Source organism: Trichomycterus rosablanca, chromosome 5, assembly GCF_030014385.1.
Source record: "Trichomycterus rosablanca isolate fTriRos1 chromosome 5, fTriRos1.hap1, whole genome shotgun sequence".
NCBI classification, from domain to species: domain Eukaryota; kingdom Metazoa; phylum Chordata; class Actinopteri; order Siluriformes; family Trichomycteridae; genus Trichomycterus; species Trichomycterus rosablanca.
Genome location: NC_085992.1, coordinates 14,597,721 through 14,669,809, shown reverse-complemented (window position 1 = coordinate 14,669,809; position 72,089 = coordinate 14,597,721). Strand labels below are relative to the sequence as shown.

Sequence of the window (72,089 nt, the reverse complement as noted above, 5' to 3'; positions counted from 1 at the left end):
GAAACGCTTGATTGGCTTTTTACTGAGTTAGTGTTTTACTTCACAACCGGGAAAAGTTTGACAACAAACTAATGGATTATATTCCTAATGAAGACACACGGTTCTAAATATAATAGCATTTGGAAGAACATAAGCTAAGGTAAGCAGTGGTTATGATTTAATCTAAAGTCACTGGCCACCTCTAGGTCATGTTTTGCGATTTGTTAAGACAGCAGGGAGTGCTGTTGTAACAAGAACAAGAAGATTCACAACCTTTCCAACCTCGGACACAGCCAACTGTGTTTGAAAAGTGCCTGTCCAGGCTGGTAACTTGAAGTAGATTTTTTTTTTTTAGTGGTTTGAATAATACTGTATAATAGTAGCTATAGGTATTTTTTATTATGTTTATATTTGTACTATTAATAAAAAAGGAAACATAACTGTCAGTGAGAAGTGACAGCACATGTAAGCACAGAATACTGAAACACGATTTCATCAGACTGAGATGGATTTTTAAGTGAAAGCAGTGAATGTTTTTTGGTGTAAAGAATAAGCACATTCACATCCAGACTCGTACTTATGTTTCGAAGTCATCATCACCCTCGTTCAGCTGCGCCTAAAATAAAGAGCCGGTTTCATAGGCAATCTCTGCCTTGTTTGTGTAAGGTAATTACAACTCTTCCTGCCGTCCCAACAGTTCTGATGATGCATGAAAATAACCGTTGCCCTACTTCAATCAGCCGAGAAAAATAAAGAAAAGGGATGGGGGAGTTTGGAAAGGAAAAAAGAATGGCAGGGAGAATTTGGAGCAGACACACGGTGCTCCTCGCTCGTCTCTGTTTAATTAGGCTAAAGTTGCCGGTGAGAGGTCCCCTTCGGCCGGGCCTCGCTAAGCTGAGCACGTTCTTCTGTCGAGTAAACACACAGCGGCAGATTTACATAAACAGTTGCTTTTTCCCTTTCTTCTTCTTCTTTCTGTGTGTGTATTTGAGAGTCCCTGCTTTACCAAGCTGGCCTTAGTTGCTCACTACGAGGGGGCTCGACAAATTCATGAATTTTTCAGAGGATTTAAAGACTAATTAAATCCGGGAATGCATTAAGCCACATGACGTCAGGTCGAAGCAGCCAGTATCCCTTTAAGAGCTTTATACAAAAAAATAAGCAGACGCCTGACCTCATAATAAAAATAATAATCACAATAATAATAAAAATAATCACAACAATTATGACAATACTAATATTAATAATAATAATAATAATAATAATAATAATAATCTACTTCTACATTGGTAGTTTTATGCATAGCACATGTATTTATCAGTTAATGTTTTTAAATGCTGCATTTATTTATTTGTGTTTATTATTTGTTTACTTTCTTTATTTCATTTATTATTCACTTTTTGCATTATTTATTTATTTGTTTATAATTATTAATAGTTCTTATATAAACAATTATCTGCTAGTATTTTAACTTTTTTTTTAAACCAGTGTTAAAATGTTTCTAATGTGTATAGCAATAACATGAATTCAAAACTTTGACCAATTTTTATTTTTAAGCATAAACATAAAGTACATGCTAAAATATGTGGACACCTGACCATGAGCTTTGTTGGACCTAATTCTACCTTACCTTCCAAACACAAGCTTGTATGACTATAACAGCCTTTTCTGAGATGACTTTATACAAATTCTTGGAGTGTGTCCCATGGAATTTTAGCCCATTCACTTTAAGGATGTATTTATACACATATACACCTCGAGGCATAACATTATGACCACTGACAGGTGAAGTGAATAACACTGATTATCTCTTCATCACGGTACCTGTTAGTAGGTGGGATATATTAGGCAGCAAGTGAACATTTTATCCTCAGAGTTGATGTGTTAGAAGCAGGAAAGTAGTCTGAGCACTTCTCCAGTTGGGGAGTAAGGTTATAGTGGGGTCAGAAAACGTTTCAAACCTAACAAACAAAAAACAGACATATGCTAAAGGGCTAGCTTTACTTCTCACAATATTTTTTTGGAAAAACAGAAAAGTTCAGTTTGGTGTTCGATAAGGTTCTAACAGGAACGTTCATGATAGTGCGCTGTTACACCACAAAGTCAGTGATGAAGCGCAGGAATAATTTCAGCCGTGTTAAGTGGTCTATTGTCATTCAAATGCTAAATTATGCTTGGCAGAGGGTTTAGAATGAGTTTTATAAAAGCCGCGCCATTGTTTGCGCCGGGACAGGGTTTAAGGCGGCCCGAATTGAGGGAATTACTTTAGAGAGTTGTGCTCAAAGTTCCTCAGGGTTTTGGAGACAAATTGGTTTGGTGCTTACTGAGCGCGCTCAGAAAAAAAAAGAGCTCCACATGAAAGTGCGAGAACATACCTCCCACCCCCTGCAACATTCATTTCACTTCAGTGAGAAGAGTGATGCTGCTTTAGGGTGAATATATGTTACAAATCTTTCATTTTAACCTTTGGGTTAATGTTAATGAGATTAGACTGGAGGTGTGGATTGTAGAGGTGCCTGCTATTGCTAGTATAGATGCTTTTAAATAACTGAAAAGAGTGTTTAGTTACAATCTGGATCATTTTAATAAGACTAGTTCAGTGCTGTGAACCCTGGAACCTAGGACGATGCATGAGCTTAGCCATATTCGGTTCACAGACACATTTTTCCCCACACACAGGAAAATTGGAGAAAATAGTTGTGACTAATTAGCCCCATGTGATGGAAAGGTATTATGCTGCTCACTTTTTTTTGTATTAAATTAATACACTGTATGGCTAAAAATGTGCACACCTGACTATGAGCTCGGTGGCTAGCACTGTCACCTTACAGCAAGAAGGTCCTGGGTTCAAATTCCAGGTTGAGCGATCTGGGTCATTTCTGTGTGAAGGAGCTCTGGTTTCCTCCCACAGTCCAAAGACATGCAGTCAGGCCAACTGGACTGATTTGCCCGAGGTGTGTATGTGTGTTTGCCCTGTGATGGACTCCGGACGACCTGTCCAGGATGCATTTCGCCCAGTGAATTGTACCCACCTTGACCCTTAATTGAATAAAGCAGTCTGTCTGTCTGTCTGTCTGTCTGTCTGTCTGTCTGTCTGTCTGTCTGTCTGTCTGTCTGTCTGTCTGTCTGTCTGTCTGTCTATCTATCTATCTATCTATCTATCTATCTATCTATCTATCTATCTATCTATTTGTTCTGTCTGTTTGTATGTATGTATGTATCTGTCTGTCTGTTCTGCCTGTATGTACGTATGTATCTGTCTGTTTGTATGTATGTATGTATCTGTCTGTTCTGTCTGTATGTATCTGTCTGTTCTGTCTGTATGTATGTTCTGTCTGTTTGTATGTATGTATGTATCTGTCTGTCTGTCTGTCTGTATGTTCTGTCTGTTTGTATGTATGTATGTATGTATCTGTCTAGCTGTTCTGTCTGTATGTATGTATGTATCTGTCTGTCTGTTCTGCCTGTCTATGTATTTATCTGTCTGTATGTATGTATACATGTATCTATCTATCTATCTGTCTATCTATCTATCTATCTATCTATCTATCTATCTATCTATCTATCTATCTATCTATCTATCTATCTATCTATCTATCTATCTATCTATCTGTATGTTCGGTCTGTCTGTCTGTATCTGTCTGTATGTACTGTCTGTATGTATCTGTCTGTATGTGTGTATGTACTATTTGTCTGTATCTATCTATCTATCTATCTATCTGTCTGTCTGTCTGTCTGTCTGTCTGTCTCTCTCTCTCTCTCTCTCTCTCTCTCTCTCTCTCTCTATCTATCTATCTATCTATCTATCTATCTATCTATCTATCTATCTATCTGTCTATCTGTCTATCTATCTGTCTATCTGTCTATCTGTCTATCTTTTGTCTTGCATATGTGGGTGTTTTACCCATTTAGTCAAAAGAGCCATTGTAAGGTTGGGCACTGACGTTAAACAAAAAGGGGGTTGAGGTCAGGGCTCTGCAGAGACCCCAGGTCATGCTGGAACAGGGAGGAGTCTTTAATCAAATTGTTGTCCCAAAGTCGGATACATGGAATAGGGGTGTGTGCATACTTTTAGTCATATAGTGTATAGCAGAGTTCTTTAAACCCTGTGTTGTGACCCTTGTCAAAAAATGGGTCTCAGAAAAAAAAAGAAATAAATTAATTTTAAAAGGTACAATTTAAAAAAACAAAAAACAAAAAAAAAACTTGTACCTGAACGCGCCCCTTTACATTACATCTTGTAAACCACAGTGGGACCAGATTGCCATTGTTTTTAATAATTAGGTATTTTTCGTTTTGTGTTTCATATTGATGCATTGTTTGTTGTGTGGGTCGTGGTAAATATCATGAACAAAATGTGGGTTGCTTAAAAAGTTTGAAAAACCCTGGTTTATAGGGTTTACAAACCTTCCCTGCATTTGCTAAGACACAGATAATGGATTTACCTACCCATCAGGTTATTGTACTACATCCTACAGGAGTGGCCTTTGATTTTTGATGAGGTCACACCAGGTTCAATGCGTTTAACATTACTGTGTCTGATTGCTAATCAGGGTAGTTCATCGCTAGCTGAAAACGTCTGTTTTTTCACCAAAGACGTTCATAAGTACGGTAGAAAGGGAGGGTTTTGTGAAGCGTATTGCTCATCTGAGCGTACGCTCGCTATACAGTACGGCTAGGAAAAACAAATCAGGCTAATGCTAATTCCATCACTTAAGATCATTAAGTGATGCAAGTACCGCTGCAGGCTGTTTGGTGAGTGTTTGGTGTCCAATGAGATGAGGCCATATCCTTGATGGGGTCACGACCTCAAGGCTGGTGGTGAATCATCCGCCGCAGGTGTGTTTATACAGGCCGCTTCTCGGCCATTCGTTGTGATCAGCGAGCTGTGGCCACGCTCAGTTTCAAAGAAACGCCACGCTGGCCTTTCTGTGCATGCCGGTTTGTCTTGTAGGAGACTCCGCAATTAAAGCCCCGCCACTGAAGATGGATTTCAGCTCGAGAGGGATTGAAGAGAACAATACATTTTGGAAAGACAAAAAGAGCCCGGGACTTGATCTTTGACCCTACTGGTTTGAAGCTACACTTCAGTCACCAGTGCTAATTTAGACCTGTAGCTTGATTAATACTACATTTGTTTGTTTCATCTACTCATTCCTTCTTTTCTAGTTTCTCAAACGGCTTAATCCTGATCAGGGTCACAGTGGGGCTGAACACATCCTGAATAGGGCACCAGTTAGTTCAGGTTTACCAGCTGCATGTTGTTGGAAGATGCTCAGAATTCGACGTACCTGGAGGAAATCCATGAGAACACAGAGCAAAAAACAAACCATGTTGCTGTGCTGCACCAACTGTACCAGCTCCACCATCATGCCATGATTGATTCAAACACACACACACACAACATCTCTTTCTATATTTTTAATAGAAACTAGAGCTGAAAAGTGGTCTAAGAAAGAAACAGTGGTAAACCAGCGATAGGGTCATGGGCGGCCAAGGCTCATTGATGCACGTGGGGTGTGAAAACTGGCCCGTGTGGTCCAATCCAACAGATGAGCTACTGTAGCTCAAATTGCTGAAGAAGTTAATGCTGGTTCTGATAGAAAGGTGTCAGAATACACAGTGCATAGCAGTTTGTTGTGTATGGGGCAGCAAAAGGGCGACCAACACAATATTAGGGAAGGTGGTCATAATGTTATGTCTGATCGGTGTAAGTGCACTGAAAGTCCACCTAGAAAATCAACAAATTATGGCACTTGAGCAGACGATGGTCATATGAATTATATTTTTTCATCCATAATTAAAAAAAAAATGATAAAATGCAATACTAAAATAGCTGCTCGCTTAAACATATAAAAACGGCCATGTACAAAATAGCATTAATCAAAAATTGCCTTGCGGTTTTAATGTTATTGGAAAGAATCATCATCTGCACTGTTCTGGCTTTGGTCTCTCTGACATTTTTGTACGTCTTGCCATACTAAAATATCTATTCAAGAAGAAATGAAACATTTACTGGGTTAATTAATAATCTCTTCAGATAAAGTGTATTAGGTCTCTGTGAAGATGAGAAAGCAATATCTGCACACTTACCATAGTTGTTCTTGGAAACGTTCATTTAGTTAAAGATACCCTCGTTTTAATTAAAAGTTCCTTTTATTTCCATTTCTATAAATATTTTAGCTGAACTAGTTTTTAACTTAATGCTGAGAGTGCAAGAACAACTTTCTTTTTAGACTTTTTAATGTAACCTAATGTAACCAGATGAATCCTTTCTGAGAATTATGAGTATTTAGTATTAGTATTGAGAGTGGCTCGTTGGGTAGCACCGCCTGTTGGTGTATTTTATCCTATATGTGAATCAGAACTAGTAACTTTTCTGTAATGAAACCAGTTTGCCACATTTTAAGTTCTTCCATGTGGATTTGTTTTCCTTTTTGAGTGCTACAAACACTCCTATTACCACTTTTTCTTTTATTTATTTTTTTTATCCTGAGACCAATATTTAATAACTGCCTGGCATCTAAATCAGTAACAAGTCCAAAACAAGACTGAGTGGAAAGAAAGAAAGACAGAGAAAATAAAAAGAAAGGCAGACAGAAAAAAGAAAGAGAGAAAGACAGAAAGAATAAAAAGAAAGGCAGACAGAAAAAAGAAAGACAGAAATAATAAAAAGAAAGGCAGACAGGCAGAAAAAAAAAAGAAAGAGAAAGAATAAACAGAAATATATCCTGAGACCAATATTTAATAACTGCCTGGCATCTAAATCAGTAACAAGTCCAAAACAAGACTGAGTGGAAAGAAAGAAAGACAGAGAGAATAAAAAGACACAGACAGAAAGAAAGACAGACAGACAGAGAAAGAAAGAAGGACAGACAGACAGACAGACAGGAAAGAAAGAAAGAAAGAAAGAAAGAAAGAAAGAAAGAAAGAAAGAAAGAAAGAAAGAAAGAAAATAAGAAAGAAAGAAAGAAAGAAAGAAAGAAAGAAAGAAAAATAAAAAGAAAGAAAATAAGAAAGAAAGAAAGACACAGACAGACAGAAAGAACACAAGTACAGATAGATAGAAAGACAGACAGACAGATAAAGAAAGAAGGAAAGAAAGACAGACAGACAAAAAGAAAGAAAATAAGAAAGAAAGAAGGAAAAAGACAGACAGACAGAAAAAAGAAAGAAAGAAAGACAGAAAAAGGAAAGAAAGAGAAAAAAAAGAAATATAAAAAAGAAAGAAAATAAGAAAGATAGAGAGAAAGAAAAAAAAAAAAAAGAAAATAAGAAAGATAGAGAGAAAAAAAGAAAATAAGAAAGAAAGAAAGAAAGAAAGAAAGAAAGAAAGAAAGAAAGAAAGAAAGAGACAAAAGGAAGAAATATAAAAAATAAAGAAAATAAGAAAGAAAGAAAGAAAGAAAGAAAGAAAGAAAGAAAGAAAGAAAGAAAGAAAGAAAGAAAAAAAGAAAGAAAAAAAGGAAAGAGAGACAAAAGGAAGAAATATAAAAAGAAAGAAATAAAATAAAGAAAGACAGAAAGAAAAACAAACAGACAAAGAAAGAAAGAAAACAAGGACAGAAAGACAGACAGACAAATAAAGAAAGGACAGACAGAGAAAAAAAGTCAGATAGAAAGAAATATAAAAAGTAAGACAGAAAGAAAGACAAAAAAGACAGACAAAAGGAAGGAAGGAAGGAAGAAGGGAAGGAAATATAAAAAAGAAAGAAAGAAAGAAAAAAAGAAAGATAGAGAGAAAGAAAGAAAAAAAAGAAAATAAGGAAGAGAGAAAAAGAAAAAAGAAAGAAAATAAGTAAGATAGAAAGAAAGAAAAAAGAAAGATAGAGAGAAAGAAAAAAAGAAAATAAGAGAGAAAGAAAGAAAAAAGAAAGATAGAGAGAAAGAAAGAAAAAAGAAAAGAAAATAAGAAAGATAGAGAGAAAGAAAGAAAAAAGAAAGAAAATAAGAAAGATAGAGAGAAAGAAAGAAAGAAAAAAAGAAAGAAAATATGAAAGATAGAGAGAAAGAAAGAAAAAAAGGAAAGAGAGACAAAAGGAAGAAATATAAAAAGAAAGAAATAAAATAAATAAAGAAAGACGGAAAGAAAAACAAACAGAAAGAAAGAAAGAAAACAAGGACAGAAAGACAGACAGACAAATAAAGAAAGGACAGACAGAGAAAGAAAGTCAGATAGAAAGAAATATAAAAAGTGAGAAAGAAAGACAAAAAAGACAGACAAAAGGAGGGAAGGAAGGAAGGAAGGAGGGGAGGAATTATAAAAAAGAAAGGAAAGAAAGAAAAAAAGACAAAAAAAAGAATAAAAATGTAAAAAGAAGGAAAGAAAAAGAAAAAAAAGGGAAAAAAAGACAGAAAAAGAAAGAAAATATAAGAACCTCTTGAGTAATGATTTCTTTAGAAGAATTTTACAAATGGATGATATTGGTGGTATGGGTTGGAGGTATGGGTTGTAGAGGTGCCCATACCTCCAAACCATACCTCCAAAGACTACATTAACCTTTAATAGAGAGCTGTTGTTGTAAGGTATATCTTGATCAAAACAAATATCAGAAGACCTTATGTAAAAAAGTGGCAATCCACTCACGGGCAGAGAACCCAGAGAACAAAGACTGTGGGTTTGGGTTTAAAACTGGATCCCTGGTGCTCTGCAGTGCTAATGCTACCTGCTCCACCACTGTGCTACCATCAAGTCATTTGATTCACTTTAATGACCTGGTTCAGATCATTCATATATGTTAACTGAAATAGGAAACTCAGCATCGCTAACCAAGCCTCTTGATAAACAGACACATTGGGTAGTAAGAACAAACAGCCACGTGTTATGGCAGCATGTCAGAAATGCTTACAAAAGTTCTACCGAAGAACCTATTAATAAAGAACACTGAGCATGCCTAATGGACTCATTTACACCAGCTCATTGACAGCCTTTCTGAAGTGTTAACACATTCCCATATTAGTCTTGTTTCTACACTCACTGTCCATTTTATCAGCTGCACTTACCATATTGCAGAACTACAAAGTGCTTCTATATGGTAAGTGGAGCTGATAAAAAGGACAGTGAGTGTAGAAACAAGGAGGTGGTTTTAATGTTATGGCTGATCGGAAATAAAGATGCCAGTTCAGCAAAACACAAAACTGCAGCTGAAGATAGAAAGTTCATATGTTAAAGACCGGGTAACACAGAAGATGTTACTGCTGCAGAGGGAGTTCAATACAGGTACAGATCAATGGACTGGTGAAGTAAGAGGAACTACCATCAGCCCAACATTTAATAGATCCCTGATCATCACGGATAAGCACAAAATAAGCACATTTTTCATGGGTGGTCATAATGTTTTGGCTGATGGGTGGATTTCCAATTAAATATTGACCAGTGCTGCTTTCAACAGGACAAGTCAGCCCAGTGTGATGCCAATTATATGACACAATCTGAGGTGTTACAGATGGTCTTCCTGACAAGTGGGTGAAGCTTGAAATCGCACCACTTTAGCACCTTGTCTCTGGACCTGGCAGGAACCTGCAAGTGGCTAGTGTGCCATATTTATCAGAGCAAGGTGCTTGACAAGATCTAAAATTACCACTTGAAATGGAACGTTTTTGGAATGAGACATTCTACCATTTTCGTTTGTTGATTTCTCATATAAAAATACACTATATGAACTACAGTGGGGCCAAAAAGTATTTAGTCAGCCACTGATTGTGCAAGTTCTCCTACTTAGAAAGATGAGAGAGGTCTGTAATTTTCATCATAGGTACACTTCAACTATGAGAGACAAAATGAGAAAAAAAAATACAGGAAATCACATTGTAGGATTTTTAAAGAATTTATTTGTAAATTATGGTGGAAAATAAGTATTTGATCAATAACAAAAGTTCAACTCAATACTTTGTAACATAACCTTTGTTGGCAATGACAGAGGTCAAACATTTCCTGTGAGTCTTTTGGTATTTTGGCCCATTCCTCCATGCAGATCTCTAGAGCAGTGATGTTTTGGGGCTGTCGCTGAGCAACACGGACTTTCAACTCCCTCCACAAATTTTCTATGGGGTTGAGGTCTGGAGACTGGCTAGGCCACTCCAGGACCTTGAAATGCTTTTTACGGAGCCACTCCTTCGTTGCCCGAGCGGTGTGTTTGGGATCATTGTCATGCTGGAAGACCCAGCCACGTTCCATCTTCAATGCTCTCACTGATGGAAGGAGGTTTTGGCTTAAAATCTCACGATACATGGCCCCGTTCATTCTTCCCTTAACACGGATCAATCGTCCTGTCCCCTTTGCAGAAAAACAGCCCCAAAGCATGATGTTTCCACCCCCATGCTTCACAGTAGGTATGGTGTTCTTGGGTTCTTCTTCTTCCTCCAAACACGATGAGCTGAGTTTTTACCAAAAAGTTCCATTTTGGTTTCATCTGACCACATGGTATTCTCCCAATCCTCTTCTGGATCATCCATATGCTCTCTGGCAAACTTCAGACGGGCCTGGACATGTACTGGCTTAAGCAGGGGGACACGCCTGGCACTGCAGGATTTGAGTCCCTCTCGGCGTAGTGTGTTACTGATGGTAGCCTTTGTTACTTTGGTCCCAGCTCTCTGCAGGTCATTCATCAGGTCCCTCTGTGTAGTTCTGGGATTTTTGCTCACCGTTCTCATGATCATTTTGACCCCACGGGATGAGATCTTGCGTGGGGCCCCAGATTGAGGGAGATTATCAATGGTCTTGTATGTCTTCCATTTTCTTACAATTGCTCCCACAGTTGATTTATTCACACCAACCTGCTTGCCTATTGTAGATTCACTCTTCTCAGCCTGGTGCAGGTCTACAATTTTCTTCCTGGTGTCCTTCGACAGCTCTTTGGTCTTGGCCATGGTTGAGTTTGGAGTCTGACTGTTTGAGGCTGTGGACAGGTGTCTTTTATACAGATAACGAGGTCAAACAGGTGCCATTAATACAGGTAACGAGTGGAGGACAGAAGAGCTTCTTAAAGAAGAAGTTACAGGTCTGTGAGAGCCAGAAATCTTGCTTGTTTGTGGGTGACCAAATACTTCTTTTCCACCATAATTTACAAATAAATTCTTTAAAAATCCTACAATGTGATTTCCTGGATTTTTTCTCATTTTGTCTCTCATAGTTGAAGTGTACCTATGATGAAAATTACAGACCTCTCTCATCTTTCTAAGTAGGAGAACTTGCACAATCAGTGGCTGACTAAATACTTTTTGGCCCCACTGTATATAGAAAAATATCTGAACATCCATCCTAACTACGTAGTTAGGAGTTTAGGTGTTTTAGCCATGCTCATTGCTAACAATGGTAAAAAAAATCAGTTATATTTACATTTATGACATTTAGTGAATGCTTTTATCCAGAGATGTTCACAAGTCACAAAATACGAGTCCGAGTCTTTAGGCTAGAGTCTGAGTCAAGTCACGAGTCTTTGGGCTAGAGTCCGAGTCAAGTTACGAGTCTTTAGGCTAAAGTCCGAGTCAAGTCACGAGTCTTTAGGCTAGAGTCCGAGTCAAGTCACGAGTCTTTAGGCTAGAGTCCCAGTCAAGTCACGAGTCTTTAGGCTAGAGTCCGAGTCAAGTCACGAGTCTTTAGGCTAGAGTCCCAGTCAAGTCACGAGTCTTTAGGCTAGAGTCCCAGTCAAGTCACGAGTCTTTAGGCTAGAGTCAGAGTCAAGTCACGAGTCTTTGGGCTAGAGTCTGAGTCAAGCCACGAGTCTTTAGGCTAAAGTCTGAGTCAAGTCACGAGTCTTTAGGCTAGAGTCCGAGTCAAGTCACGAGTCTTTAGGCTAGAGTCCCAGTCAAGTCACGAGTCTTTAGGCTAGAGTCAGAGTCAAGTCACGAGTCTTTGGGCTAGAGTCCGAGTCAAGCCACGAGTCTTTAGGCTAAAGTCCGAGTCAAGTCACGAGTCTTTAGGCTAGAGTCCGAGTCAAGTCACGAGTCTTTAGGCTAGAGTCCGAGTCAAGTCACGAGTCTTTAGGCTAGAGTCCGAAACTGATGTTTTGTTTTCATTGCAAATTACTGCACAGCAGCCAAAATCCAAAACACAGGTCTGATTGGTTCAGAAAGCATTTTTTCAATCATTAGCGCCAATTCTGTAGGCGCGTTCCATTCACATTATCTGCTACTGTGAAGTGCACTACGTAGGGTATTTCACCATTTTAAGTAGGGAGCGACCAGGGGCGGCTCGTTCCTTAGGGCGATCAGGCGACGCACCACCAAAGGGCGAAAGGGAAGACATTTTTCTATCACAGCTGTGACTGTTCTGGACAGTTTTGCCTCGGAATATTGTAGTCCAATCAGCGCCGAGTTGTGTTCCGTAGATACAGTACTGCCCCTTTTGGGGCGATTTTCAGTCGGACTGCTCTCATAGACTCTCATGTTAAGGCTCTTTTTTTCGAACTGCAGGCGCTGCAATACAATCTGAATGGGTTCCGGGAGGGCTCGCACTTACGTGCTTGCGTCACACGTAAACTGGTGTAGCGATCTCCTCACCATGACTACCATTACCTCAGTTCGGAGGAACTCCATCTTGTCATTAAGGGAAATGCCATTCAGTCATAGCAGTAATCAGGATAAATTAGCAACGTAAGAATTAGGGCCACCCAGACCAAATTTAAACATCAAGCAAGTATGTACAAAGGGGGGGAAATCATATAAGTTACAAGTAAGTAATGTAATTTTTAAAAAGTGAATTGTGATTGCACTTATTGTATCTCCCCAATTGTTTAATTGCACTTCTTTATTCATTGCACATCAGCCCAGATGCCAATCTTTATTCTGGATCTGCTGCACCTAAAATAAAATGCTTTACTTCATTTTATGATTAATGGTAACGCTGGTCTCTCTCCATGTTCAAAGTTATTTGTGAGGGCAAACTGACAGATGACTTAAGATGTTAATTATTTAAGCTTTAATTTACCCATTGAACGGGTCACCTTGGCCATCATCGCAACAATTGCCCCCCCCCTGAGAGATTTGGCAGCAGTCGCCACTGGGAGCGACGCTTCATCACTTCGCCGGAAGCTGGAACATTTACCCATTGCGTGTGTTGCAGGTTAAGACGGCCGGAGCGTTATTAAAAAGCAAAAAATGACACGATCAGAATTATGTCAGATCATATACATATATGTATATTTGTCATTTTTTGCGAGTCACGAGTCTAGTCCGAGTCATTTGGAACGAGTCAGAGTCGAGTCTGAAGTCGCTGTGTGCGAGTCCACTTATGATCGAATACAGAGCAATCAGGGGTTAAGGGCCTTGCTGTTGGTTCATATAAGATGGAAGTCAGTTTTACCAATCGCTTACGTTCACCCAACATGAAAATGAAGCAAATAAATGGCAGCACAACTCCTTAACCTTCAAAGCAATCTGGCTCATCCATTCCCTCTCGGTTTTAATCTCAGGTATCCGTAAGCATTATGGGTAAAGGCCACATCTCATCTCCATTACGCCCACATCCACAGCTCATACACTCTGCCGGTGCATAAACTTCTGGTTTATACCCGCTCAAACCTCCTTACAGCCCAACAAATTTCATTTTACCCAGCAAATCCTATTGCACATTATTCAGTACATTGCATTAGAGCCCTAATCTCTCCTTTTCTTCTTCTGCTCTGTACCGCCACGAAGAAAAGAGGCTGCTGATTAACCCACTTCTTCTGAGAAATATCACGGCACGCAGATTTAATTAGCAAGGAAAGTGCAGAACTGAAATCAAAATGAATATTTAGACCGAGATACAACACGGAGGTGAGGGTTTTTATTTCATTTCTAATATTTATTGTCAATTGTCAGTGGTGTGTAGTATAAGCAACACAAATACAAAAGTAAATATTATACAAAAAGCTACAGTTTTCCACGGATCCTCACATGAAGCCCATGTTGCTTTTGGTTTCCCATCGTTTCTTTGCTTCAAAGCTGAAACGAGAATGAAGTAAATGTTAATGATGATAAGGAAAGCTAATCAGCTTGTAGTTCAACATCTACAGATATAAGTTTTCTATTAAGATGTGTTGTGTTAGTCTGTGGTGGAAAAGAATGCAATAAAAAATCAGTGCTAAGGGCTAAAAATGTAAAATATTTAACAAAATGTCTACAATTACTAACTGTAGTCCATCTGTTTCTCTGAATGTTTGGGAGCCCCCTTTCATGCTATTCTTCAATGGTCAGGACTCTCCCAGGAACACTACAGAGCAGGTATTATTTGAGTGGTGGATCATTCTCAGCACTGCAGTGACAATGACAATGTGTTAGTGTGTGTTGTGCTGGTATGAGTGGATCAGAGTTTTTAAACACCTCACTGTCCCTACTGGACTGAGAATAGTCCACCAACCAAAAATATATCCAGCCAACAGCACCCTGTGGCCAGCGTCCTGTGACCACTGATGAAGGTCTAGAAGATGACCAACTCAAACAGCAGCAATTGATGAGCGATCGTCTCTGACTTTACATCTACAAGCTGGACTAACTATGTAGGAGTGTCTAATAGGGTGGACAGTGAGTGGACACGGTATTTAAAAACTCCAGCAGTGCTGCTGTCTGATCCACTCATACCAGCACAACACACACTAACACACCACCACCATGTCAGTGTCACTGCAGTGCTGAGAATGATCCACCACCTAAATATTACCTGCTCTGTGGTGGTCCTGTGATGATCCTGACCATTGAAGAACAGGGTAAAAGCAGACTAAAAAGCATACAGAGAAACAGATGGACTACAATCAGCAATTATAAAACTACAAAGTGCTCCTATATGGTAAGTGGAGCTGGTAAAATATCAAATGGTCAGACTCATTTTGAATCACTGCTCTGCAAAACATGAATACAAATAAAACCTCAGATTCAGCTCATGGACAGATGACCTTACATTCTCTGTAGCAGTTTTCTTATAGAGATTGGCGTTAATGACCCCCTAAATAAAGTAAATTCTGTCTTCATTCAGTAAACCGTCACACACTAACACTGACTTTATTTGCCTTAAATGTTTTTGAACACTTTCCAAATTTTTAAGCTTAGCTAAATTTATTGACATTTGTATTTTAAAGGGATCTTTTTAATTTGGTGACTGTCGATTTGTTGGCAGTTAGCCCTTGGAGGATGTCCAACGGGGCGGCCACTCCTAGGAAGATTCACACCTATTTTAAGTTTTCTACATTCGGAAATAATGGCTCTTACTGTGGTTCGTTGGAGTCCTAGACAGACTGATATACTTTAACAACCTTTCTCCTACCCTCAGGTCAGACTGATTCTGAATCACTTTTGCAAAACCTTTTTAAAAAAAATTACCAATTAAACCTCAGATTCAGCTCAAGGATATATGACATTACATTCTCTATAGTAGTTTTCTGATGGAGATTGGAGTTCATCACCCCTTAAATAAAGGAAAGTCAATCCTGTCTTCATTCAGTGAACCATCACACACTATCACTGGCTTTACTAGGAAATTTGACAACCCTGTAAAATTTTCTACATTTGGGAAAAATGGCTCTCACTGTGGTTCGTTGGAGTCCTAGACAGACTGATATACGTTAACAACCTTTCTCCCCCTCAGGTCTTAGATTGCCACGTTGTCTTTTGCAAGACATAACACAACAACAAAGTGATTGGAAATAGGGAAAAGTTGATGACACAATCAACAAGGTGTGAAATGCAGATGATTTAAAGAACAGTGTGAGATTGTGAAGAAGAGGAAGGACAAGGGAAGGATTGAGGTGAAAAACAAACCCCCATGAGATCTGCTTTTTCCGTTTCCGGGCTGCCTGCAGATCCTCTTCTTCCTTCTTCGTATGGGCAAAATCACGGCAATCGGCGGCTTGTGCGATTTTTACAGCCAGCTGTTGAAAAAGGCCAAGATAAGGTCAGTAAACATTTAGTTTTTTTTTTTTTATAGTGGTCATTTGTCATGGATTAGCATAATTAATGTAAGTGTTATGAAAGCTACTAACGCAAACTTTCAGGCTGTGAGGTAAAAAAATAAATAAATAAAAAGATGAAACGGACCATTCAACCAACCCTGAGGAACTCAAAGGAATTAAAATTTAAAAAGGGCAGTTGTAGACTAGTGGTTAAGGTACTGAACTAGTAAGCAGAAGGTCACTGGTTAAAAACCTCACCACTGCCAGGTTGCCACTGTTGAGCCCTTGAGCAAGGCCCTTAACCCTCAATTGCTTAGACTGTATACTGTAAGTGTCTGCTAAATGCCAAAAAAATGTAAATGTAAATAAAAAAGTCAAATAAAGAGTGCTGGAGCCTATCCCAGCTTTTCAATGGGCGCAAGCCACACAGTAACACCCTGGACGGGGCGCCAGTCCATTGCAGGGCAGACACACATACACACACACACACCCATTCACCTACAGGGCAATTCAGTGTCTCCAATTAACCTGACTGCATGTTTTTGGACTGTGGGAGGAAACCGACGCTCCCAGAGGAAATCCACACAGACACGGGGAGAACATGAAAACTCCACACAGAAAGGACTCGGACCGCTCCGCCCCGCCTGGGGATCGAACCCAGGACCTTTTTGCTGTGAACAGTGCTACCCACCAAGCCACTGTCCCACCCAGATTAGAGTTCATCACCCCTTAAATAAAGGAAAGTCAATCGATTTTCATTCGTTGAACCGTCACACACTAACACTGGCTTTATTTGCCAAACTTGTCCCAAAAAAGGGCAGTTGTAGACTAGTGGTTAAGGTACTAGACTAGTGAGCAGAAGGTCACTGGTTCAAACCCTACCACTGCCAGGTTGCCACTGTTGAGCCCTTGAGCAAAGCTCTTAATCAATTGCTTAAACTGTATACTGTAAGCGTCTGCTAAATGCCAAAAAAATATAAATGTAAATAAAAAAGTCAAATAAAAAGTCATGGAAGATGGTGGCTCACTGCCAGCTATCGACAGATGTTGAAAGAAGAATCCTGTTTACTTTGGTAACCTCTGCCGGTTGCACCACACCTTTGCTGGGCATAATCCAGCATACTCCTCCCTTCGACACTGAAACAGCCAGCAGCCACATGTTTACCCGGGCCAGGTGAAAACCGTTTTTTAACAGCACGACTTTTAGTAATTAGTAATCAACATCTCTATTAACAGAGCTTGTTTGTCTGCCTGGCTGGGTGCCCAACAGAGACAGTTGGCTGTGTCCGGGAGAGAAAAGGCCGGGTGGGGAAGCATCTCGATGCTGCAGCGACATTGACTCCTACTGTCTGGCAGAGGAGAAGTGGGAGGAGTACAACGTTTCTTCAAACCATGTCTTTATAGAGCTTGCTTTGTGCACAGGGACACAGTCATGCTGGAACAGGAAAGGTCCTTCCCTAAACTGTTGCTGCAAGTTGGAAGCATATAATTTCCTTTAAATAACTGATTTATTATACCTCTTAGCAACTTTTGTGGCTGAAGCACATGAATTAAACAATCAGAGGGGAGTGTCTCAATACTTTAGTCCATATAGTGTACACCGATCAACCATAACATTAAAACCACCTCCTTGTTTCTACACTCACTGTCCTTTTTATCAGCTCCACTTACCATATAGAAGCACTTTGTAGTTCTACAATTACTGACTGTAGTCCATCTGTTTCTCTGCATGCATTGTTAGCCCCCTTTCATGCTGTTCTTCAATGGTCAGGCCTCTCCCAGGACCACTACAGAGCAGGTATTATTTAGGTGGTGGATCATTTTCAGCACTGCAGTGACACTGACATGGTGGTGGTGTGTTAGTGTGTGTTGTGCTGGTATAAGTGGATAGGACACAGCAATGCTGATGGAACACTTCACTGTCACTGCTGGACTGAGAAAAGTCCACCAACCAAAAATATATCCAGCCAACAGCGCCCTGTGGGCAGCGTCCTGTGACCACTGATGAAGGTCTAGAAGATGACCAACTCAAACAGCAGCATCTACAAGGTGGACCAACTAGGTAGGAGTGTCTAATAGAGTGGACAGTGAGTGGACACGGATACTCCAGCAGTGCTGCTGTGTCTGATCCACTCATACCAGCACAACACACACTAACACACCACCACCATGTCATTGTCACTGCAGTGCTGAGAATGATCCACCACCTAAATAATACCTGCTCTGTGGTGGTCCTGTGGGGGTCTTGACCATTGAAGAACAGCATGAAAGGGGGCTAACAAAGCATGCAGAGAACAGATGGACTACAGTCAGTAATTGTAGAACTACAAATTGCTTCTATATGGTAAGTGAAGCTGATAAAATGGACAGTGAGTGTAGAAACAAGGAGGTGGTTTTAATGTTATGGCTGATCAGTGTATATACATACAGTATAAGAGTGAACGCTCTTCTGAAACGGTCCTAGTGTAGAACCCTGAGGAACGCCAGTAAACACTGTAAATAAATCTAGTTGCAAATAAAAAAAAAATAATAACAATAATAATGAAACAAATAAATATTTTTCTTCATTTGTTTTACTTAGGAAGGGTGGGAAGTGTGTGTGTGTGTGAGAGGAGGAAGTTAATTTCTTCTAATACTGACGAATAAACGCATTTCAGGAGGAAAAAAAAAACCTGGAGAGAGGTTTTGGCGCTAGAGAAAAAAGAGAGAAATGTTTTAATTATAATTAAATGGGATAAACTTTATTAGAAAGCCTGAAACTAAAATATCTCCTAATGCATGCTGGGATTAGGAAGGTCAGAGTGAGCAGGCAGGAGAAATTAAACTCTAAAGGCTTTTTATCACCACATTTCAGGAACCAAGGGTGTAAAATGTTCTAATTTGGGATACATTAAAAGCCATAAAGGTCTTTCAAAAAGATTAATGCTACTTTGCACGGATTTAAGATAAGGCCTTTAGCGGGCTGAGAGAGCACCGCTCTAGCCGGGCCCTTGAGCCATTCATCTATACAGTCGCTTGGAAGATTTGTTAAGGAAGGGAGGGGGAGCGCCTGCAGAACCTGAAGCTAACGCACTATGACAGTTTTTTAATTCCTTGCCATCTTCTTTTTTTCCTCCTCGAGGTTTTAAGAGGCGTAAATCATGTTTTCTAGTTGTGCTAAGCCATAACGGGTGATCGGGCTCGTGTCTAGCTGAGATTTAGCGAGAGATAAGATACACCAGGGTTTATATGCAGTGCTACAATCGAGACATTTTTATCTTAGCAAAAATAAAGTGGCTTCTTTGGAGGTTTAAAGTTGAAGATTTATCTCTGCGTTCCCTGAAAAGTTTACAAAATTAACTTTGCAACAGATTCAACTTTTTTAGAGGAAAAAATACAATGAAATGTTAAAAATTTCTGAATAATATTTATTATATTTATTATTTCTATATTTTTTAAATAATGAATCCATAGTACATTTATTTTCTTTGGCCTTTTGTGAAATAATAATTGGATTAATTAAGTTATTATTAAATTTAGGGCTGTCAAACGATTAAAAATTTTAATCGCGATTAATCTCAGAATTTCATATAGTTAATCGCGATTAATCGCATTAAATAAAATCTGTGTAAATGTTATAGAAAACAAGGTTTTTTAAGTGAAATGTGAAAAGTGGACGTTTCTACACGAAGTGAGTGTGTTTTGACCCTTTTGGGGCTTCCATAGTTCATGGACTAGCGTGCTTGACTCCGGTATTCAGTGCCGTAACAGATTAAGTTAATAAAGTGTTTTGCTCCCGACAACTTGTGAATATACCGTGTATTTATTTCTTTATTATGCAAGTGCATCCCTACGACGCTCAGTTATATTATTTTAACAAACCGCAAATGAACAACGGTGGCAAGTCCGACATTAAAACGTTTGTTCTACCAGTCAAGTCTCAACATGAACTAGAATTTGCGTTAACGGCACTATTTTTTTTTATCGCGTTAAATTGAGATTGCGTTAATGCGTTATTATCGCGTTAACTTCGACAGCCCTAATTAAATTACATTTATTTATTTATTATTTTTTATAATTTTTCCCACTTTTTTCCCCCAATTTTCTCCCCTAATCTAGTCGTGTCCAGTTACCCTGAATGCGTCCTCTATACTGATTCGACCCTTCACCGCTGACTGAGGATGCCCCTCAACTGACATATGCCCCCTCTGGCACGTACAGTCAATACAGACTGCATTTTTCACCTGCACGAGTCGAGTTCATACACCGACAGGCACTGTGTACGGAGGGCCACACCCCTATCAGCATTATTCCTCAGCCCTGTGCAGGTGCCATCAGGGGCCGCAGTTGCACCAGTTATGAGGACCTATGATCCAACTTTTTACCCCTAACCCTGAACAACAGCCAATCATTGTTCATGAAGCCGCCCAACCCAGTCGGAAGGCAGAGCTGAGGTTCGATACGATGTATTTGAAACCCCAACTCTGGTGCGCTAGTGTACTTTTACCACTGCTCCACATGAGCGGCCTACATTTATTTATTTTATTTTCATCAATTCCTGGTTAAGAATGCGGTGGGTCCGGTTCACCCAGAAACAATCCATCACAGCGCTTCAGTCCCGCCCCATAACCAATCACGCCACCTCAGTGTTTCCATTTGTTAATATTAACAACAGTAACAACTGTTTTATTTCAATTCTATGTTTAATCACAGATTTATCCTGGTCATCGTTGTGGTGGGTCTGGTTTCCTTGGAATCACTGGGCAAGACGCAGTGTATATATACACACACACCGAGGAATAACATTATGACCACCTCCCGAATATTGTGTTGGTCCCCCTTTTGCGCCCAAAACAGCCCTGACCCGTCGATGCATGGACTCCACTAGACCCCTGAAGGTGTGCTGTGGTATCTGGCACCAAGATGTCAGCAGCAGATCTTTCAACTCCTGTAAGCTGTGAAGTGGGGCCTCCATGGATCGGACTTGTTTGTCCAGCACATCCCACAGATGTTTGATTGGATTGAGATCTGGGAAATTTGGAGGCCAAATCAACACTTCAAAGTCGTTGTGCTCCTCAAACCATTCCTGAAGCATTTTTGCTTTGTGACAGGGTGCATTAACCAGCCAGCAGGGAATACAGTTTTCATGAAAGGATGTACATGGTCTGCAACAATGTTTAGGTAGCTGGTACGTGTCAAAGTAACATCCACATGGATGGCAGGACCCAAGGTTTCCCAGCAGAGCATTGCCCAAAGCATCACACTGCCCACGCGGGCTAGCCGTCTTCCCATAGTGCATCCTGGTGCCATGTGTTCCCCAGGTAAGCGATGCACACACTGGATCATTATAGTCTGCATATCTGATTTAAGATTCAAGCCCTGGATCTCAGTAGCAGTGGGCTAACGTGATTGCTGCAGAACTGTGCTACACGAGCGCCCCTGCCTTCGACCGTATATAGTGGACCTAAAGTGACGTGGTCAACAAAATGCCATTTCAGATTAAGCCACAGAAAAGTGGTTTCCATGGACCTGAGCTATATTTGAGCTGACCTGGTACTTTGTTAGTCGAAGGCATTAGGGTGCTTGGATTACTTAAGAGACCAAGCTGATCAAAGACCCACAAAAAGCCCCTCAAATGTCTGATTAATCAAGCCTCGCAAACAGCTTATTTTCTTTTAGCCTGCATGCAAGTAGGAAAATGAGATTGGGGCGAGCGGCGCATTGTGCAGATTTGTTCATTCTTATCGGGACAAAGCCGGCGGTGGCTTATTTCATGGATCGCTGGAGCAGGTGTCGCCTCCTCTCCCCGGCACCCGGGACATAATTGGGGTTTGCTGTGGAAAGTCGGCACAAATTAGCCTCTCTTATTTGCCGTAATGTGACATTATTTTTCATTTGATCCACTTTTGAGGATCTGGTTTTTTTTTTCAATCCCCCACCCTTCTGAGCTCTGAGATTTACTGCTAAATCCTTTCACATCAGGGAGAACGTGTGCGCCAGAAATGAAATAAAGAAAGAAATGAAAGAGGAAAACAGATGGAGGGAACAGAAATGATATTGGCTACATGACACGAACGCTTGTGTGTTCTTTGTTTTTAGCCTATATTTCTGTTAGTCTGGTTTTCAGTGAAGACTTCCTGTCTGGTTCCTTTCTTTTTCTCCTTTTTGTGCTACGAAACCCTTCATTCACTGCAGGGTTTATTTAGAGGGATTAGAGACGTGACCTTTCAAAAGCCTGACATGGCTGTAGGGTTTGATTTTTGCCGGGCAGCTGCTGTCAAACAGCACTAGTTGTTATGAGGGTGTGGGGTTGGAGTTATTGGTGGTTAAAACTGTTAAGAATGAACAATTATTTTTCCTCAAGGGTAATATGTGTTGGATTACCTTAAATCATTAAAGATATGTAAAATATGTTATCACTAAAACACTCTTTATAAGTTAATATTTCATATGTATATATACTATATACACACCGATCAGCCATAACATTAAAACCACCTCCTTGTTTCTGCACTCACTGTCCATTTTATCAGCTTCATTTACCACATAGAAGCACTTTGTAGTTCTACAATTACTGACTGTAGTCCATCTGTTTCTCTACATACTTTTTTAGCCTGCTTTCACCTTGTTTTTCACTGGTCAGGACCACCACAGAGCAGGTATTATTTAGGTGGTGGATCATTCTCAGCACTGCAGTGACACTGACATGGTGGTGGTGTGTTAGTGTGTGTTGTGCTGGTATGAGTGGATCAGACACAGCAGCACTGCTGGAGTTTTTAAATACCGTGTCCACTCACTGTCCACTCTATTAGACACTCCTACCTAGTTGGTCCACCTTGTAGATGTAAAGTCAGAGACGATCACTCATCTATTGCTGCTGTTTGAGTTGGTCATCTTCTAGACCTTCATCAGTGGTCACAGGACGCTGCCCATGGGGCGCTGTTGGCTGGATATTTTTGATTGGTGGACTATTCTCAGTCCAGCAGTGACAGTGAGGTGTTTAAAAACTCTGATCCACTCATACCAGCACAACAGCATTAAAGGGGGGTAACAATGCATGCAGTGAAACAGATGGACTACAGTCAGTGATTGTAGAACTACAAAGTGCTTCTATATGGTAAGTAGAGCTAATAAAATGGACAGTAAGTTTAGAAATGTTATGGCTGATCAGTGTATATGTCAACTTGTCATTTTTGTGATCATCTCAACTGTTTGATAAAGGATCATTAAAAATATTATTTTTTATTGTTGGTATGGTCAGAGGAAAGTAAGAAATGCAAATAAATAATTTTTAAAACATTATTTACTTGGTGAGACTGTAAAAGGGGTAATCATCCTGCAGTCATGCTCTTTTCCCCTTTAAAATAAATTGCTACTACATTTTTTAAATTAATTAAATGACAGAAATGTTACATGACTACGTTTTAGGGATGTAACGATGCACCACAAGACAGTTAAAAATCGATTCACATGTGTAACGATTCAAATCGGTTTACATGTATAATGAATCAATATTCACTTTAAACAGCAGAGGGCACTGGCGCTATTCACCTCGCCCGGTTGACGTCACTACAGGGTTGCCAGGTTCGGAATTTTCCAGCCAAATGTATTTATGTGAGGAAACTTTCTTTATTTGTATTATTTAATGTGGGATTTGGTTTAAAATTTCATTTACATTTTTTTTTTACACAAAAAGGGAAATGTGCAGCATGGTTTTGCATAGTTTGTACTTACCTCAGAATTAAAGGGCCTTAATTATTTGAATAAATAAAAGATAAGCACAAATACAGTATTTTATTGTATTTTTTAAGAGAAATAATAAAAGAAAACTTTGTCATAATTTCTCTTCAATTTAATTTTGTTAAAAAAATTGGGAAAATGCCGCTCAGGTGGCGCAGCGGTAAAAACACATGCTGGAACCAGAGCTGGGATCTCGAATACATCGTATCGAATCTCAGCTCTGCCTGCCGCTTAAAACTGAGCGGCCACATGAACAACGATTGGCCTGTCGTTCAGATGGGCGGGACTAAGCCGGATGGGGTCTCTCTCTCTCATGACTGGTGCAATTACGAACTCTGCTGGCTGATTGATGGCGCCTGCACAGAGATGAGAAAAGAGTGCTCTCAGGGTGTGTCTCTCCGTACACAACGCTGAGCTGCACTTATCAAAGTGTAGGTGAAAAGATGCATACGGCATGCTGCCCACGTGTCGGAGGGGGCATGTGTTAGCTTTGTTTTCCTCAATCAGAGCAGGGATTGGCATAAAGAAAAAAAAAAAAAACGGGAACAAATCGTATCATGAACCCAATATTGTGAATCGCATCGCATCGTGGGTAGAGTGTATCGTTACATCCCTACTACGTTTCTTATTTATTAAGTTGCGACTCCAACTACAATGTTTTACATCCAATGGACATAAAAAGTACAAAGCCACAATTCTGTTCTTAACACATATTGCTAAAACGATCAACAATCAAACCCAAACCCGGACGCTCTCTGCTTGATCTTTCTTGCACACAATGAAAGGTTGTGTCATCGGTCTCACGGGGAGAAAACGAGGGATTTGTTTAATCTTAATGGCAACTTGACAAACAGCATTACAAGGAGAGCGCGAGTCTCTCAAAGGGGGATCCGGTGGAAAAAAAAGCTGACACTATAATGCTCTTGTCTGTGTTTCTGGCTCAATAATCTGATTCCAGATACACGGCGCTGTCATCTTGAGGGAACGTGGGAGTCGGAAAGTTCCTCGGCTTTGTGCGTGTCTTATTATCTTCCCTCTTTTGATGAGGCGAGGCTTATTAGCCAGCTTTGAACTCGCACTTACAATAATGTGCTATCAACAGTTTTCTAAGCTAATTAGAAAAACTGTTTAATTAATGACTGACTGGCAATAAAATGGCACATCAGGAAAGAAAAAAAAACGAGTGCTAAGCTTCCACTACCACCAATTAAAGGCTAATTACAAACAAATTATATATGTTTTGCTGTGGGCTTGAAATAAAAAAAGCATTAATTAAAAGAGAAAACATGCTAATTAATTAAACAGCACAAAAAAAAATCTACATTGAAAGTATGCTTTGTCTATCGGGTAATTAATAAGATAAAATAATCCAAATGAGAATCCCCAGCTATTTGATAAAAGCTTTAGAACTCTTTTAAACCTGATTCAAAAAATTAATGAGAATAATTTTAATGCATCATACAGATATATAAAAGAAGTTCAGTCAGTGATAAATTGCTTATTCTGAAGTAAAAAGATCTGAAGATGAGGCGATGTAAAGACGGCGTTAAGACGATGCTTAACAATGTTCATGTCGCCAGAGGGGCCGCATTCAAATTACAGCGAGTAATGCATGTCTAAACAGGAATGGAAGAAGAGCAATAAGACTGTAGCATACAACACAAGCAATAAGCATCAACATTTAATTGCATGCTGGGAGGTTTTGATTGAGATTGACATAACAAACCTCTGTTGGTGTCACAATGGACCTCTTTACATCTCTACAGCAATTGATGTCATAACAAACCTCCTCATATCCCTGCATTTGTTGATGCCATAAAGGAACTCCTAACATCACTACTTGTTGTTTATGTTATCACGACCTCCTTACACACCCACAGCTCCTGACGTCACTGCATTTGTCAATGTCAGATGGACCTCATTACATTCCTGCAGTTTTTGGTGTCACAATGGACCTCTTTACATCCTTACAGCAACTGATGTCATAAGGACACTCTTACATCCATACAGTTGTTGGTGTCACAGTGGATCTCCTCACATCCTTACAGCAACTGATGTCATAAGGACACTCTTACATCCCTACAGTTGTTGGTGTCACAATGGATCTCTTTACAGCCCTACAGCAATTGATGTCATAACAAACCCCCTTATATCCCTGCATTTGTTGATGCCATAAAGAAACTCCTAACATCACTAATTGTTGTTGATGTTACAACAGACCTCCTTACATGCCCACAGTTGTTGATTTCTCAATGGACCCCCTGACATCACTGCATTTGTTAATGTTATATGGACCTCATTTTATCCCTGCAGTTGATGTTGTCATAACGGACCTCCTTGACATTCCTACAGTTCTTGATGTCAACATTAACCTCAACATTCCTAGAGTTGCTGATGTCACAAGAACACTCTTACATCCCTACAGTTGTTGATGTCACAATGGACTTCTTTACATCCTTACTGCAACCGATGTTATAAGAACACTTTTACATCTGTTGATGCATGCTCAATAATCCAGGTACACAAATCCACAAAGTTGAATCAGTTCATCTGGACACAAGTTTGTTGTAGAGATACGTTTCGTCACTCAATCCGAATGACTTCTTCAGTCTGAGCTGGTGTTGAATACCCTTATATGCAGTTGATTTGCATAATGACCGATCACCACCCATTGCATAACAATGGAACTGGTGATCAGGTCCATATGAAATTCACAATGACCATTAATTACAATGGTCATGTGTGTCTTTCACACATGATTGGGGTAAAGCTATCTCTACAACAAACTTGTGTCCAGATGAACTGATTCAACTTTGTGGATTTGTGTACCTGGATTATTGAGCATGCATCAACAGATTCTGACTCAGTTCGGCAAGGATTGCCTCAAACTCGTACGAGAGTACGAGAAAACGGCACGTAAGATGGCTGACTACAGGAACCACCTGCGATTTAACGTCAGATGCAGACAGAGCAGGATCACACCTAAGAGCCTGCAACTCAGAACTTCTGTCAAAGGTCACCGAGCTAGCAAGATCATTCAGAAGGCACAGAACCAGCTATTGAATGAACGGGTGAGACAAACTAACTTCACAATCGATGTCTTAAAATCTAGAGAGGAGCAGATTGTACAAAGACTTACATCACGTCTAGATGAGCCCACTCTCCAACAGGTGATTAACTTCACGCAGAAGGCTCGTCTAGGACAACATGAAAAGTCAAAAACCAGGCAGCGAAAAAAGATTGACTTGCTTGCTGCAGGACAGAAACACCAACAGACCATGGATGGCCGAAAGAGGAATGAAGGGCAAACACACGCTGGTGATGTGGACAAGTGGGTGAAGAACTTGTCGGACAGACAACTCACACAAGCGGAGAAAGACATCTTGGCTAAGGGGTTAAATTTCGCTGTTACACCAAAGCAAGTCCCACTAGTGGAACTGATCACAGCCACAGAATCAGCAATCCAACAACAACATCTCCAACCTGGAAGCGGAACAGTTGCGGATGAAAGTGTCAGCTTGCCTGAGTAATGCAAAGCCATCGCCATCCAACATCAGCAGAGACGAGAGGTATGCACTGACTACACTTAGTAAGGACAATAACATCATCATAGTTCCTGCTGACAAAGGTAGATGTACTGTTCTATTAAACCAGATAGACTATCATGAGAAAGTGATGTTGTTACTTAGTGACAATAACACTTATGAGCTGCTGAAACGAGATCCAGGTAGTAGCTACAAGAAAAAGGTGATAGATTGTCTGAAAGATTTAGAATAGAACAATGCTATTGACAGGGCTTTGTACTACAAATTATATATGGGGGAGGCTATACCTAGTCTGTATGGGTTACCTAAGATACACAAACAGGATGTACCTTTACGACCCATTGTTTGTATGATTAACTCTGTGACTTATAACATTTCTAAGTTTTTAGCATCGATTCTCAACCCGTTGGTAGGTAGCACGGAATACCACATTCAGAACACCATGGATTTTGTGGACAAGGTGAAGGGCGTCATCATTGAGACGGAGGAAACAATGGTCTCGTATGATGTTACATCCCTCTTCACGTGCATTCCGGTAGCTGAGGCAGTGGAGGTGGTCCTTAGGAAACTACAAGGCGACCCCACCCGGAGCACGAGGACCACCCTTACCACGGATCAGGTGTGCACACTCCTAGAACTGTGTCTTCAGTCCACCTACTTCTCGTACAGAGGACAGTTCTACAAACAGAAACATGGGTGTGCTATGGGGTCCCCAGTCTCACCTATTTTTGCAAACCTGTACATGGAGGAAGTGGAAAAGAAGGCACTAAGGACCTACTCAGGGACACAGACACTGACACAGACACTGTGGCCCACAGACACTACGGCCAAGGATAGAGAGAAATCTCATGTCAAGAAGGCCCTGGGTGAATGTGGTTATCCCAACTGGGCATTCGTAAAAGCGGGAAAAATGCCCAAACACAGCTCCAGTGGATCGAAGGGAGGAGAAGAACAACCGCGGTCTAAGCGCAAACCAGTGGTGATTCCATATGTGGCGGGAGTATCGGAACAATTAAGACGGATATTCTCCAAACACCGTGTTTCAGTTGCTTTCAAACCCCAGAACACGCTACGCCAGAAATTAGTTCACCCTAAGGACCGGGTTCCTCGACACAAACAGAGTAACGTAGTGTATGCTGTTAGGTGCCGGGAGGATTGTCGGAAACTGTACATCGGGGAAACTAAACAGCCACTGGCGAAACGGATGGCCCAACATAGAAGATCGACCTCTTCTGGCCAGGACTCTGTGGTTTACACTCACCTGCAAGCCAGCGACCACTCATTTAATGATGAAGATGTGCAGATCCTTGACAAGGAGGAACGCTGGTTTGAACGTGGAGTCAAAGAGGCCATCTATGTGAAGAGGGAACGACCATCTCTGAACCGGGGAGGGGGCCTGAGAGTACATCTCTCACCATCATACAACGCCGTCATTGGAGCGTTACCCCAATCATGTGTGAAAGGCACACATGACCATTGTAATTAATGGTCATTGTGAATTTCATATGGACCTGATCACCAGTTCCATTGTTATGCAATGGATCTCTTTACAGCCCTACAGCAATTGATGTCATAACGGACCTCCTTATATTCCTACATTGGCAATGCGATAATTGACCTCCAACATTCCTACTGTTGAAGTCACAATGGATCTTCTTTTATCCTTACAGTTGGTGATTTCTTAACTGACCTCCTTACATTCCTACAGTTGTTGATGTCACAATGGACCTCTTTACATCCTTACAGCAACTGATGTCTTAAGAACACTCTTACATCCCTACAGTTCTTGATGTCCATAATAGACCTCCTTATACCCTTACAGCCATTGATATCATAATGGACTACCTTGCTTTTCTTCTATTGTTGATGTCATAATAGACCACCTTACATCCCTACAGCTGTTGATGTCATAATGGACCTACTTTTATTCCTACTGGTATTGATGTCATAGTGGACCACCTTACTTTCCTACTACTGTTGAGGTCATAATGAACCACCTTATCACCCTAAAGTTATTGATGTCATAATGGACCTTCTTACATCCCTACTGTTATTTATGTCATAGTGGACTTCTTTTTATTCCTTCTGGTATTGATGTCATAATGGACCACCCTACTTTCCTACTGCTATTGAGGTCATAATGGACCTCCTTACATCCCTACTGTTATTTATGTCATAATGGACAACCTTAAATCCCTACTGTTATTGATGTCACAATGGACCTCTTTACATCCCTACAGCTGTTGATGTCATAATAGACCTCCTTACATGCCTGCAGTTGTTGATTTTTTAACAGACATTATTACATCCCTACAGTTATTGATTATATTGTGTGGGTAATATAATAAACACTGAGCCAATGAACTTTAAAGGAAAAATAAATAAATGTAAAAAAATATAGAAATACTAAACGTTTCAGTATCACACAGGATCTCAAGCAGTGTCTAGACACAGAGTTAGCTAGTTATATTTAGCAGCCCCTCAATGTTATGCTAATTAGTAAAATGAATTGTTCCTTATGAAACTTAAAGCTGTGTCACAGACGGCGGAATAATCAAAGAAAAGAGACACGCGTTTTCCTTAATTGGAACGTGCACAGCGGTAATCAAGCACACTATTATAGCAAAGTGCTTTGAGGGTTTGGGTACAACTCTCAGAAGGGCTACACTCAGCATGCTTTGAAAAACAAACACACACTGGAGCCATCAAACCTATAATATTAACAGTATATATTTTGTTATTAACGTCTGCTTTCGTAAATCTAAAAGAAAGAAACTTTAAGCTTTCATATAACATCAAGAACGCCTGAGAAAAGTGGATTCTGCTCTTTGAAGATGAAAGACCTGCGTTTCCACAAAGCCTTCTGAAACTGCTTCACAGAATGCCGTTACCTCACAGATTAAAGAAAGAAGAATAAAATTATTAATCATTTAAAGGGGCTTAAACATAAACTTTTCCTTTGTGTCTGAGGAAATTGCATCAGGTGCTTTACATCTCAGACAAAGGATCTTCAAAATGACATCATGAATAGTGGCTTGCTTGAGGATGAACACTAATTCCAAGTTCACACTACAAGACTTTCGGAGCAGTCAGATTGCTGTACAGTTCACAGTACACAACTTGATCTCTTGTAATCGGGAGTCTTTTAAGGTGTGGTTTTCACACTACACGACTGATAAGCGATAGGGGGTCACACACTACACGATCTATCACCAGGAGGAACCTCAGATGAGTCCGTCTGGTCTCACAAACTACGTTCTGTCACGAAAACACACATGAGACGTGACGAGGGGTTTATTGATACCGTGTCCAAAAATGCACGTCAACAATAAGAGAGCGATCAAAGTTATTTGTGTGCTGATGTGCAACGTAAAGGCAAAGAGGAAAAAGGAATGAATGTGAGTGGATTGGGCTACATGACCAGCAGGGATTGTCTGTTCTGTAGAGAGTTGGAGGTTAATAAATATGGTTTTGCAATGCAGCGTTGGTATTATGGTTTGGCGTGGACGATAAGGTCACAAATATTGTAAAGCTTGAGGGTGTGCTGATGTACTGTATTCTGATCACACATAGTGATCGAGAGCCGAGTTTCGATCCCCAAGCGAACGTTGATTTGCATTCGAGCTGGCACATCTAGCAGCGACCTGTCGGTGAGCGAAAATCAGGGCAAAAATCGTGTAGTGTGACTAGGCATAACCAGCATTTCGCTTCATGGCTTTATAAAACATTTACATTTTTGGCATTTACCAGATGCTCTTATCCAGAGTGACTTACAGAAGAGCTTCCACAGTAGACATTTCCCTACTCTAGTAAGTAGACAACAGTCCAAGTATACAAATCTGCTAAAACCCTGTCAATTTTTTTTTTAAATATGATACTGTAGAAGGTTAGTAAGTTATTGTTATATGTTATTGCTCTTACTATTGCTATAATTAAGAGGTGGGACCCAAACTAAATATCTTTGGAAGACAAGCAATAGAAGTAATAGACTCGAACGGATGAACAAACGGGAAGTTCGTCCCACCACTTGGGTGGTAGTACAGAAAAGAGCCTTGATGCTTGTCTTCCTTGAGTTTTGAGTGGAGGATCAAGACGAGCAAGACTAGTGGCTCAAAGGTTGTGTGGTCCAGAGCGGAGTTTGATAAGTTCTCTAAGGTAGCTTTGGGCTGGTCCAATTTTGGCTTTGTAGGCAAGCATCTATGGCCCAAATTAAATATCTTTTGAAGACAGTAATAGACTCAAACGGACAAACGAACAGGGGAAGTTCGTTCCACCACTTGGGTGCTTGTACAGAAAAGAGCCTTGATGCTTGGGGCTGGTCCATTTTTGGCTTTGTAGGCAAGCATTGCTGTTTTAAACTGAATGCAGGCAGCTACAGGAAGCCAGTGAAGAGAACGCAGCAGTGAGGTGATGTGGCAGCATTTGGAAAACAACCATTAACAGTCCATGCTGAAAATGTATTTGTCCATTTCACAGCGGGTGGGTCACCTAGATGGTGCGACTGTATGTCACAAAGTAGCTAATGGCCGATCCAACCTGATTGAATCTCTGGTAATGAGCACAAATCTATTCTCCTAATTTGCAAATGGGGTTGAATCATTTAGATTGCTTATTTGCAAATAGTTTTGTGTCATAACTACGAGAACATGAACACACTGTGGGTCTGTTTGAAAACCTAGTGAGCTGCCTTGCTGCCTGCTGCCTACCTAGGCAGCTGCCTAAGTAGAGATGATTCTAATAAGACATCGACTTATAAGTCAGGTTATTCAGACACACTACTAAGACAATTTTCGCTCACTAAGCTAACACAGTTAGCCTCAGGCCATTCAAACCAATGGGCGGAGGCTGCACAACCCACTAGCATGCCAGCTATCTCCCTCTGTGTACCAAAAACAGTTAAACTGTCACCGACAAGCCGGAATTTGCAAATAAACAACACTTGTGCACTTTAATACAAATTACAAATCAATGAGAATTTATTTACATTTGAAAAGAACGTCATTCATTGCTCTCCATTCATCCACCACATTTGTCATTTTTTGTGAGAAAAGTTGCGCCGCACTCAATGCTGGGATTGCCTTTACCGCAAGAAAGCATCAGATGCTCCCTCGTTATTCAGTCAGTTTATCGCTTTGAAATAAGGCACCTCATAAGGCAGCATTTTAAGGCATCTAAGAATTTGAACAGCCTTCTTCTCGGGAGCGCGTAGGATGGTGTAAAACACTGTCTATGTAGAGAGCTCACCAAGTTTTCCAACAGACCCTGTATTAGGGAAGACCTTATGAGATATAAATGCCCGATGAGAAACTTTACTATCGTACATAAAGAAGCAAGAAAGCACAGAGGTTAAGAATTCCAACAACTTCTATTAACAATTACAAACTTAATTAAGGTTGGAGTATGGAATGTGCTCAGTGGTCGGTCCTTTTTTAGTTTGTGCATATGAAATCCACAAAAAAAGAATCACAGGAGATCAGGTTAAGCTAACCCAGATGTAAGTGGTCAGTGCCAGGCTTCTGTCAGGACCAGTCGTCAACAGGCTGGCCTATGTCTGCTCAAATCCAGCAGTAAGCAGATTTTTCAGGCAACGTGATTCTGGGATGTCAATCAGAGGACAGAAAGTCAGTTCTGACAGAAAGTCAGTTGCCAGACGTCTTACCTGCCAATGTGTCGAATATGGTACTTACTACAATAAAACGTTTATTTTTTACATTAATCAAAAAAGAATGGATGGTTGGTAGGATTTCAGACACTGGACAATTGAAAAATGGACAATTTAATAAGGGCTTTAGAGAAGCTGCACAGTTTATAGTAGGGATGCATCAATACCATTTTTTCCCAACCGAGTACAAGTACAAGTACATGCATTTTTGTACTTGCCGATACCAATACCTATTTAGAATACCGTTTTTTTTAAACAAAAACACACGTGAGAAGTGACGAGAAGTTTAATGATACCACGTCCAAAAATGCACGTCAACAAGTAGCGAGTGATCAAAGTGTTTGTGCGCTGATGTGATGAAATCAAGGAGAAAAATAAATGAATCTGAGTGGATTTGGCAACACGAATAGCATGGATTGTTCTGTAGTGAGTTGGTGGTTAATAAATATTTTTGCAATGTTGGTGTTTTGTTGTTATGTCTTGTAGAGAACGATCAGGTTAGAAATACTGTAAAACGTGTGTGTGTGCCGGTGTATTCTGATATAAACTATATTATCCCCCTGTCCCACCTGTTTACACTCCTCTCCTGCGTTTCCCCTCACACCGTATCCTGCGTTCTCATTGGCTGTTCGACATGTCACTCATTCCCAGTCGCACATCTCAGATCAGATATCTGACGTGCTAGAAAACTCGATCCGGTCGCCGAGCGCCGAGCGAAAATCAGGGCAAAAATCGTGTAGTGTGAACTAGGCATAACGCAGCAACGTGCACTAGGCACACGGTATCGGATGTTTAGTATCGGAGCCTCGTTTGCGAGTACGAGTACAAGTTAATGAGCGCGGTATCAGGCAAATACCCGATACCAGTATCGGTACTCATGCATCTCTAGTTTATAGATAGAATGTCATATCTGTCATCATTTGTCATATATCAGGGTTCATACACCTTTTCCATGGTAAAATTCAAGCACTTTTCAAGCACTTTCAAGGTCCATTTTCAAACTTTTCCAGCACTATAAATATATTACGGGGCTTATCAAAATGTTTAATTTAGGCTGTTTAACATTTATTATTTTCATTCTTTATAATAATGAATCAGAACCATGTTTTAGTCAAAACAACATGCATGAAGAACATCATGTAACATTTTTTTCTCGATAGTGCAAACAACGTTTTTACATAATCCATCTTCACACGGGCATGTACTCCTTCAAGAATTCTTGCAATTTTACTTTAAAAAAAATAAAACAGACCTGGTATTATAAAAAATGCTGAACATTTCTCACACTTTTTCATAAATACTTAAATTAATAAATCATAAATTATTCTTGTTTAGTTTATGTACTACAGTGGGCACTGTTTGGAATAAACTTTACTGCGTGGCATCTTTTGCTGGCATGTTACTTTTTTGTATTATATTTTGTTAGAATTTCATATCACATGTACACTGTCAATTTGATATTTTTCTCCACAGTAATTTTAGTTAACCAAACTAGATTTGTTCTCAGGGTAAATTTTGCTGTAGTTCAGCTTCTTCGAGTGTGGAAGTCTCTAATCTGCAGCATTTCTCTCCCACTGATGAAAATACGGAATAAAGTGTGTCCAGTATCAGTTCAGCACGGAACACCACGTTAAGTTTCCAAATAAGGAACGATTAAAGCAATAAGCCACGAGAGGCCGTGCATTACTGTGATTTTAGCACGGGGATGACGTTTTTGGAACGACGCGAAGCGGAGTGCCTAAAACTTCTTTCCCGTGCTAAAATCATAACAGTAATGCACGGTCTCGAGTGGCTTATTGCTTTTATAAAACGGCGGTCAACATAAAATATAATAAATACAACAATGTTTAATTCATAAATGTATTTATTGTGTATAAACTTACAATAAAGCATTCTTCCGCGACGCAAAATAGTTCGATTAACAGTGTTGCTAGGCAACATGAGGGCGAAAATAACATTAATTTTTTCTATTCAGTGGCGTATTAATATGGACTGATGTGAGGCGGTCATAGGTGTGCGTTTATCGGGGATTTTACAACGGCTTCGAACGCGGCTCAGCCAATCAGATTTTAGGACCGGAACTATCCGTTTTATAATCCGTATTTTACGGGACGGTTGCCAACCCAAATCATAGTAAAAGTACACATTTTCTATAGAAAATGTAGTGAAGTGGAAGTAAAAGTTGCTGAAAATTTCTATACTCCAGTAAAGTACAGATACTCCAAAAAACTACCTAAGTACTGTAACGAAGCGGGTCACACTTGAATACAGACTGGCAGATCGCAGTCACACACTACCTGTCAGTCGAGAAGGAGCTCTTTGAGCCAACTATTTTTACGTGGACAATGGGAGCCGACTCCCGTCCAAGGGAAGTTACTTTCTTTCCTTTTCGTAACTTTAAACAAGGCAGAATGTTAGGGTGTGTTAGAAGTGGTATCACTGAAGAGCCGTTTTGGAGCAGAAAGAGAAAGAGTCGACTCTTCTTGGTGAGCCGAGCCAAATGGCTCACCAAAAAGAGCCAGAATTCGCATCACACACAGGCGCAGCAGTTTTCATTTTAGGCTCTGCAACTTATTTATTTCTCCAACTAATAAGCGAACTATTCGGTCAGATAGCTATTTGTGGTGAAAGAAATACTGTTACGATTTCAAGCACTTTCAAGCACTTTATCCAAAATTCCAGCACTTTTCAAACCTGGAAAATACGACATTAAAATTCAAGCATTTTCAAGGATTTCAAGCACCAGTACGAACCCTGATATATACATACATACAGATGTACAGTACAGTGCAATTATTTCTTCGCATATTCCAACTTGTTTGGCGGCTGGGGTCAGAGCGCAGGGTCAGCCAGGGTCATGGTGCCCCTGAAGCAGAGAGGGTTAAGGGTTTTCTGTGATTTATTATCACTTTCTGTGAAGCTGAGTCTACAGAAGTCTGCAGTTGCTGTTGTCGCCGAGTCCTTGGAAATACCTTCACTTTATTTGAAGTTATAGGCTCTCACTGTGGTTCGGCGAAGTCCTAGAATCTTAAAAATGACTGGTCTCAATAGTAGTGTGGAGTCATGAACAATGACTTGAGCTAAGTCTACAGAAGTCTACAGTCACTGCTACCCTTAGGTGTATCCAAACTCCATTTGAAGATTTTGGCTCTACTTGTGGTTCAATGAAGTCCTAGAACCCTTAAAACAACTAGCTCTGACTCTATAAAAGCTGGGAGTCATGAACACTGACTTGAGCTGAGTATACAGAAGTCTGCAGGTGTCTCTGTCTCTGAGTTCTTGGGAGTATGTTTACTCCATTTGAAGATATTGGCTCTCACTGTGGTTCAGCGAAGTCCTAGAGCCTTAAAATGACTAGTCTACACAGTAGTGTGGAGTCATGATCACTGACTTCAGTTGAGTCTACAGAAGTCTGCAGTTGTCTCTGTCACTCAGTTCTTGGGACCTTTACTCCATTTAAAGATATTTGCTCTCTCACTGTGGTTCAGCGAAGTCCTAGAGCCTTAATAATGAATAGTCTAGGTGGTAGTGTAAAGTCATGAACACTGACTTCAGTTGAGTCTACAGAAGTCCGCAGTCATCGCTGATGCTTAGTTCTTGGGAGTACTGTTACTTCATTTGAAGATATTGGCTCTTACTGTGGTTCAGCAAAGTCCTAGAACCCTCAAATGACCAGTCATTTTTTCTTTTTCTCCCCCCTTTTAGCGCATCCAATTGTTCAATTTTGCATCATGCTTCCTCTCTGTCTATGCCGAACCCTGCCCTGACCGAGGAGATCGAAGCTAACCCATATCCCCTCCGAAACATGGGCAGCAGCCGGATGCATTTTTGCCACCCATACATTGATGAGTGTTGTGCCACCTAGCGTTGCATGCGGAGAGACACACCCTAAGGGCACTCTTCCTCATCTCTTGTGCAGGCGCCTCTAATCAGCCGGCAGAGATCGTAATCGCATTCTGACAGAGAGAGACCCACATCCGGTTCTTTGTCCCATCCCCCCAACTGAGCAACCGGCCAATCGTTGCCCATACAGCCACTCAGCTTCGAACCGGTGAAGAAGAGCTGGATTCGACACCACGTACTCAGAATACAGCCCTGGTTGCAGCGTGTCTTTTTACCGCTGCGCCACCTGAGCGGCCAAATGACCAGTCTTTATGAGTCATGAACACTAACCTGAGCTGAGTCTACAGAAGTCTGTACTTGCTGTTGTTGCTGAGACTTTGAGAGAACCTTTATTCTATTTAAATATGTTGGCTCTCACTGTGGTTCAGCGAAATCCTAGAGCCTAAAAAAATGACTAGTCTCTACAGTAGTGTGGAGTCATGAACAATGACTTGAACTGAGTATACAGAAGTCTGCAGCTGTCACTGTTGCTTGGTTCTTGGGAGTACCTTTACTCCTTTGAATATACTGGCTCTCTCTGTGGTTCAGTGAAGTCCTAGAGCCTTAAAATGACTAGTCTTTACAGTAGTGTGGAGACATGAACAATGACTTGAGCTGAGTCTACAGAAGTCTGGAGTTATTAGCAATTGAGAGTAAAGGGCCTTGCTCAGGGGCCCAGGAGTGGCAATTTGGCAGTGGTAGGGCTTGAACACTACCTTAAACTTTTTTTTTTTTACTACTGTGGTAACATTACTCCTAGAGCCTTATAAATGGTTTTATAACTCTCATACAAACTATTATACTCACAGACATCCCAAGTCTCCCAGAAGTTCCGGGAGTCTCCCGCATATACATAGCGGCTCCCTGATGCCCGCAAGTCAGATAAAATCTCCCGGAATCTAGAATGTGCGGCCAAGAGCGACACACACACACGCGCATGCAGGCGACAGACTTTTTTCCCCGATCGCGTATTAAATCCGTGATCTGATATACAATCTAGCACACTGTGTAGGGAACATAAATCAATTGTCTAATATACGGTCTAGTGCACTATGTAGGGAACATAAATCCGTTATCTGATATACAATCTAGCGCACTGTGTAGGGAACATAATTAATTATGCAATACACTATCTAGTGCACTATGTAAGGAACACAAATCATCATCTAGTTATACTTTCTAGTGCACTATGTAGTGAACATAAATCCGTTATCTGATATACAATCTAGTGCACTGTGTAGGGAACATAAATCCGTGATCTGATATACAATCTAGTGCACTGTGTAGGGAACATAAACCAATTGTCTAATTCACTATCTAGTGCACTATGTAGGAAACATAAATCCGTTATCTGATATACAATTTAGTGCACTATGTAGGGAACCTAAATCTATTAACTAATACGCTACCTAAAGCATTATGTAGGGAACATAAATCTATTATCTTTCACACTATCTAGTGCACTATGTAGTACACATGTTTGTGACGCGAACAGTTAGTTTAGTAGCTCAGTTAGCAGCTCCTAAAAGTTCTGTTATTACCCATATACTTTGGTGTGTGCGAGAGGTTTTTTAGCTTTTTTGGGGCTTGGGGGTTTGGGGTCGAGGTCCGGGGGTACCTCCCTGAAATGAGTTTTTGCAACTTGAGATGTCTGTACTCCGGGCATATACAGTATATGAAATAGCCAAAAGTATGTGGACATTAAAATGGAGTTTGGCTGTGTTTTGTACAGATTTAAATTATTATAAAAATTTTTTTTAATTCATTGGCATAGTTTCACCTTTACGGTGAGTGCTTGTCTTTGGTGGGATGGGCTATTGGGCAGCTGAAATCCAAGCTATCAAAGCTGGCTGGCTTTTATTAGCTAGACTTTAACAAAAACGTGATTTTTCGGCTTGTTATGGCTATGGCTACTGCACCTGCGCACAACTCCACAGCGAGAGGGGGTTCGCCACTAGCACGCTGACCCCCGTCCGCTCTCGGCACAAGCAGCAAGCTGACTGGCTCTTTTTGTTGAAGGGCGGGACTTTATCCTTGAAAGGACGCCATGATTCGCGTTGCGAGAAATCCCATTCATACTGCAGTCAGTGGCGGGTTTTATCATTATATCATAATACGTTCTCTGACTTAAGCGCGAAGCTAGGCGAGGCGGGGCGGGGTGGTTGGGTGAAAATGAAGCGCTCTGATTGGCCGAAAGCACTCCGCTTACGCGCAGATCTCTGCGGCTCAGCGGCGAAATCAACTTTAGTGACAACTTGACTGAAACTGGCGAAATGCGAGATCAAACGATATGCGTACTTTAGAACATGGAAGCGTACTAGGAGGTCAAAATGCGTACATGTTGGCAGGTCTGTAATTGTTCTCCTGTATTTTTACCCACCCAGAGCATTTCTTACAACGTCTTTGGAGCAAGCACACATCTAGATCTACCTAGAAAGGAAAAGATAAAGATCTCCAGATGCTCTGTAGATAATCATAAGCAATCATAAGATTATTCCCATAAAGCACCTGGGAGGAAAAATGCCCGAGTCTGTAGCATGTAGTCTGCGTTGTGCAGCTATTTAATGCTTGTTTTCAGGCTGGCACGCCTGTTAGGAACATGATTATCGCCTCTCTTTGAACCGAAACACGCCAACCCTGTGCGTTTCCACGATGGGAATTTATTAGCACGGAGCGATGACTGGAGGAAACACAGGCTGTAATTGATTACGGAGCAACTTCCTGTTTGTGGTTAACGAGATTACCGCCGCTCCACCTTCATTAGGTGGTAGAATTATTTCACAGGTGGAATCTGAGATGCTGCAGCCGAGAACTGGAGCGAATGCGGCTTAGTCCCAAATAAACAGGCATTGAATTGTGATATTGAAAAACATGCTTCAAATAATCAGCTGGAAAAACATCAGGGCAACATTTCACTCGGCATTAAGATGCGCTTTGTTGTGGCAGTGCCAGATCAAGAGTTTACACATAGACTGTATCGCCAAAAGTATGTAGACACCTGAACATGAGCTTGTTTGGCCAAACATTTAAATTTTCACTAATTTAGGAGACGCTTTTATCCAAAGCGATTTACAGTACTGTGACAGTATACTGTCTAAGCAATTGAGGGTTAAGGGCCTTGCTCAAGGGCCCAACAGTGGCAACCTGGCAGTGGTGGGGCTTAAACCAGCGACCTTTTGATTACTAGTCCAGTACCTTAACCGCTAGGCTACAACTGCCATACTATGCCAAAACCATGCATGGTGTTGTAGTTTGGCCCTCTTTCGCAGCACTACCAGTCTCCTAAATAAGAATGTTGGATGATCTATGCATCCCACATTGTTTTAACAGTTTGGGGAAGGACCGTTTTTCCTCCAGCATGTCAATAAAAAAGCTGACCTCAAGCCTACTGATCACCTTTGGGATGAATTAGAACGCAGAGTGTCATGTTTGCAGTCCAACAGTTTGGGGAAGGACCGTTTTTCCTCCAGCATGCCAATAAAAAAGCCGACCTCAAGCCTACTGATTGGGATGAATTAGAATGTCGAATGTCATGTTTGTCATCTAACAGTTTGGGGAAGGACCGTTCTTCTTCCAGCATGTCAATAAAAAAGCTGACTTCAAGTCTACTGATCACCTTTGGGATGAATTAGAATGCAGAGTGTCATGTTTACAGTCCAACAGTTTGGGGAAGGACCGCTTTTCTTCCAGCATGCCATGTTTGCCATCCAACAGTTTGGGGAAGGACCGTTTTTCTTCCAGCATGCCATGTTTGCCATACAACAGTTTAAGGAAGGACCGTTTTTCTTCCAGCATGGCAATTAAACAAGCTGACCTCAAGCGTACTGATCACCTTTGGGATGAATTAGAACATCATGTTAGGATGTCATTGCCATCCAACAGCTTGGGAAGGACCGTTTTTCTTCCAGTATGTCAATAAAAAAGCTGGTCTTAAGCCTACTGATCACCTTTGGGATGAATTAGAATGTCGAATATCATGTTTGCTGTCCAACAGTTTGGGGAAAGACCGTTTTCTTCCAGCATGTCAATAAAAAAAGCTGGCATCACGCCTACTGAACACCTTTGGGATGAATTAGAACGTTGCCATGCCATGTTTACCATTCAACAACAGTGCCCAACCTGACAAATGTGACCTCTCTTGACTAAAAAGGCCCAAATCTTCAGACACGCTCCAAACTTTTGTGGAGCATGATCTCAAAAGAGTGGAGGCTCTTATAGCTGCAAAATGGAAAATGACAACACCTTATTAATTATTAATTAATTAATTAGATTTTACATTTTAAGCACTTAGCAGACGCCTTTATCCAAAGCTACTTACAGTGTTGTGACAATTGAGGGTTGCTCAAGGGCCCAACAGCAGCAACCTGGCAGTGGTAAGACTTGAACCAGTGATCTTTTAATTATTAATCCAGCACCTTAATCACTAGGCTACAATTATTAATGCCCATATTAATGCTATTATTTATTTATTAGGATTTTAACATTATGTTTTACACACTTTGGTTACATTCATGACACAACAGTTCAAGTCTTTTAACGTCTATTTTGTGTGTCCAATTCACTTCACTTGCATGTCTTTGAACTGTGGGAAGAAAGCAGAGCTCTCGGAAGAAACCCACACAGACACGGGGAGAACATGCAAACTCCACACAGAAAGGACCTGGACAGCTCGCTGTGAGGTGACAGTGCTATCCAACGAGTCACTGTGCTGCCCGGCAACGCCTTATTAATGCCCAATAAGGAGTGCAACAAGCAAATAGCTCGGTGTTGCGTGCCAGAGAGGCATGCATGTCAGTTAGGTAAGTGATCTTATTTATTTCTTTAATTTGTCACTGTCCATAGTCCACCTGTTTGCTTGTATTCATTAAACTAGTTAAAAAAACGGTATCTGTGTTGACTGGTTCATTCGTTTCCATTGAGCACTACACACTTAATGTTCCCCCTTGTGTACCCTGGATACTAACTCTACAAGGGGAACGTAACACCGGGTGTCCACATACTTTTGGCCATAAAGTGTACAAGTACTTTAGCACCAAAGGTGAAAGTCACTGCCATGTCAAAGCCTTTACCATATAATAAGACAACGCTGTGGCTGTTCAATCAAAAGTTTTAAGACATAAAACTCCTTTCTGCAGACTGAGAGTGTGGAACGTCTTTTAAGCAGCAATCCCACTTAAATTTTCTGCCAAATTAGCTCTGTGGCGCCTGATCCCGCTCACCTTGCCTGAGAGGTGCCGCTTTCAGAACTGCGGGCGGCGTGGTGAGTTCAGAGCGCACTTCAAAGCTACAGAGTCGCGCCTGAGAAAAACGTTTTAGCGCTCGGTTTGAGAGCATTGTTGGGCATCGTTGAAAAGAAGAGCCGAGAACGACGTGGACTTCAAAAAAAAAAAAAAAAAAAAGAAAGAAACAGAACAGAAGGAGTTTTATTAACTGCAACGGGAAAAGAGGGCTGCAGGACGTACGGCTCACGCGCTGACAGAGGAAGCGGATGTAGGCGTGTGAGTTCCGCCCGTGTGTCTTCGCGGGGTGAAATGGCCCACGACCCATTAGCTCGATTCGTCGCGCTCGGAGCGATGTCTTATCGGCGTGACGTACCTCTCGAGTAGCCAGACGGTCGCTCAGCTCCTCCGCCTTCCCATAATCCCCTTCGGCTATGGCACGCTCCATGCTCTTTTCAAGGCCTGACTGGAGATGAGAGGAGGAAAAAGGGAGTTATTTTCAGTTCAGAAAAGAAAAAAGGCTTTTTTTAAAGTCCTGCAGGCATTTTATTAATAAGACTTTCATTACAACAAATATGTAGATGGAGTTCTGCAGATGAAAACACGGTCCTGGATTAAATACTACGTCTGGACTGTTTAGTACTTCTGCATCTCCGCTCTGCACTAAATCTGGACGAAACACAGTGGTACCCTGTAACTCGATGTCCCCTAAACTCGACGAGTAATTTGTACCCTTAAACTTGACGTGCGTGTGAGTACTTGTTTGGCTTGCGTAGGCCGCGCTGTGCAGCGAAACAAAGGGGTGAGCGATGTAAACGAAGTGGTAAGCTTTAGCGCGAATTCACTTTGAGCGCCACAGCAAGTGCAAAAATCGTGAACCCAAGGTGGCAAAAGTGCGCAGTGCATCACACTCCATAAAAAACAACGACACAGCAGCACAAAAACCGTTTTGTCGCTTCTCATGTGAATGCGCCTTTACTGAACTCACTAATGCCAAGTTTACACTACACGACTGGATCTCTTGTAACCGGGAGACTTTTAAGTCGGTGTGTATCAGTGTTCATTTCGTTGTCGAATGATTTTCGTCATAGTTTTCGTCAACGAACCTTTTTTTCATGACAAAAGCGAGACGATAATTAAATAAAAACTACATAAAAGGATAAAAACTATGACGAAATGAATTGACACTTTCGTCAACGAATAAAAACGAGACGAAAATGTTTGGCAGGGACGACATCCAATCAGAACTGATTTAGTTTTGTGGAAGGTAGGGACAAGTTAGAAAGAGATCCAATCAGAACTACTTTAGCGTATGTGGAGAGGCGGGACAAGCCGGGTAGCCATCCGATCAGTACTAATCTCTTTTGCGGTACCGCGGTAAGACCACACTCGCACAAATTTGATCTAAACCCGGGAAGACCAGACTAGCCTGTGAACTGTCTTTACTCATGGAACTAGGTTAACTCCACAATGTCAACAGGGAGAAAGAGGAGAGCCGATATATGGACACATTTCTCATTTGTTGTCATGAAAAACAAGACGATGTGTAAACCATGTGGGGCGACGATCTCGGGTAAAAACACAACAAATCTGAAACATCTGGCACCGCTGGCAGTATAATGGCAACATAATGGCACTGCTGCTTTTATGGTACCCAGTTTTATAAAGAATGTAATATGCAATTTGTTATAAACAATGCATATATTTTTTAGGCAGAGCAGGCCTATTGTTATGCTCAATAAGCAAGGTCATGTAAATAAAGATGTTGTTTGAAATAAGTTAAATCTGTTTTTGTGTGTATTGCACATTTAAACATTAATAATATTCCATAACTGGTTAAAAATGTTTCATTTTGTGTAAGTGTATATAATGACTTAAATAATTCAAGGGAACTGATGACAAAGCATTTACATTTTACACCCTTTATATTTTAGTCGTAGATTTAGTCGACTATATTCTTATAATAATTAGTCAATTAAAACTAGACTAAAACAATTAAGATGACTAAATTATGACTAAAACTAAATGACATTTTAGTCAAAAGACTATGACTAAAACTAAATCAAAATTTGCTGTCAAAATTAACACTGGTGTGTATTTCACACTACACGACTGATCGGCGATAGGGGGTTTCACACTACACGATCTATCACCAACTGGAATCGCAGGCGAGCTTCTGTGGTCTCCCAATATAAGTTTTGTCACAAAAACAATCGTGAGAAGTGATGAAAGGTTTAATGATACCACAAAGTTTGTGCGCTGACGACCAGCGTGGATTGTTCTGTAGTGAGTTGGAGGTTAATAAATATATTTTGCAGTGCAACATTGGTGTTATGTTTTGTAGAGAACGATAAGGTCAAAAATACTGTAAAACGTGTGTGTATGCTGATGTATTCTGATATAAACTATATTACGCCCCTGTCCAACCTTTTTACAACTTCTCCCCTGCGTTTCCCTCACACCGTATCTTGCGTTCTCATTGGCTGTTCGACATGGCACTCATTGCCAGTTGGGCAACTCAGATCCAGATATTTGACAAGCTAGATATCACTCTTCAGGCCGCTTGGATCGAGTTGTTGAGTAGTTCACACAGAGTGATTGAGAGGCGAGTTTCGATCGCAAGCAAAAATCAGGGCAGAAATCGTGTAGTGTGAACTAGGCATAAGGAATACAGCATTCCAAGATAAAGCATCTCCATGATTAAGAAGCATAAGGAAACAATAAAGAGTAAAGGTAAAGTGCAGGTTTTACTGTATTTTGTTTATATACATCCTTATGGGAAAAAATACCTTGAAACTCAACGCCAGTCCCAGAACCGATTGAGGTCAAATTTCAAAATACCACTGTAAACCCAATCAGCCTGATGTCACAGGGCAAGAAAACCTTACAGAATGTATTGTTCTATAAAGTCTTTCTAAACCATGTTACAGAGTTTTATACTTTTGTTTAAATTCAAATGTGCCCTTACTGAACTCGCTAAAGAATACAGTATTCCAAGATCAAGCATCTCCACAATTAAGAAGCACAATGAAACAATAAAGAGTAAAGGTTATTTATTGATTTGAACTGTTTTTCAATTGTATTCCCTCTTTTTCCCGACTTTTAGCGCGTCCAATTGCCCGATTGTGTCATGCTTCCTCTCCACTAATGCCGATCCCCGCTCTGATTGAGGAGAACGAAGCTAACCCACACCCCCCTCCGACACGTGGGCAGTAGCCGTATGCATTTTTTCACCTGCACTAAACGAGTGCTAATGCGGATCAGCCCTGTGTACGGAGAGACACACCCTGATCGACGCACTCCTTCCCCGCCCCTGTGAAGGCGGCATCAATCAGCCAGCAGAGGTCGTAGTTGCATCAGTTACAAGGAGACCCTATCCGGCTTACTACTACCCCACCTCTATATGAACAACAGGCCAATTGTTGTTAATGTGGCTGCTACGATACGATTCGATATGATGTATTAGAGATCCCAGCTCCAGTGTGCTAGAGTGTGTTTATACCCCTGTGCCACCTTATTTCAGTGTATTTTATATTATATTTGTGTTATTTTCAGTGTATAAGTGTCAAAAACAACCTCATTATTTTACATTAGTCTAAAATATATGCAGTTTCACAGAACCATGGAACACATTAACAGGTTTCCCATACATCCTTATGGGAAAAAATACCTTGAAACTCAACGCCTGACGTCACAGTGCAAGAAAACCTTACAGAATGTTACAGGATTTAAACTCTTAACCTTTCAATTAATGGCCCAAAAGTTCTACCCACTAAGCTACCACTGTCCCCATCATATGGGACTGATTTACTTAATGTAATTCATTTTAAACACCGGTTAGAAATGGGTGTGGCAGAACCGCCTGAGCTGAGTTGTAGTGTCCGCATACTTTCGGCATTTAAAGTAGGCGCCAACATATCCTTAAGGAAGGCAGATATGATGGATAATGAAGCAATATGGCTCAATTTGATTCACATGTTCATATGTGCTGGTTTCAAACTGGCTGGGGCCTCGGATGGACTGGCATCCTGTGTTAATGCATTGCACACATTTATTCCACCGAACCTGGACCCACTGTGACGCTGACCATGGAAATATTTGGATGGAATTGGAACTCCTACAAGCATTTGATTGTTTGCAATGCTTTTACCTTTAATGCAGGCCTGCTACATGCAGGGGGCTGAAATCTGTCATTGGTGCCAAAATACTGAGTCAGCTTGTCCCAGTGCTTCACCCGCGCCTCCTCGCCCTGCCTGAGAAAGTAATGAGAACGTAAGGAGCTTTTCATTGAAGGTGTTTATTGTTTGGTAAATGAGAAAGCCCCCATTCTCCTCTTGACTTAGCCAATCATGTCTGTGCAGACACCCGGCCGGCCAACAGCAAATTAGTGTCTCCAGTTCACCTCACTTGCATGTCTTTGGACTGTGGGAGGAAACCGGAGCGCCCGGAAGAAAACCCACGCGGACACGGGGAGAACATGCAAATTCCACACAGAAAGGACCCGGACCACCCCACCTGGGAATCGAACCCAGGACCTTCTTGCTGTGAGGCGACAGTGCTACCCACTTAGCCACCGTGCCGCCCCTATAGGCATGTACAAACATCAGTGAGTGCTCAGGTGGTAAGTGCAGCAGTAAATGCCCACTACTGAGGCGATTCCAGGTTCGAATCCCAAGTGGCGCAAACGGCCGGCGGGCATCTACATACAGACGTGAATGGCTATGTCTAATGAGGGAGGAGGTGAATGGCCAGTTTGGCCAGTGATTCCATGAAGACCAGACCCACCCCGACCCTGACCAGGGTGAAGCTGTGGTAAAACATGAACAAGAAATGAAATGGACTAAAATCAGGATGTGTGGTTCACACACATCAGGTCACCTTGTGCATGATACTGTGACCAGATTTGATGTTATGGCACTTGATTAGCACCTGGTTGGTGTGTTTTAGCAGTGCAGAAGAAAGCACACCTCCACCTACCACCTCCTCAGTCACACAGAGTGTAATCAGACTGAAACCAATTTGACCCATGATGCACAGAACTTGCCAGCCACCTGACTGTTGGTGAGCCCCCTAGATCCTGCCATGTCACCATGACAAGCTAGTTTGTAAACACCTCCAGGTAAATCTAACTAAAGGTATGGTACAATTCATTTTATCTGTACCTATTGTAGGGCTTTGTCTTACCCCTCCAGTCAGGCCTATTTTAGCCAGGGTCACCTTGCATGGAACATTAAGCTCACGGTGACATAGCCCTGTGCTTCCTCAAAGTACTCAGCCCTCTGGACAGAGACCCTAAAACTGCTGGAGGGATTAAATCCCATGGCTAACATAGGAATCTGTGGTCAGTGATTGTAAAGTCTGGGCAGATCTGCTCAGTGTGGCATCACTATAAGGGCGTATTCCCATGTGCCTCAGCGCAGATCGCTGCTTTGCCTAGCGCTTGACTTGAGCAGTGCGGTAAAACGTCAACAAAGTGCACCATGAGACGAATCTGCATTGTGTGAAATAACTAAATTCACTCTGAAAGCATTCACATATACACTGATCGGCCATGACATTAAAACCACCTCCTTGTTTCTACACTCACTGTCCATTTTATCAGCTCCACTTACCATATAGAAACACTTTGTAGTTCTACAATTACTGACTGTAGTCCATCTGTTACTCTACATACCTTTTTAGCCCCCTTTCACCCTGTTCTTCAATGGTCAGGACCCCCACAGGACCACCACAGAGTAGGTATTATTTAGGTGGTGGATCATTTTCAGCACTGCAGTGACACTGACATGGTGGTGGTGTGTTAGTGTGTGTTGTGCTGGTATTAGTGGATCAGACACAGCAGCGCTGCTGGAGTTTTTAAATACCGTGTCCACTCACTGTCCACTCTATTAGACACTCCTACCTAGTTGGTCCACCTTGTAAATGTAAAGTCAGAGACGGTCGCTCATCTATTGCCGCTGTTTGAGTTGGTCATCTTCTAGACCTTCATCAGTGGTCACAGGAGGCTGCCCACAGGGTGCTTTTGGCTGGATATATTTTTGGTTGGTGGACTATTCTCAGTCCAGCAGTGACAGTGAGGTGTTTAAAAACTCCATCAGTACTGCTGTGTCTGATCCACTCATACCAGCACAACACACACTAACACACTAACACACCACCACCATGTCAGTGTCACTGCAGTGCTGAGAATGACCCACCACCCAAATAATACCTACTCTGTAGTGGTCCCGAGAGAGTCCTGACCATTGAAAAGTCCTGACCATTGACCAGCATGAAAGGGGGCTAACAAAGTATGCAGAGAAACAGATGGACTACAGTCAGTAATTGTAGAATTCCAAAGAGCTGATAAAATGGACAATGAGTATAGAAACAAGAAGGTGGTTTTAATGTTATGGCTGATCGGTGTATCTGTGTTTAGCTCTATTTTCCTCACTGTTTCACTTTTAAACTTGTGTTACAGCTCAGGGTGCTGAGAAATGGTGAGAATCAGAATCAGCTTTTCCGAGAGAGTTTAAAACGCTTATCGTTAAAAAAAGCTTAACGTGGTTTAACGTACTACAACATTAAACACATTAAAAACACTAAACCTCTCTTAATTATTACTGCTCATAAGTTCTCTCCACTAATGAATCTTCTTGCTCTTTGTTTTTCTACAATAAGTCACGTTAAGCGTGTTTGTAGTGCCGTCCCAACGGCACAGCCAGAGCAATAGCAGTTTTGCCACTTCTCATGTCAATGTGCCATAAGTCTCACCAGGGGAAATGGATATAAAAGATGATAAACAGAGATGAGGTTTATTAGTGGATGTTATATTCCATGGATGTATGTTCACTATACCTTTTCTCTTCATCACCAGTCTGCTCGGGAGTCCTACCTGTTTTACAAGAACACAGAAGAAACAGTGAGTAAGTAAAGCTCTGTTATCAGATTAGATGTAGCCTTACTAGGCTGGCATGTCCAATAAAAGCATCCTCCAAATATTAAACAATGTAAAAAAAGTGAAAGAATATTACCTTTTCTTGACCGTTTTCTCCGCTTTTTACTTTCTGGTTGCTGTGTCTTCTGGTTCTCTCTTTCCTTCTGAAGATCTTTAAATTTCTACAATAAAAACACATTTTACCAAAACATGTAATTTAACATCAATATATCAGTAATATTAAGCTCAAGTTTTATACAGTATATCGTGCAGTATGTAGGTTCCACAGTAACACGATGTTATACTCTTGTGTACAGGAAACACTAGGGATGTAACGATGCACCACAAGACAGTTAAAAATCGATTCACATGTGTAACGATTCAAATCGGTTTACATGTATAATGATTCGCTATTCACTTTAAACAGCAGAGGGCACTGGCGCTATTTACCTCGCCTGGTTGACGTCACTACAGGGTTGCCAGGTTCAGAATTTTCCAGCCAAATGTATTCATGTAAGGATACTTTTTTAATTTGTATTATTAACTTATTTATTTAATGTGGGACTTATTTCATTTTAGGGCTGAAACGACTAGGCACACAACTATATACAACTCATGGTGTTTCACACGGACGTCTTTTACTTTTGCCCAACGCTTTCACACTGTGGGCAGGTCACGTGAAGAAGCCGAGGGCTGGATCCCAAATCTCATACTTAAATCGGGTACTTTTCGCGGCAATGTTTATGTATTATTGTTTATTATTATTTATGCCTTAGTTTTATGTTGCCTGTATACATTTTAAAAGTAATTTGATTTATTTTTGATGTAATTGTTTTTGCATTTCAAAAATGTTCTCTTTAAACTGTCCTGTATGCAAGGAATAAATATGTGCAGTTTGTTTTAGGAGACGCATCTTATTTAATCTTATATGTATTTATTTTTGCTCTTTATTAAAGCAAAAGTATTTCTTATCCGATTAATCGCTGGAATAATCGATAGAATACTCGATTACAAAAATAATCAATAGCTGCAGTCCTATTTCATTTCTTTTTTTTTTTACACAAAAAGGGAAATGTGCAGCATTGTTCAGCATAGTTTGTACCTACCTCATAAATAAAAGGGCATTAATTATTTAGATAAATAAAAAATAAGCACAAATACAGTATTTTATTATTTTTTAAAGAGAAATAATAAAAAGAAACTGTCATAATTTGTCTTCAATTTAATTTTGTTTAAAAAAAATCAGGAAAAAATCGTAGAGTGTATCGTTACATCCCTATTAAATACACAGAGTAAGTCATTTGCCCAACTAGTGCCAAAACCAACCTTTTTTCCATCTTACACCACAAGCACCATGTACAGTTGACACAAGGCAGGTCGGGTTCATGGATTCATGTTGTGTAAACCAACATCTGACCCCACTTTTCGCATGTTGCAACAAAAATTGAGCTTGTTAGATTAAAAAATGTTTCCTAGTTTTTTAAATGTCCAGTTTTGGTGAGCCTGTGCCCACTGTAACCCCAGATTCTGATGCCTGGCGTAAACATTGACTGAAGTTCTTAAATTTGGACACAACCTTATCTCTAATCTTATCTCTAATCACTCTCTGAAAAAAGTTGGTATGTTCTCCCCATGTCTGCATGGGCTTCTCTCTGTGTACTCTGCTGCTATTCAAGCTCCTCAGAACATGCAGAAGGTAGACTGACTGCTCTATGGACGCCCTGAAATCGCTTGACACCGTGTCCAAAGTGTAATCCTAATTTGCGCCTTGTGCTTTCAGGTGGCGCCAGACACACTGCAACCTTGACCAGGATAAAACTGTCAATGGAAATTAATAAATGGCACCCTTGAAGTCTGTTGTAGATGGTAATGTTGTACATGCGTGTAATCCTAGTAATCCTAATTTGCCCCTAATGTTTTCGGGTAGCGCCAGACGCACTGCAACCTTGACCAGGGTAAAACTGTCTATGGAAATCAATAAATAAATGGCACCCTTGAAGTCTGTTGTAGATGGTAATGTTGTACATGAGTGTAATCCCAATTTGCCCCTAGTGTTTTCAGGTAGCGCCAGACGCACTGCAACCTTGACCAGGGTAAAACTGTCAATGGAAATGAATGAATGCCACCTTTGAAGGCTGGTGCAGATGGTATTGTGGCACGAGTGTATGGATGCTTACTTGCCACAGATCCTCATTCACTCCGGGTAAACAGCCATCCGATAAGGATGGGTCATTAAGCAGATCAGACTGGGTAGAACTTTTATCGGTGTGTGTATCGGACTGAGCAGGACTATTATCCGTCTGCGGATTGATATCAGTGGTTGGTGATGTGTCCTCTTCCTCGTCAGAACTCAGGTCCGCTTCGCTCATCCCCGGTGGAAGGAGTCCGCTGTACATGATTAGCTGTCTAAAGAACAATCCGTTTTTATAGTTATTTTGGGAAGCTATGCATTCTTGTAAACGTTTATCGTTGTATAAATACACTCGGTTTTATTCTACATGAACAACATTATGTACTTTATCCACATATTCACAAAAAAACTCAATTTTTATTTTCTATTTAGCTAGCACGCTATTTTGGATACCACCGTTGTTTATGTTGTTGTCCATGCGTCCGGGTTTCCAAGTCAGAGTGATTCTAATTGGCTAAAATGCACACGTGATGGCGGTAGAGCGTAATCTGATTGGTTGGATTTACTCGGTTTTTTTTTTTGCCGAGTCTCAAATGGCACAATATTAATTACGTAGTGCACTAGACAGTGTGTAAGGAAAACAAATGAATACACTGTGAAGTGCGCGAAATGTAGTAAGTAAAGAGGCATTTGGAATTCAACCTATAAATTAACTTAAATGTGTAGGTTAATGTGCAAATGAGAATAGGATGCAGTCACACATATTTCTTTTTACCACATACATTTGGACTGGTCATGGTCGCAGTGGGTTCTGATCAGGGTGACAAAACATAACATTGTACCACCCACTCACACAGACATCATTGGACAATTTAGATCAGCCAGTCCACTTGCTGCATGTTATTGGCAAATGGGAGGAAACTCCTTACAGTCACAAACCCCAAGCAAAGCTTGAAACCAGGTTCTGAGAAATAGTGTTGCTTTGTGGCACCCAATCCACCAGCTGTTATGCCTACACAAACAAAGAAAACCAATAAGAAAAGGAATATATTAACACAGATGAATGAGTAATTAAAGAACACACCAACACAAGGGGATTTAGTATAATGTTGGGTTGCCACAATCCATTAGAACAGCTTTAATGGGCCGCTCAGGTGGTGCAGCGGTAAAAGTACGCTAGCACACCAGAGTTGGGGTTTCGAATACATCGTATCGAATCTCAGCTCTGCCTTTCCGACTGGGCTGGGCAGCTGCATGAAGAACGATTGGCTGTTGTTCACAGAGGTAAAAAAGTCGGACCATAGGTCCTCATAACTGGTGCAACTGCGGCCCCTGCTGGCTGACCAATGGCGCCTGCACAGGGCTGAGGAATGATGCTGATGGGGGTGTGGCCCTCCGTACACAGTGCCCGTCAGTGTATGAACTCGACTCGTGCAGGTGAAAAATGCAGTCTGTACTGACTGTACGTGCCGGAGGGGGCGTATGTCAGTTGAGAGGTGTCCTCAGTCAGCGGTGAAGGGTCAAATCAGTATAGAGGACATAATCAGGGTAATTGGACACGACTACAGCTTTAATGTAGCTTGGTGTAAGTCTGGTTCTGTCATGTTTGTCAGATTTGCTGGCGCTGCGTGTTGGCTTCTGGCTGCGCCTGATTTCTGACCCCTAGGACCGGAGCTGCCCACCCTGATTATAGACAAAGGTACAGAGCTTGGGGGTTCTAGGTCTCAGAAACTTGTGGTGATCAGGGATGTTGGGTTGCTGTCGTTCTGCCTCTCTTGTCCGATCACTCAGTTTTGATGGCGGTGGGGGAGGTGGGCTCTGATGTCCTGTGAAAGCCTTCATGACTTTGCTACCTGCTCGTTCTCTCTTTTAATTATGCTGTAATAATTAGGGGTGCCGGGGTTTTATGTTACTCTCTGCAAAACTGGCATTTTATACTTAATGATATAACATTTTAACTACACTTTCTGTTGTTTTACCCAGAGGTGGTTCTGACGTAAACCTGTCTACCCACCCGAGGTTGAAGACTGCATGTCGAGACAAACAATGCTGCTCCTGCTAGATATGACGAAAGCCTGGTGTTTGCACCAAAAATGTCAAGAACTCACTATGAACTTTATGACAGACTGGACTGAATAATGAATAACTCAAATTGTTACATTGTTATTTTTTTGCTAGTTATAACTTTTAGTTCAATTTAATTTTGTATATGTATGATTAGGATGGAGGTCCCTGCTGAGTCTGGTTCCTCTCAAGGTTTCATCCTGTAATTTTAAGTGAGTTTTTCCTTGCTACTGTCGCCGTCGGCTTGCTCAACAGGGGTTTTTGGTCTGTTGGTCCTGAATTCTGTAGTGTTGCTTTAAGACCATGTCCATTGTAAAAAGTGCTATACAAATAAATTGGACTTGACTTGACGTGTAGAGTCTACAAGTCTAGAACTGTACTGGCGAAGAGAACTAAATATAAGGAATGCATATAATGAATGCATTTGTATGCACAATAGTTCGATTATTACAAGAACCAAAACTGCAATTATTGCATTTACATTATTAAATGTTTAATGCGATTTCTCAATATAACAATTGTAGTAAAGCTATTTAACATCCAATTTAAATCTAGTCATTTTTACTTACATTTAACTATTTAACTAACCAAGAAGTGTTGATATAAAAGTGTACATTTATTATATGTCAGTTTTACCCATATTGCGACTTTAACTCACATGTATGTAGGTAAAATATTCGAATGGCTCAATAATTTGCATATTTAATAATGTTTTATATCAGTAGCTTGTAATGATTGAGCCATAGACAACAAACCATCAGGGCCGTCATGTTTATTTCAAGTTTTATTTGTCACATACGGTCATACATGGTGTAACTAACAGTGAAATGCTTTTACAACTGCCTGGTTACATTAGTACCAAAGAACAAAGGGGAAAAGAAAATGTAATGTACAAAATAGGAAAAAAAATTTAAGCAGAGATAAACTTGGTGTTTGGTTATAAGCACAGGGTATATATATATATATAAATGTGAGTACACCCCTCACATTTCTGCAAATATTTCATTATATCTTTTCATGGGACAACACTATAGACATGAAACTTGGATATAACTTAGAGTAGTCAGTGTACAGCTTGTATAGCAGTGTAGATTTACTGTCTTCTGAAAATAACTCAACACACAGCCATTAATATCTAAATAGCTGGCAACATAAGTGAGTACACCCCACAGTGAACATGTCCAAATTGTGCCCAAATGTGTCGTTGTCCCTCCCTGGTGTCATGTGTCAAGGTCCCAGGTGTAAATGGGGAGCAGGGCTGTTAAATTTGGTGTTTTGGGTACAATTCTCTCATACTGGCCACTGGATATTCAACATGGCACCTCATGGCAAAGAACTCTCTGAGAAATAGAATTGTTGCTCTCCACAAAGATGGTGAGGCTATAAGAAGATTGCTAACACCCTGAAACTGAGCTACAGCATGGTGGCCAAGGTCATACAGCGGTTTTCCAGGACAGGTTCCACTCGGAACAGGCTTCGCCAGGGTCGACCAAAGAAGTTGAGTCCACGTGTTCGGCGTCATATCCAGAGGTTGGCTTTAAAAAATAGACACATGAGTGCTGCCAGCATTGCTGCAGAGGTTGAAGACGTGGGAGGTCAGCCTGTCAGTGCTCAGACCATACGCCGCACACTGCATCAACTCGGTCTGCATGGTCGTCATCCCAGAAGGAAGCTGACGCACAAGAAAGCCCACAAACAGTTTGCTGAAGACAAGCAGTCCAAGAACATGGATTACTGGAATGCCCTGTGGTCTGACGAGACCAAGATAAACTTGTTTGGCTCAGTTGGTGTCCAGCATGTGTGGCGGCGCCCTGGTGAGAAGTACCAAGACAACTGTATCTTGCCTACAGTCAAGCATGGTGGTGGTAGCATCATGGTCTTGGGCTGCATGAGTGTTGCTGGCACTGGGGAGCTGCAGTTCATTGAGGGAAACATGAATTCCAACATGTACTGTGACATTCTGAAACAGAGCATGATCCCCTCCCTTTCCAACAGGATAACGACCCCAAACACAACCTCCAAGATGACAACTGACTTGCTGAGGAAGCTGAAGGTAAAGGTGATGGACTAAACCCAATTGAGCACCTGTGGCGCATCCTCAAGTGGAAGGTGGAGGAGTTCAAGGTGTCTAACATCCACCAGCTCCGTGATGTCATCATGGAGGAGTGGAAGAGGATTCCAGTAGCAACCTGTGCAGCTCTGGTGAATTCCATGCCCAGGAGGGTTAAGGCAGTGCTGGATAATAATGGTGGTCACACAAAATATTGACACTTTGGGCACAATTTGGACATGTTCACTGTGGGGTGTACTCACTTATGTTGCCAGCTATTTAGACATTAATGGCTGTGCGTTGAGTTATTTTCAGAAGACAGTAAATCTACACTGACTACTCTAAATTATATCCAAGTTTAATTTCTATAGTGTTGTCCCATGAAAAGATATAATGAAATATTTGCAGAAATGTGAGGGGTGTACTCACTTTTGTGATACACTGTATATATATATATATATATATATATATATATATATATATATATATATATATACACACTGTCCATGTTATCTGCTCCACTTACCATATAGGAGCATTTTGTAGTTCTACTGTACAATGACTGACTGTAGTCCATCTGTTGTTCTGCATGCTTTGTTAACCCCCTTTCATGCTGTTTTTCAATGCTCAGAACTCTTCCAGGACCACTACAGAATAGGTATTATTTGGGTGGTGGGTCATTCTCAGCATTGCAGTGACACTAACATGGTGGTGGTGTGCTAGTGTGTGTTATAAGTGGATTGTTATGAGTGGATAAGACACAGCAGCACCGATGGAGTTTTTAGGTGGAGGTGGTTTTAATGTTATGGCTGATCAGTGTATACATATATATTCAGTTTCCGGTGCTTTGCTAAGGCAGCATTTTAACTAGTTCACTTTCTAGTGTATCGACATAATAACTGACTTTTTAATACAGACCTTCTAGTGACCTACTAAGCATTTGTAGAACCAAGAATGATTGTACTTGTTTCTCAGATTACTGGAGAAATTGAGGTAACTTATTTAAATTTGTCATAATCAGAATGTGACCATAATCAAGGATTCGAATCCCTAGCGGTGCTATCGGCTGGTCGAATGTGTACATAAAAACATGATTAGCTATGTCTGGAGGGATGCCTCAGGCCCTGCACTGGACTGGCATCCTGGCCGGGGAGTTACTCATTAAATACGACTTTTCCCTATTCAAAATGGAAATGTCAAAGTAAAACTCTGGTGTTTCTCAGAGCTGACTGGTTCAGTTTATCCAGCCAGCTGAGCGAGTTGCTCATTATCATTCATGTGATTAGCATGCTAATCTGTTATAGCCTGTGGCGCTGCAAGCTAAAACAGCTGCTTAAATTGCTTATTTTTATCAAATGTCATCAGTGTTGTTGTTTTTTTTCTCAAGCTAAATGGGTTGTGGGCTTTGTGCCTAATTGCAAACCCTATTGACTTAAATGATTTGTTTACCCCGCGCTAATATGAGTGCAAAACTCCCATCTGCATTGTGTTGTTTTAATAGAGACAAATATAGACAATGAGAAGTCATTCATCAGCTGTGTACCTTATGTAGATACTGTACGTTTATATAAACATGTGTGATACATATTTCATTGCAGTCTTGAGATTTGTATTACTGTCATTTAATTAGTGTGTTATGTTCTGTGATTAAATAGTTGGAACACACTTTATATATATACTGTATATATATATATACCTGTATATACACACAGATCAGCCATAACATTAAAACCACCTCTTTGTTTCTACACTCACTGTCCATTTTATCCATTTAGGTCCGGGTCCTTTATGTGTGGAGTTTGTATGTTCTTCAACTGTCTGCGGGTTTCCCCCAGATGTTCCAGAAGACATGGAGTCAGGTTTATTGGAGATATCAAATTCCCCCTAGGTATGAGTGTGTGTGTGTCAGTGATTAAATGTGTGTTTCGGGGCGTTTCCTGCCTTTCGCCCAGTCAATCTGACCCACCGCAACCCTCACTCTCACTCACTCACTCACTCACTCACTTTCTTAACCACTTATCCAGTTAGGGTTGTGTGTGTGGGGTGGGGGAGCCTATCCCAGCTTTTCAATGGGCGCAAGGCACACAGTAACACCCTGGACAGGGTGCCAGTCCATCACAGGGCAGACACACATATACTCACAAACACACCTACTCACCTATAGGGCAATTCAGTGTCTCCAATGAACCTGACTGCATGTTTTTTGACTGTGGGAGGAAACCGGAGCTCCTGGAGGAAACACACACAGACACGGGGAGAAGGACCCGGACCCGCCTGGGGATCAAACCCAGGACCTTCTTGCTGTGAGGCGACAGTGCTACCAAACCATGCCACCGTGCCACCCGCACCGTGACCCTGAATAGAATAATGTGGTGGTAAAACAGAGAATGAATCAATGAATAAATGGATGTTGGATAATTTTGTCATTAAATAAATAAAATTATGCTTTACCAATGCCGTTATGTTGTTCCCATCTTGTAATGTTGGGTAAGCTGAAATCATTCAGTGTGACAAATATGCAATAGAAAAGTAAAATGATTTAAAACAGAATTAGTTGGATAATGTAAACGAATCATGCTTCCTTCTACATTTAATACCGATTTAATTACGTGTGACAGCTAGATGGTTGTGTGAGCATTGAACGTTGCGAGATGTCATTATGCATACTACGTCAGCATCAAATTATTTTCTTTATTGATTACCAGCCAGTGTGTTTCTATTTCACACTTGAATTGCTGTTGTCTCATGGCGGTTCTTTTCCTTTGGCTTGCGCTCCAGTTCATTATTCGGTCAATTCCAAAGCAGCTGTTTAAAACTCAGAGCCGCTTATTAAGTTTTCGGGCCTCGGCGGATAAGAGGCAGTAAGTGCGGCACGATAAACTAATCATCTTAAACCCCTAATTATGAGTATCTCAGTGTGACAGGCTGGGCTGGCGGAGTGAAGCCTCGGAATGAGAAAAAAGGCGCATGCGAGGAAGGGCTAATAATTTTTTAAGTCAGCTGGATCTGGCTCGGGGTGGCGGAATTCATTAGAGCAGATTAATCAAGTGTGTACAAAGTAAATGAGATATCTAATGGCCGACTTGGATGATGTCAGACTTCTCGTTCGGCCTCTGTTTTCTGAGTCAAAATGACGCTTGGCTTGGACCTATTCTCTGTGTTTGAATAACTGGACGTTGAATAACCCTTGACTTCTGCCTTTGTGTGTTTATCCATAGACCACCAGCGCTAAAGAAAAAGACAAAGACGACAATAAGATCAGATTATTGGGCGTCCGTCAGCTGTGGCGTCTGCTTGAATTGTTTTGAAGGCGGGAGCTCTGAAAGCTAATTATGAGCGCGAGAAGAAGGTTGGGGCGAGAAATAATAAGATTACAAAGAATAATTTGCAGATATAATTACACCAAAATTGGGTACACACAATCGTGGAACGCGTGTCTTGCTTGACCCGGGCGCACGACTGAAATAAATCCTCCTTCTATAGCCTCTGTTAATTTGTTTTTATCATCGCCAAGTGGTGTTTGTGCAGGCGGTGCAATTTGCATGTGTAATTCCGCTGTGCAAATTGACAACAAGTTGATAATTCCAGGGAAATGGGCTCGCCGCGATAGCCCGCGCTATCTTCCCGAGCCGATTCATTTTGAGGAACTGCTGAGGCATGAAACTCATACATCAACTCTTTTTTTTTTTTCTTCACCTGACAATGTTCGGGCTTATTGTCTGTTAAAATGTCATTACAGCCATTATTTATGGAGCTAATTCATTTATTATAGCATATTTACTCTGACAGAGTGTCACATTGTGGCCAACGTCCAGAGTGGCATCTTTAATGATGATTTAGGGCAGCGTTCTTCTTTTATATTCTGTAGCAAAGCAACAGCTTAGATGACTTTGAATAAACGTACTCGTGTACTACCACTGACTGTTCTCAAGTACAGTATATCATAGTCATCTCAAATCGACATGAAAAACAGGAGAGCACCTAAATCTTGCAAAGTTAACATAGCTTACCTTTAAGCTGTAAGTGTGTTGTGCTGGTATGAGTGGATAAGACAGAGCAATGCTGATGGAGTTTTTAAACACCTCACTGTCACTGCTGGACTGAGAATAGTCCACCAACCAAAAATATCCAGCCAACAGCGCCCCGTGGGCAGCATCCTGTGACCATTGATGAAGGTCTACAAGATGATTAACTCAAACAGCAGCAATAGATGAGCAATCGTCTCTGACTTCACATCTACAAGGTGGACCAACTAGGTAGGAGTGTCTAATAGAGTGGACAGTGAGTGGACACGGTATTTAAAAACTCCATAAGCGCTGATGTGTCTGATCCACTCATACCAGCACAACACACACTAACACACCACCACCATGTCAGTGTCACTGCAGTGCTGAGAATCATCCACCACCTAAATAATACCTACTCTGTAGTGGTCCTGTGGGGGTCCTGACCATTGAAGAACAGCATGAAACGAGGCTAACAAAGCATGCAGAGAAACAGATGGACTACAGTCAGTAATTGTAGAACTACAAAGTGCTTCTATATGGTAAGTGAAGCTGATAAACTGGACAGTGAGTGTAGAATCAAGGAGATGGGTTTAATGTTATGACTGATGGGTGTATATGAGTGTGTGTGTGTGTATTTATTCTACAGCAGGACAACAACAACCCCAAACATACAGCCAATGCCATTAAGAATGATCTTGTTCTACATAAAGAAGAACAACACTGTAAGCCCGGATAAGTTCAATCTACTTAAAAAATTTGAGGAAACCGGTTGCCTTAAAGAAGTTAAGTAATGTATAATGAAAACTTGAGTTAGCATAACTTAAAACATTAAGTTATTACACCTAAAAGGCAAGTTGATTAAACTTAATTTTTTTGGTTATACCAACTGCTTTTCCCAATAATTCTACTTATTATCTTGAGCTCAATGGACAAAATTATTGATTTCTTCTTAGTTTTTATGTTAATTACGTTTTAAATATCAATTAGAAATGTTTATAGAAAAACAGACAGAATAATAAAGTTATTTTTCTTTATTTCACTTCAGAAGTATTTACTTAAAATACAATATGTCAAGAAAACATCTTAAACACTGTACAAACTGTATATAAAGTTCTGATGAAACACAAACAGCTTTATATGCAAAAAGCCTTAAATGAAAAGTAAAAAGTAATTTGCAACAACAGGTTACAAAAGTTAAAACAAATGGCTACCCGAACACAAGAAAATCATTTTTGCCTGATTCACCAACAGCAAGCTGAAAAAAGGCGGGCTTACACGTAAATGGTGGGCGTTTTTCTGTTTAATTACCTTAACTTAAGTTTTTAAGTTAATCTGATAGAAAAGTATTTTTTTTTGTTTAGTAAACTTAAATCTTTTAGCACATTTAAATGTGTACTCAAATGAGTCATTGTACTCTGCATTTTTTAGTAGAGCAAAGAAACTTAAATAATTTATGTAAGTTGTACTAAAAATGTTTGATTAGATATAAAGTCCGGGCTAACAGTGAAGGAGTCCTGGACGGGATTACATGACCCACACAGAGCTCTGATCTCAACATCATCGAGTCTGTCTGGGATCGCATGAAGAGACAGAAGGATTTGAGCAAGCCAACATCTACAGAAGATCTGTGGTCAGTTGTCCAACATGTTTGGAACAACCTCCCTGCCGAGTTCCTTGAAAAACTGTGCAAGTGCACCTAGAAGAATTGATGCTGTTTTGAAGGTGAAGGGTGCTCACACCAAGTATTGATTTGATTTAAATTTGTCTTTTGTTCATTTACTTTGCATTCTGTGAATTTATGCCATCTAGCTCATAAATCTTAACAAGTAACAAACTCCAATTTTTGCCAAACTCTTGCAGGAGCTCTGGCTCAGAACCCAGTCGTGGATCTGCTCGGAATGCGACAGTGTGGAAAATTTGGAATTGTGTGACGAGGAGACGAGGCCTCTCATACATTTTAATGTTCTCTGTTCTCAGCTGCATAAGTCCATCGTGTCGTTCTCAGCTATTTATTTTCTGGACTCACCTGTCAGAGCGAACTACTTATCGTGGCAGTCATGTCGAGCAGGTTCACAGCCATTATACTTTAATGACATGACGATTTAATTCAGATGGTCCATTTGAAGTCTCTAGTGCTATTAGGATAAGCAGGAGGGTGTAAACTAAGGCTGACAGCGCATGGCACACTGTAGTGGAGGTTTTCCACTGCATATAACCATAAAATCACATCATAGTAGAGTAACATGGTATATAACAGCTCTATGTTAAAGAAAAACATGAGAGCTTGGACATGCAAAATCCAAATTATTATTATTATTGTTATTATTTGTATTATTATTTGTATTATTATTATTTTCTTCTTCTTTGTCTTCTTCTTATTATAATTATTATTTTCTTCTTAGTATTATTATTTTATTATTATTATAATGATTATTTTCTTCTTAGTATTATTATTTTATTATTATTATTATAATTATTATTTTCTTCTTTTTCTTACTCTGTCTTTTTATTATCATTATTTAATTACGTAAATTACTACATGAAAGGTACTTAATTTTACAGTGCATTCCAAAAAATATGTGGACATCTCTTCATAAGCTTGTTGGATATCAATTCCAAAATCATGAGAATTACCATGAGGTGCCAAGTAGGCACAAAAAAGTGGTGCATGTCTTTTTTTGTCATCCACATTACCCCCAAGTTGTGATATTTTAATGACAAAACAATTAAGATTCTTTGTTTTTGCTAGACCCAAAACTGTATAGGATGTTTGTGTGTAAATATTAGATTTTTATTAATTTAATTAATAAGTAGAATAATTAAGAAAGCACTAAACTGTATTTTTATTCTTATGGTATTATCCTTAGTCTATAGAGTATACAAAACTCAGTAGGTAGCAGCTAGCCAGCTACTATAAATCTGGACTATCGTAGTATTTAATGTAAGTGAACACAATGAAATATGTCGGCACTGCGATATCCATTTAAAAAAAAAATTAATTATTATTTAGCTTTATTATTTAGTAAAAAACATGTAATGGTAATGTTTCTCACCTGTTGTTTGTTACTCCAGTCTGTTTTCATTTTTGTTTTGAATGTATTGTAAGTTTTGTTTATTAGTACCCCTATTATTATTATTATTATTATTATTATTATTATTATTATTATTATTATTATATTCTGGACATTCTTCTGTATTTAGGAAATATTATTATTATTCAGCTATTATTATTATATTCTGGACATTCTTCTGTATTTAGGAAATATTATTATTATTCAGCTATTATTATTATTATTATTATTATTATTATTACTTATATTATTATTATTATTATTATTAAGCTATTATTGTTATTATTATTATTATGCTATTATTATTAGTATTATTAATATTTTTATTATTAACATTTTATTATTATTATTATTATTATTATTATTATTATTATTAGGCTATTATTATTATTATTATTATTAGGCTATTATTATTATTATTAATAATAATAACATTTTATCATTATTATTATTATTATTAGTAGTAGTAGTAGTAATAAGCTATTATTATTATTATTATTATTAAGCTATTATTATTATTATTATTAGGCTATTATTATTATTATTAGGCTATAAGTTTTATTATTATTATTACATTATGGACATTTTTTTGTATTTAAGAAATGTAATTCAAAAACCGGCTGTCGAAAGCAAGTTTCCGTTAAATGTAAAAATACAATGATATCTTGTTTTATTATCATCAACGGCTTTACCTGGTCAGGGTCGCTATGGATCCTGTTCCACTGGAGAACACAGGTCTCAAAGTAATAATACCATGGACAAGGCACCAATACATTGTAGAGTTCGGCCACAAAGACAAAGCCAATCATGTCTGTGTACGGTTGGCTGGCACCAATGGGATCCGGATTCAAAATAATAGAGTACCAAAAACTGGATATTATAGATTTATTTCATAAATTACTTAAAGAGTAATGGCTGTTAGACAATCCATCCCTGCTAGCTCATGGTAAGCTGCTTTATAACATTGTGGTATTCAATATCCTGCATGCATAAGACATTTTCCTCTTAATTGTCTGCATCGACTATAGAAAAAATCATCCTAAAATTTGCTATGAATGATGTGTAAGAGTAGCAAGGTACATTTGTGACACTCCACTGAGTAGCACTGAGCTTTGTAGGCTTAGCAGGCATAAACACACTGAACAGATGAGATTCATCAGCATACTGGTATCAAATCCACAGTGCCCGAGGGCAACCCGCTGCTCTGCTCAAATCTGCTCATGCTAGGACAAAATAGCATTTTACACTCACTTATCTGTTGTGCATAAGCACAGGATATGGTGCTTATCTCCTGAGAAAGGGTATCATCTTTAAAATTGAACACCTTGCGTGGGGTTGTTATTTTGAATGTTGCATTAAATAACTAGCAGAAATGAAAAGCCTTGTCATCTGCATGTGTAGGACATAGTTCCATTCACAGAGGGAAAATCTACATAATGTACAGAGAAGCAAACCAGTCAGTGCACTATAAATACATGGTAATCTTGATTAAATGTTTGGCCACTGTGGGCCATTAGACCACTACACCAGTCTCTAGTGCTATAATGGTGCTATAATGGAGGAATGAAACCCTATTTGTCTAAAAGATCTTACGTAACTTTGTGTTTATGATGATCTGCCCATTAATTTAGTCCAGCCTTTAATAGGTTTCCACTTAGCTTTAGATCTGGTGATGGCAAAGACCACTTGTTATGATTTACATTACACCCTTATGTACAATGCCAAATCAGAAAAAGTTGGGACAGTATGGAAAAAGCAAATAATAAAAACAGAGTTTCTTACATTTACTTTGACTTTTATTTAATTGCAGACAGGATAAACCTGAGATATTTCAAGTTTTATCTGCTCAACTTCATTTCATTTATTAATAATCATCCATTCCTGCTATTCAGGCCTGCGATACATTCCAAAAAAAGTTGGGACAATAAAGCCATTTTGTAATGTTGCCATTCCCTTTCACCACACGTAAAAGTTGTTTTGGCAGACCCTGGCTTTTGGACTTGTTGCTAATAATGTCTGGATGGTCCTTTTTGTCTTTGGTCCGGAGAACACAGCGTCCATTTTTTTCCAAAAAACCTGGAATGCTGATCCTTCTGACCTCAATACACATTTCCACTTTGTGACGGTCCATCCTAGATGCCTCAGAGCACAGAGAAGTCGACGCCTCTTGTGGACATGGTTAATGAAAGGCTTCTTTTTTTGCACAGTAAAGGTTTAAGTGGCATTTGTGCATGTAACTCTGTATTATAGTGCTTGACAAAGGTTTGCCAAAGTAATCCCTCACCCATGTGGTTATATCAGCTATTGTTGAGTGGCGGTTCTTGATGCAGTGCCATCTGAGGGATCGAAGATCACGGGCGTTCAGCTTAAGCTTGTGCCCTTGGCCTTTAAGGACTGAAATTCCTCCCGAGTCCTTGAATCTTTTAATGATATTATGCACTGTAGAGGGAGAAATATGCAAATCCCCTCCAATCTTTCTTTGAGGTACATTGTTTTAAAACATTTCAACCATTTTCTCACACATTTGTTGACAAGCTGGAGATCCTCTGAGCATCTTTGCTCATCAAAGACTCAGTCTTTCCTGGATGCTGCTTTTGTACCAAACCATGATTACAATCACCTGTTGACATCACCTATTTGGAATCACATCATTTTTTAGTTTTTTCGTGTTGCAGGCCTCAAATGCAGGAATGAAGGTTTATTAATAAATGAAATGAAGTTGACCAGACAAAACATGAAATATCTCAGGTTCATCCTGTCTGCAATCAAATAAAAGTTACAGTAAATGTAAGGAACACTGCGTTTTTATTTTATTTGCATTTTCTATACTGTCCCAACTTTCTTTGATTTGTGGTTGTAGATCTAAACCAAAAATGTAAAATACCCACTGTTGCATAACGAGTTTAGAAGTTCCCTACTGACAGCTTTATAGCCTGCACCATTATCTTCGTGTATGCAGCATTAAAACAAGCAGTTAAGCAGTCCTTGTGACTGAAGAGCCTGCCATTTGTCAGCTCCAAGTCACTTATAAAAGTACATCATGCCTGTGAGGTGAACTGGAGATACAAAAATGTCCATGACTGTGTTTGACACTAAACTTGAATTGATGAATCTTGTGTAACCAGTAACTACCTGTCCTGCATCTCCAGTTAACCTGACTGCATGTCTTTGGACTGTGGGAGGAAACCAGAGCTCCCAGAGGAAACCCACACCTTCGCACCCAGTGAAGTGTACCCGAACCGGTCCACCTGGGAATTAAACCCAGGACCCTCTTGCTGGTAGTTAGGTGCCACCCTAATAAACAAAAGGTGATTAATTCTTATATTTTTTATTGTTATTGCATGATAAAGCTAAATAAATGGACACAATTAACCTTTAGGTGTGAAGTTCAAGTGTTGGGTATCTACAAACTTGGTTGTATGATGCAAAGAACCAAATTTAATCACAGTTGGATTATACTGTAATGATATGATACCTTTTGACTCACCTATCCTCCTTTAGGTGAAAGACTTCAAAATCATCTCTTTCCAATTATCCATTTTCTGATATTTTATTTCAGTCCAGTTAGTTTCGCCTCTCAGACCGTCTACCTGCCAGATCACAGTTGAGTGTGAAATTCATCTCAGCCTGAACGTACTTTGTTTCTGATCAGACCAGATGAGAATTAATAACATGATAACCATTGAAGATAAAACACACCTTATGCTCATCACTTTTTATTCCACAGTCTACCATCTGGAAAATGTAAATATTAATAGCGCCGTCCCACCTTAAATGAAAATAGGAACAGCAGCAGATAGGTATCATTAAAGATGAAAGAGGATGGTAAATTGAATCGACCCAGACTTGGACTCAGTACAAAAAGTCCAGAGCAACACTTTAATAGCAGGTTTAAAAAATCTTCCTCACCCTAATTTCTCATTTTCACAGAGAGAGCATTCACATCAGCCTGCTAATTTCTCTATAAGGCTCTGTAATAATTCCATTACATTCTTGATGCCTTTGAATAATGGGAAATATTACCTGATGAATTCATTTAGATGATAAGATCAGGAGTAAGGAGCTTAAATGCCATTTTAAATGATATGCAGGGATTGAGAAACTTTTTAGCTTAGTAACAAGTTCTTAGGTTCCAGGAACACAAAATGCCTTTAAAGACTTTAAATGTATTTATTTATTTATTTAGATGTTTTACGTTGTGTTTACACAATGGTTATACAGTATTATATTTCATATATTATTATGTTTAAATATTTATTTATTTATTTATGTAGATGTTTTACGCTGTGTTTAAACAATGGTTATACAATATCATATATCACAATATAGTATATATATATAAATTATTATTATTTATTTATGTCTTTAGCTATATATTTTACGCTGTTTAAACAATGCTTATAATTATATATATATATATATATATATATATATATAATTTTATTTATGTACATTTAGATTGTTTACACCTTGTTTAAACATTGGTTATATTCACAGCAGGAAAGGTAGGTGATTTTTTTTTATCGGTCTATAGCCCTTGTCAAATGTTGTTTTTATATGCATTTTTTAGACCATTTATTTAAGAAATTGATGATTGTTTCTATTTTGGCTTGGTTAAAAAAAATGTCGATAGTTTTTGGTATTGCTATACATTGTCGTTCTCGTAAGTTCCAAGACTTTAAATAATGCACACACCAAATTTGGCTTTTGACCTCAAAGTACTAATTTCAATCATTCATTAATTTTAATGTTTTTTTCCACTGCTTTATACTGGTCAAGGTCGCAGTGGGTTTGGTTCACACGGAAGCAATGTAATAACACACATCGAGCAGGATGCCAATCCATTGCGTGCCTCAGACATCCCCCAAACCCTCAGACATAGCCAAACATGTCTGTATGTAGACACCCAACCGTCTGATAGGACTGCTTTGGATTTAAACCCTGGGCTGGGGCTATTTACCACTGCGCCACCCGAGCACCTAAGAAAATTACTGCTAAATTATTAATTCAATGTCTATTGTACCACCGCTTTATTTACGCCTATTTTGGGTGGCATTGGGAACAATTCACTGGGTGAAAAGCAAAAAACACCCTGGACAAGTCACCAGTCCATCACACACACAACTAAAGGACTTTAATATCACCAATTAACCTGACTTTATGTCTTTGGACTGTGGGAGGAAAGCGGAGCTCTCAGAGGAAACCCACACAGACACAAGGAGAACATGCAAACTAGACACAGAAAGGACCCAGACTGCTCCACCGGGGATTCTCGCTGTGAGGCAACAACTCTACTGCTACTCTACTGTAAAAATACTGAATTAAGTAAATGTAATGACTTAAAATTAAACAATAATTTAGGTCATGTGAAAAAATATACGTACACAAGTTCTGTGTTGCTTTTGTAAAATACATGTTTTTATTCAACGAAGACGGAAGCATTTTGTGACATTGCTTGTTTACTGAAATCAGGTTTATCTTTGGTTAATCATGGTTCCTAAAACAAACACCATTTTTGGTCAGTCATCATTTCAAGTCGCTGCAGTCATAGACTGGAACAAACTCTAAGAAACTCTAAGGCTGGATACATTTATTTCTAAGACAACTTTTAAAAAACAAATTACAGATATCTTAAGAGATACATGCAGCTGTATGACAAATTGATTCTTCTTTTATACTGTTGCTGGGTGATTCGACTATGTGTTGTGTATTGTATTGTGATCATTGTTGTTTGTTTTCAATGTCTTATGTAAATTTGTTTGTATGATTGTTCCTCAAGAGGCTTTGCCTTTTGCCAGGCCGCCATTGTAAATAAGAAGCAGTTCTTAATGACTTGCCTGGTTAAATAAAGGTTAAATAATAATAAAAAAAAATCTTTAAAATGATAGGATTTAATCTAAAAACGGGCCACTAAAACCAAACAGTGAATTGTGATATCTTTTAATTTAATTTAACGGGATTTAAATAGAAATCTACTTGAATGCTTTTGCATTTTAGATGCGGTCAAAACAGAGTGGCTTTTAAACAAGCCAAATGAGTGGACTACAATAATGGATCCTCGTTCATTAAACGAGTTTAATTGGATCCAAGAGCGGTTCCAGTAATTATCGTCAGAAAACACGAATGAAAAAGCTAATTGGCTGCTTTGCACACACGGCTTCTGATATCCGCCAAACACCAAACCGCTTCCACTGCTGCTTGTACAAAGCCAGGTGTAATTTACATTTACATTGGTTCATTTGGCAGAGGAATTTGTCCGAAGAGATTTACAGGTCCGATCTCTGAGCTGTTGGAGGAGTCAGCAGTTATAAAATTGCAGCAAGCTTCCACTGACTAATCAGAGACAATTACAAGATAGTTTTGGGAAGATCAGTAAAAGCAGCAATTTCCCTTTACTGTTCATTTATTTTAGTCAAAATTTCCACTGCTAAAAATAACATACCCTAAAAATGGAACTTCAATTCCTCACTTGCTTTAACTGACAGGGTTAGAGTAGAGCCACAAAAAACACCACAGAAATGACTGAACCACTTTCGTGTTATATCAAATGCTATTTGGCCATGTATACTGTTGTATAAGGAATACAACACCTGGACCTGGAAAGTACCTTTGTTTAACACTGAATCTAGTAACACACATATACTACTCTCAATGTGTATTCGTCAATCTTTGTACAAGGTTCCTAAGTGGAAGATGGTTGTATATGAGTAACAGGACTGAGTTTTTAACATGGATTTAGTAAATACATCTAGTCATTTATCAAAAACATTACTTTTTTTAAATAAACAAGTAACAACGAAAAAAAAATGAACAGGAATGTATGTTGAGATTAATATTCTCATATGTATATATATATATATATATATTATGCATTTTCTCCCCTTTTTCTTCCTTTTAGCACGTCCAATTGCTCGATTGCATCATGCTTCCTCTCCACCAATGCCGATCCCCGCTCTAATTAAAGAGAACGAATCTAACCCACGCCCCCTCCGACACGTGGGTGGCAGCTGTACACATTTTTTCACCTACACTTTGAAGAGTGCAATGTGGATCAGCACTGTGTACGGAGAGCCACACACACTTAGCTTAGCTCCTTTCTTCCCCTGGACTTGTCTACAAGCATACACACCACAACACTACAGAGATACAAAAGCCATTTTGAACCCAACCATAGGTATTATACTCTTACAAAGAGCAACATATACCGCACATACCTTCTGCCACATGGCTCAAACAAATGTTCTGCTACCGTGAAGGCAGCTGCATCCTGGCTCACCTAGCCTAGCAGCCAAACAGGCCAAACTTCTCCTAGGCCCAAAGGGGGTCTATATAAATGCCTTCCCCAGGACCCCTGGTCTGACCACACAACTGCCTGCTACACCTTTTCCACAAGTAATTACTGGCTACGATTACACCAGCTGCGTATGGCTGCACAGTCACCAGATTTGATTCCACAGTTAGGGAAGGTGTAAAGAATTGTGAGGTTTTGAAGTGCAGACTGTGAAGTAGATCTAAATGTCCTACAACCATCAAAATAGAAAAATAATATTTACCTCCTTGGTCTAACATTTCATCACAAGCTAAAAATGATGTATGGTAATGATTGATTAATGACTAATACATTCATCAGACATTACTAGTCTGAGCTGGAACCATTTGGAACTGATGAAGTATGACACTACTATGCACCAATGAAGATCCAAATCCACGTTTAGGATCTTAATACATCTTAGTAAAATACTCTTTAGAAAGCTTCATCACCTAATTGATCTTGTCTGGTGTAAAACGACTAGGTAAGCTTAACAAGTGCTGAGAAAAGGAGACTCCCAAATTGTGGAAAATCTTCTGCCTAAAGAAGAAGAGAGTGAGAAGCCTTCCTCATTACACTGCTGTCATTTACTCTTCATCCCTCGTCCTCTTTAGTGGCATTAAGACGGGATGTAAATTTGACAGTTAGCGCTGTTAGAAAATGGCTAGTTCAAGAAGGGCAGGAATTAGAGATGGGCATTAGGCGCCGATAAGCTCCTTCCCCGCTCCGCGCCGGCTGCTTAACATTCATGGGAAAGTCATCATCAAACAACGTTATCGGCGCTCTGTTGACGGCCGAGGAACATCATCACTATGATAATTTTTTTCTCCGTAGCTGTGAGCCAAAGAAGCCTCTTTTATTTCAGCGGTGTGTTAATGAGATAGCGCAGTGCAAACTTGCTGCCGACTCCCTGTGCCTCCAACGCTTCTCTTCCACCTTTATTTCCTTGTTCATGTTGCAGAACTAGTCTATATTCCGTTCACTGGAGAAATGCATTTATGTTCGTACTCTTGTTCGGGCTGTCAGCTCATACTTTGCTTTTCATAAAGTGTGCTTACACATCAGCTGGAAGAACGATCAAGTCTTCATGCACCATTTGTACAGAAATGGATTTTAAATCCACTGGATTTTGTCAATTATACCTGACAGCATGTTTTGTACAGGGCCTTGCACCAAAAGGCCTTAAAGTATTCATCTGCCTTAAGTCTGTGGGCACCTAAACATGAGCTTGTTGGACATTGCATTCCATAATAAATGGCACTAATAAAGAGTTGCTTCTTCCCTACTCTTTCCACAAGATGGGAAGGAGTGTATGTAGGAATTTGTACCCATTCAGTCAATGGAGCATTTGTGCAATCGACAATTCAATGTATTCAAACAGTGTTCAACAGGGTTGATGTCACATTTATGGACCTTTATGGACCTTGTTTTATACACAGGGGAACAGTCATGCTGAATAAAGAAAATTCCTTTCAAAAATTTAAAAGCATATACACTATATTGCCAAAAGTATTCACTCACCCATCCATCATTGAATTCAGGTGTTCCAATCACTTCCATGGCCACAGGTGTATAAAACCAAGCACCTAGGCATGCAGACTGCTTCTACAAACATTTGTGAAAGAATGGGTCGCTCTCAGGAGCTCAGTGAATTCCAGCGTGGTACAGTGATAGGATGCCACCTGTGCAACAAGTCCAGTCATGAAATTTCCTTGATACTAAACATTCCACAGTCAACTGTCAGTGGTATTATAACAAGATTCCAGTAAAAGGAACTCCTAATGCTTTTGGACGAGATTTTGGACAATTTTATGCTCCCAGTGCACAAAGCAAGGTCCATAAAGATATGGATGAGCGAGTTTGGTGAGGAAGAACTTGACTGGTCTGCACATTTGAACCTGAACTTGACTGACCTCAACCCGATAGAACACCTTTGGGATGAATTAGAGCGGAGACTGCGAGCCAGGCCTTCTCGTCCAACATCAGTGTCTGACCTCACAAATGCAAAGAGTTGAAGCTGTTATAGCTGCAAAGGGTGGGCCGACATCATATTAAACCCTATGGATTAAGAATGGGATGTCATAAACCATTACATGAAGACCTATAAGTGGTTTATGAGCAGCATTGTTGTTCAGTAGGTCATATGGTGCTAAAACCTAGTTAGTGTTAATCTGATAGCTGGTGTAGATCTGATAGTTGGTGTAGATCTGAAAGTTGATGTAGATCTGATAGCTGGTGTAGATCTGATAGTTGCTATAGATCTGATGGTGTAGAACTGATAGCTAGTGTAGATTGGATCGTTGATGTAAATCTGATAGTTGGTGTAGATCTGATGGTGTAGATCTGATAGCTGGTGTAGATCTGATAGTTGGCGTAGATAGTAGATGTAGATCTGATGACAGTATTGCTGAATATATAATGAGGTAACATACAGCAACATGGTCAGATAATACAAATAATAAAAATGAGCGTGCCCACCAATCTGGTTCCTTCAGAACACTGGTGTTCATCCACTGCTCTTTCTAGATACCAGACCTAGATTTAGAATTTAATTTATAGCTACTACTTGCCTGATAGTTGAAGGGGAGATTTAGGGGCTCACAATCTCTAAATCTTTGTCATCTGGGAGTACGATGACAAGAGGCTTTAATGAGTTGTTCAACTTTTTA

At 40.0% G+C, this 72,089-nt stretch overlaps 1 protein-coding gene across 1 annotated transcript; it reads right to left on the bottom strand.

Moving 5' to 3' along the window:
• Window positions 1-13,744: 13,744 nt before the first annotated feature.
• Window positions 13,745-51,405, bottom strand: fam204a (family with sequence similarity 204 member A). Its single transcript, XM_062994936.1, has 8 exons — window positions 51,376-51,405; window positions 50,966-51,194; window positions 48,886-48,970; window positions 48,710-48,746; window positions 46,023-46,125; window positions 42,249-42,338; window positions 15,715-15,824; window positions 13,745-13,905 (listed from the first exon to the last, which is right to left on the bottom strand). Exons 2-8 carry the CDS (start codon window positions 51,182-51,184, stop codon window positions 13,854-13,856), a joined length of 696 nt encoding a protein of 231 aa, XP_062851006.1. The 5' UTR covers window positions 51,185-51,194; window positions 51,376-51,405; the 3' UTR covers window positions 13,745-13,853.
• Between the last annotated feature and the right edge of the window lie 20,684 nt (window positions 51,406-72,089).

What these genes read in the sequence shown, in the direction of transcription:
- fam204a (XM_062994936.1), bottom strand. Translation starts at nt 51,184, where the DNA reads ATGTACAGCGGACTCCTTCCACCGGGGATGAGCGAAGCGGACCTGAGT. An exon ending in GAGAAAACGGTCAAGAAAAG is followed by an intron (nt 48,747 to 48,885) that starts GTAATATTCTTT and finishes CTTGTAAAACAG; the next exon opens with GTAGGACTCCCGAGCAGACT. An exon ending in ACTGGTGATGAAGAGAAAAG is followed by an intron (nt 46,126 to 48,709) that starts GTATAGTGAACA and finishes TTACTTTCTCAG; the next exon opens with GCAGGGCGAGGAGGCGCGGG.